A 72,089-nucleotide genomic window follows, 5' to 3' on the forward strand; every position below is an offset into this window, starting at 1 on the left:
AATGAAAGTAGGTTAATGTTGTTGGTGAAAATTTACTGCAGGACAATTTGGTCATGGGGAGGTGCAGGGAGTATTGAGTGGAGGTGGAGGGAGCATTTCTCTTTAAGTTGTTCTTGGGCCATTTTTATTCGGCCCTAATCAGCAGCACCAACCCAATCTATTTTAGCTCAAATTCTTCTTCAGCTCAATACAGTCCAAGGTTCCTGCTAGCTTTCCAAGTCCAATCAGATCCAAATCCTAAAAAAATGAATTAAATGGTTAAAATGAAAATAAGAAGAAACAAAATATGAAATAAAAACCTAATTAAAATAAAAACATTTTTATTGAAAGAATTTTAGAAAAATACTCCTAAAAACCTATTTTTGACTACAATTTTACAAAACTACAAATTTAAACTAAAATCCTAAAACTAACCTAATTCTAGAAAATTAGAAACTAAAAGAAACTAAAAATACTTTTTAAACACAGAAAAATGGAAAAAAAATAGAGAGTTAACAATTGGCGACGGTGGCGGGAGCAAACGCTTTGACGAATGTGGTTACGGGTTGGCGACCGGAAGAACGAAGGAGGAGGAAGAGAGAAAAGCTCACACTTAATATAATTTGTTTGAAATAGGGATTTTTTTAAATTTAAAATAAAATAAATTCCACCACATTGTGCCACGTCATTAAATATTGCGCAATCAGCAAGCCAAGACACACAAATTTTAATGTCGTCCACTGAATTTAACGGCAAGGTCAAAATTGACTCAATTTTACAGAAAAATGGACCTACTTGGGATAGAAAATAATACGAGGACCTATTTGAGACAATTCTGCATAAATAAGGACCTCCAAAAGGATTAACTTTGTATAAATAATCTCTAATTAATCTAATTAATAGAGATGATTATGCATTAAAATTGATTTGTTGGGAAATTTTGTGTGTGCATTAAATGAAACATTTTTCAATATTGAATATATTGTTTCGAAGACTTACACCTCATTCATTTCTTTGTTGAGTGTTTACACTCCATTTTCTTTAGTGTTCTCCTGCTCCTTTTTGTTGAGTTTTGAGACATTGTTAGAGTATTTCATTCACATTTGTTCAGTGTTTACACCCCAAGCACCCTATTTCCTTCTGTCTTAAGTGTTATCCTACTCTCTTTCATTAAGTTTTAAGATATTTTTAGAGTATTTCGTTGATTATTGAAGTTGTTCGAGATAGCTTGGGAGTTTGGAGGTGTTGGAGGCAGCTTGGCTGTGGAGGTTAGAGGTAGCCGGAGGCGGTGGCAACTTCAACATCGAAGTATTTTTTTAAAGATTCTCCTTGGAGGTGCATGATTTTAAATTATTGGATTTGTATACGATACATTAAATGTCCATATCCGATAAACTTCAAAAACATAAATCAGATATGAAAATCTGAACATATATCCGATTCATGTTTTAAATGTTTCTTTTAAATGTTTCATTATATTAGTTTTTTAATTATTGTATTAGTTTATACTTTTTTAATTTTTGTATGAATTTTTATGAATTTATAAATCTTTAATTACATAATTTTTAATGTTAAAAAAGAATTTACATGAATTTATTAAATTTAAAAATAAATTGATGAAAAAATAAAAATAAAAGTATAAAAATGTATGAATTCGGATATAAAAATCCGAAAGGAAGAGTATATTCGATTTTCCTTGTATAGAAAGTAGGGATGGCAAAAAATTCGCGTCCGCGGATGTCCGCGGATAAAATCCGCGACGAATAGTTGATACCCGCGGATATTTACTATCCGCAACCCGCGGGTAGCGGATATTTTAATATCCGCTTATAAACGGGTCGAGTGCGGGTATTATACTATCCGTACCCGCGGATACCCGCTACCTGTAAAAAATAAAAATAAAAATTTAATTTATATTTTATTAAGTTAAATTTAATTAAAATTAACATAATTTATATCTTACAAGATTAATTTAATTAAAATTGAATTTAAATTTATATTTAATTTAATTTATATTATATTTTATATATTTTTTGTAATTCTATTTAAATTTTATTTTAATAATTTATTAAAATATATTTTTTTTAAATATTTACGGGTATGCGCGGATATTCATGGGTATTCGCGAGTTTTAAAATATCCGCGGATATTTTTTAAACGGGTATCCGTGCGGGTAGCGGGTAGATTTTTTTTTATCGGAGTCGGGTTGCGGGTAGGCACTATCTGTGCCCGACCCGGTTGCCATCCCTAATCGAAAGTCATTAGCCTATGTATGTTTTGATAAAATTTGTTTATCCCCTCTTCGAAATGCTATGTACGATTTAAAAAATTTTTGTTTTGTAATTCCATATATGGTGAATATTACTTTTAGTGTTTAATTGTATTATATTATTTTATAATGTAAAAGTTCATTACATTATTTTAAAATGTTTAATTATATTATTTATAAATATTTAATATGATAATTTAAAAATTTGTTATATTATTTTAAAAGGTTTAATTATATTATTTATAATGTAAAAGTTTGTTTTTTTAAAATCTTTTATTATATTATTTTAAAATTTAAAAGCTTGTTTATTTTGAATGTAAAAATTTATTAGATTAATTTATAATGTTTAATTATATTATTTATAAATATTTAAATAGATAACTTGTATACAAATTATTTGTATGAATGTTTTAAATTTATTAAAAATATAAATTTATTTAAAAATGATATAAAAAATTATAAAAATTATTAGGTAGTTTTAAGTATTATTATTTTTTTGGTGTTTTAATTTTTAAGTTTATTAGAATATTTTTTGATTTTAAAATTTGATTTAATTTATTCTATTAGTTTTTATTTTTGTTAAAATTTTGTTATAAAATAAATTGTATGACCTTTTTTAGTTTATTTAAAGAAAATTGGTATGTAAAATTCATATGAAAAATTTGAATGAATTTTTAGGTATTTTATGTATTATTATTTTGGTGTTTATTTTTAAGTTTATTAGATTTTTTATAATTGTTTAATTTATTGTATTAGTTCATGTTATTTAAATAATGTTATTTGTTTTTCGATCATTATAAATTATATTAGATATTGAGGGATGAATTTTATATTATAGGTGATTATAGTCTAAATGGACGAATATCCTTGTTCTTAAATAAATTTTAACATGATGTCAGATTTTTTGTCTTTTATAAATGAGGTTGCCAAGGGAGATCTAATGAATAATTTCACGACATATGAAATATTTTCTTCTCGTGAAAACTTAATTAAATTGGTAAGAAGGATTGGATATGATCTAGGATTTGTTGTGGTGACTATAAGATCCGATAAAGCTGTTGGAAGTCCCACATCGACTAGAGATAAGGCCAAATTATAATATATAAGTGAGGTGCAAACCTCACCTTACAAGCCGGTTTTGTGGGGTTGAGTTAGGCTTAAAAACTCACTTTCTAATATAGTATCAGAGCTATGGTTACAGCTTGCATCTAATTATGGCATAAATGATTTCAACATTGTTCGGGATTTAATGTTTTTAGTGCTTAAATGTGTTTAAGTTTGCTTCGTGGGGTGTACTGAGTACTATAATAGGTAAATTTCTTGAATTAATAATGTATTAATAATATGCTTTGGATGTATATATGATGATTAATTATTGAAAACAGATATATGATGTATGAACCGTTTATTAATATGCTTTATATTGTATACATGTGATGATAGATGGTTTGATACGAGAATTATGAAGAAAATAGTCTATAACTTATTCAATTTTTTTCTATTATTATCCCTTATATTTTAATATACTTTCTAGTATTAATTTATTTTTACTCACTATTATTTATTTTAATTTTATAATTAAATAAAAGCTAAACATGATTAATATTCTATGTGAGAACCCCACTTATCCATCACTTATTTAAATTGAGATTATATATATAATGCATAATATTACTATTTTTGGTTGCACAACTGATAACGGTTGATTTTACGTGTTTTTGTGTAAATATTTTGGTGAATAAATCAACTCCTTCACAGCTTTTACCTTGTTTTATCCTCAAGTTTAATGTGTTTTCTAGATTTCTTGTGTTTTAGTTAGTATATGATTGTTTTTACCTCTAATCTCTTTGTTTGAGTGTGTGAAATAAATGAATAGGAAGCAATTCTAGTGGAGAAAAACAAGCAAGAACTCAAGGGAACATGTTTTGGGACAATAAAAGATCAATTTGAAGCAAATACTCATGTTGGACGCCTTTGAAATCACACAAGAACTTCAATTTTAGAATGTTGTTAAAATTGTTGTTGTTGGGCGACCGTTGAGCGCTCTACTATCTGGAATGCTACTGTTGGGCTGCCGCTGAGCGATGACGACGCTGATGTGTCAAAATGGGTTATTTAAACATGGGTCTTGTGATTTTTTGGGCATTTTTTTGCACCAACTATTTGATAAAATACCAAAAAGAGTTCCGTGTCTTGTTTTGTGCACTTTGATGTCTAATTGAGTTATAAAAGGAAGAATTGTCATGTGTTGCACAAGTCCCTTGGGAGAGAACGATATTTATTACTTGTTTTGCTGCAATCGGTGCACTTGTCGTTGGTTTTGCAACCAACAAGTTTTTGATCAAGTGTAGGAGGAGGAGAATACCCAAAAAATCGTGAGACTCATGTTTAAATAACTCATTTTGACACATCAGCGTCGTCACCGCTCAACGGTAGTCCAGCAGTAGCATTCCAGAGAGTAGAGTGCTCAGCTGACGCCTAGCGGTAGCCCAGCGCTAGAAATTCCAGTGACAGAGCGCTCAACGGTTGCCTAGCGGTAGCCTAGCGACAGCAGTTTTGACAACATTCTAAAATTAAAGTTTTTGTGTGATTCCAAAGGCGTCCAACATGGATATTTGCTTCAAATTGATCTTTTATTGTCCCAAAATATGTTTCTTTGAGTTCTTACTTGTTTTCCTCCACTATAATTGCTTCCTGATCATTTATTTCATACACTCAAACAAAGTGATTAAAGGTAAAAACAAGCATATACTAACTAAAACACAAGAAAACTAGAAAACATACTAAAATAAAACAAGATAAAAAACTGTGAAGGAGTTGATTTATTCACTAAAATACATACACAAAAATACTTAAAATCAACTATTATTAACAACTCCTCTCTTCGCTTGAGAACCTTTGTTACTTATCATCCGGATTGGAACATCCTTACCTTTTATTGGTCGAGGAAGCTTAATGTTTAAATTTCGGTTGAGACAATTCTAATACTTCTGCTGATAAAAACAACAATGTCATAAAGAACCATTTTGTTCTAACTGTTGACAAACGAAAGAGAGTTAGAATGATTACACAATATGCTATAACATTATTTTTGTTTCTTTTTCTGTGTTGTTTCTATTCTATTAGCTAACATATATATAGATTCATAAAGGGTGTTCCAATGTTATCTGAATTGTGGTAAATGCTGTGCACCTTGTTGAACACAACTCTAACATAAAACTGGCTTGGACAAAATTTGATCGATGACTGAAATCCTCATATATATGGAAATTCCACCATGCTTCCTTCATTAATTAGTAGTCCCTGTCCCTCTATACTTGTATCTAGTGGCCCAGAACAGGTAATGTAGGAAGTTCAAGCCACTTAGCACACACATGAGCCAATAGAACTTGTGCAGGTGATAGTGGTTAAAGTTGGCACCAGAAAGCCATGGTTCGTGGGTGCCATTTCCAGTGACACTGTTTACAACAGATACAACCACTGAACTTAGGTAATACCCCATTGCCAAAGAGGCCCATGAAAGAGATGTGGCCAATGATCTCATCCTTATTGGTGCTTCTGAGAAGAAATATTCCAACAACCCAGCCAAGGTGAAAAGATCAGCAGATCCAAGGAACAGGTACTGAAAGGCAATCCACAAGAATGAGATAGGTAGTGGTTTCGTTGGATCATCAAGTTTTCCTGACTCAGTGGCTACCCTTTTCCTTTTGATTTCAACAAGAGCAGCCACTGCCATGGCAACTATAGAGAGTACTAATCCAAATCCTATCCTTTGGAGGTGGGTGATCCCCATTTCTGATTTGGTGGCTTTCCTTGTGTAGGGGATGATGATGTGGTCATAAATTGGTGCAAGGATCATGATGAACACAACTGGGAAAACTGGTAATGAAGATGGTGGCACCTTTAGGGAACCAAGCTTTGTGTTCATAGAAGCGGCTTGTTCAACAGAGAATGTAGACAACTGAGCCAGGCAACAGTTAAGAATGATTGTACAAGCAAATATGGGTAGTACTTTCAGCACTACCTTCACATCTTCTACTTCTTCCACACTGCATTCTAGTGATGAATACCTTGGCTTGTTTGTAACTGCTTTGTTGAGAAATTTTAGCTGCCCTGTTGGGGTTTTATTTGTTGTGTTTGCCTTTACAGTTTCTTGTTCTGATTCCATTCTTCCCGAGTGTGGATTAGAAGGGCTAGAAGCCATGTTAACAACAGCACTGCTAGAGTTTTTGTATGTGCAGCTATTCAGTACAGCAGCAAAAAGAACCTGCTCAAATTAAAACAAGAAATTACCATAATTTCTTATCAGTTAACAGTGTACAAACTTTTTCATTGGTATTGTAAAGAAATTAAAATGATTAGAGATTGACGCTTACCTTTAAAATGGTTGTGAGTGGACTTCCAGAAGGGATCTTGTTCTTGTAAGTAGGGGAACCAGAAAGAAAAACTGGGATAGATACAAAAATGCTAATGGTAGAAATTGCAAAACCCCATTGCCAGCCTTTGTTGTCTTCAATCCACACAACAAAAGTAACTGCAATGAGGGCACCGCATGACAGGCAGAAGACAAAGTAGTTGAAGAAAGTTGATCTCTGCTTCCGACCAGACGGGGTGGTTTCATCAAATTGCTCACCACCGTGTGCTGGCAGTGACCCTTTGATCCCTCCAACCCCCAAAGCCACCAGATACAGCCCAACAAACAACATTGCTGCTTTCCCACCATTAACTTCTTCACACCGACTGTCTCTGTCACACTTTGGTGCCTTTAACGAAGGATCACGAGCTTGGATGGTCAGAACAATCAGACCCTGCACAAATTGTACACATTCTTTAGCCAACCATGTTTTTCAATTAATATAAAAGGCAGAACCAACTTTTAGGTTGTAAGTGGTATCCTGATCTATGAACTTTTTCATGACTCATTGCCAAATCTATAGTAGGTTGTTTTTTTTGTTGATATCAAGTGTGACAAATGGACACAACCAAAATCTGTAACAGAATACCAAGCAGTGGAGCCCAGTACCAAAAATGCTCATGGGAATTAGCTCAGAGAAAGAAGGCAAAGCAATAAAAGAAATCAGAATTTCTCCATATGCTGCTTTTGGACGACTACAATGATCAAAAAGTGTGGCTAGTGCCTACCATTTCTCGAATATTTGACCAACAAAAGAATGGTCCAATACTATGCACAAAAGTGTCTCACGTCTTACATAGAACAAGGTGTGGCTAGTTCCTTGGACCGTGCACGGACAAGGACAAGGACGTGTTATGATCCACTGGTACCATTTTCATCATGAAATATCACTGTTTTTTGTTGGCGTTTTTAGCAACTTATGTGTGTGCGCAAATGGATCACCACGACCACACACGTGGTTCGCAAACTTACTTTGCTACAACTTCCTTGTAAGTGCCTTTACAACTTCTGGAACGTGCAGATTTTACAAAAGAAAAACATTCTAGAATAAAACATAGTCATTAGAACAAGATGCTCATCATGAATATCTTTTGCCACAAACATTCCAACGCAGACATGGCACTTAGCTAAACTTGACATGATCCACCAATGAAAAACTAACTTTATCTATCATCATATCATCCATTTTTTCTCTGAACAAATAGATATTTTAGGTTAAAAAAAGTTGTGATTCAGGCTCAGCATGTTTCACACCCATAACATTTTTTTCTTCTGATCAATTTGTTGACCAATTCAAACGTTAGCGTGAAGTAAAAATGATACTTAATTGTTGTGTTGAAATTTGGTGAGCACGTAATGAAAAATGTTTCTATTTACACATTAAAATTTAAACGTTATAATATTATTAGTAAATAAAATATATGATTTTAAGGTTATCTCTCATGGGTACCAACAAAACACTATGTATATTAAATAATGTAAAAATAATTAAGAGACGAGGATGAGGTGTACAACGTGATGATGACACGTAATAGTTGGGGGCAAGATTTGAGGAGGCAAAACGACAAAAGTTGATGCACTAAACAAAGGGGTCCTAGGCATTTGATCAAATTAAATACGTTGCATGAAAAATAATACGTGGGTCCTCTTATATTAAATAAATCAAAGATAGGCTTACAAGGATACTTTTCCAAAGAATCGAAACAATATAAAAATTACTTATTTAATTAATAGTTTTTAAAATAAAACACTCTTTAGCCTTCTCTCTATATCATGCATCTCTTTGATTTCACTTCGTGTAACACCAAAAGATCATAGTATGTAGAAAGACAAAATCTCCCCCACCAACATTATTTTATCTCCTCCACTCCAAAATCATAAAGTCGTCGAACACTATCAACCATATTATGTGCCCTTCCCATTTAAATTAGATGGTGACCACAAGAACAATTAATATATATAATTATTTATGCACATCATGCTCATACATTACTTTTTTTTTTTGTTTCTCTCAAATCTAATTCTTCCTTGCCCACCACTAAGATTGCAAGTTCAAGGTTATAAACATATACACATATAATAATATTTTACTATGCTTCTAGAGATAAAATGAGAAGAGACATAAACCATGTAAATATTGTGAATCTGTTAAAGTAATAATTATTGTTGACTTGCTCTATGACTTGTGTATCTCAGTGGTCATTAATGAAATTCATATCATATCATAAGGTTTCGATAGACCAAGTGGAAGAGGGAATGCAGGAAAAAAGAAAGAAAAAGAATCCAGGGTTGGATAAGTGTTTTTAACACCATTCATGGTTTTTAAATTCTTCCATGAGAATTTAGTTTTGCACCATTTGATTCAACCCTACCAAGCAAGTTGCAAAGCTTTGCAACGACTCAATCTTATTCCTGTAGACACGTCACATCCTTTTGGCCGGACACGTGTACTTTGAGTCACCCAGAAAAAAAAATAAAACATCTTTTTTTACGAGATTAATTAATATTCTCTCCTATATATTTATCATGGGTATTAAAAAAAAGACAAACAAAAAAATTTGATTTTCCTTTTTCTTTGAACGACATAACATGGAAAAGGGAAAACAATAAGTGCAAAAGCAAGGATGAGTTTGTTCAACATGTTTGTGTTGAACGAGTGAGTAGTGAGAGAAACAGAAGCACTTATGGAGAAAGCAAAAAGTGATGTTGCTGATCACATGGAAGAAAAGATGAGAGAAGAGTGTAGTGGCTTACCATGAACTCAATAACTGCACTTATCAGGTAGACACGATAAGTGGTGAAAAAGGCATCGGATAAGAAACCACCAAGGAGGGCAAGAAGGAAGGCAGTTCCCATGAAATTGGTGACATTGTTAGCAGATTTCGAAGGTGACATGTGCATATGCTGTTTCAGGTACAAAACCAAGTTGCTAGCATTCGACAGAAACGCCAGATTCTCCAATATCTCGGCCACTGTCCCAAACACAACAACCTCGGAATCAGCAGTGAATTGTCTCAAATAAATTATGAACATTTCTATGTTTATCCTTTCTGTCTTTTACATAAGAAGAGAATTAAGGCTGAAACCATGCCCCCAAGAAATTAATAAACGACCATACATTCTGATTCTGACAACGCCAGTCTACATCTGTTTTAAATTCTGAATCGAGTAATCTTTTGATGATGGAAAAAATGGGTATGAATGAAATTTTTGATTGAGTGAAAAAAAGAAGATTTTGAGACAGACCCAGAACAAAGGAAGCTGCAAGCATGCCTCCATGGCGTCCTCTGAGAGCAGGTTTGTTGTTCCAATCCACATAGCCTTGCCATGTGGTGAGTTGGGGAGCTTCAAGTTCCTGCAAAATTAATTTGATGGAGTGTGTTATGTTAATGCAACAGAATATGTTTATGAGAGTGAAAAGCGAGAGAGAAAGAGAGGGAAGTGACCATGTTGGTGTGTTGAAGTTGGATCTGAGAGAGAGATAGAGAGAGATGATGGTTGTGATGAGTGTGGGAGAGATTTATAGGGAAGAGTCCAAGTTGGGCATAATGGGCATCACACACTACACCTTTGACATTCAAATTCACCATAGTCCTTCTTTCACATTCATTTTCCTTATTCCTTGCTAAATCTACTTTATATTTCTTTATAATAATAATAATAACTATACTCCTCAGTCGTCAATACGTTAAAGGCTTCTCTATTATATTTAAATGCGTATTTTACACTTAATTTATATATCAATTAAAACTTATAAATAAATTAAAGCTACTATAAGTGTTTACCAAAATACATCTTCACTGATATTGTGTTTACGTAAATGATTATTAATGATGCAAAAACTTGAATTTATACTATATTAATAACTTAATTTTAAATTATACAATTCAAAAAATAAATCGTCAAAAAAAAATATTTTGAAAATCAAAATCAGGCACACTCTATTAAAAATATACTTTTACAAATTTTATAATTTCTAAGCTTTGAATCATATATATATATATATATATATATATATATATATATATATATATATTTAATTTCTAAATATATTATCGTCAACAACATTATCATCACCATCATTATTAATTAGATACGACTGCTAATGATATCATTAGTTATAAATTTTTACAATTGTTAATGCATGAAAATACTAGTAATTTTGTAAAATAATTTAATATAAAAATAATTTTATAAATACAAATTAAAGTTTAAATAAAAAAATTACTATCTGAAAAGAAAAATTTTAGAAATATAGAGAAGGTTAACCCATGCCTTCCATCTCCATCACTACATAATCAAAGAAAATACAAACATTCATACATGCAAAGGAGATATTTTAGGATATTTGGAAACATCCAAAGTTTGAAATTTTTTAGACGACGATAAAGCAAAGTAAAAAAATGACATCCATACTTTTTGAGGTACTCTAGAATTTGAAGTCACAATTTTCACATATATTGATTTTAAAAATGTTTTATTTTTACATAAATTAAATTTTAAAACTGAATCAATATAGGAGAAAAATCGATGAAATCAAACAACTAATTTAACTTTTAGATTAAAAAAATTGAAGCAATCCTACCCACTATGTACTTATGACATAGAACTTTACATTATTTGAACTATTTGTCACCTTTATCTTTCATGACCACTTTACTAATAAAGCTTATAATTAGTAGTACTAAGAAATTCCATTTTTATAAACTTTTTCCCTATTCAGACACCCTCAAACTTCTTCACACTAATTAAAGAAATTTCCTTTTCCCTTCCACCCAATCTAAAAAAAGTCTAAAAGGAGATTAAGCAAACAAATTATTCCTAGGGGTTTTTTCTTATGTTCACATGCAAAAAAATACAAATATTTGAATTACATGGACTTTTACACTACAAAAAGCATAAGCACTTCTATAACTGCAATGGTTTATTACATTAGTACCTACCATTTCGCATGTGAATAGCAAACATACGTTTAAGTGTCAAACTTCCTAAGGTTTTATATGCTCGAAAATATTTATCAATGTACATTTTTGTAAGCTAGATTATTCTAACTTGTGTGATTTAAAAACATTTTATAAGAATAATGTTACCATGACTAATGCAAAAATAGCATCACGCGTTTAACGTCTAACGACAAAAAATTCAACATAAAAAATGACTAGTGATAGTTTTGTAAATAAAACATCATTATAGACGTCGATTCTTCTGAGATTAGATGTCAAATAAGGTATAGATGTCGGTTTCTCCAGGATCAGATGTCAAATAGTCTGCATACAAAACTGAAAAGTCATTGTTTTATTGTCTTTAGACATCGGCCACAGGCCACCCAACATCTAATGCGTCTAACTCGAATTAGACGTCGATTTCTCCCTCTACGGACGTCAGAAAGGTCTGAAAATACCTCATTTTAAGTGTCAATATTAACTTTTTTACGATATAGACATCGACCCCCCACCCCCCAGACCAAACGTCAAACCCTCTGTTAGAAGTTGCAAAACCAGAATTGAAATGTCACTTTCTCAAACACTAGACGTCATATCCCTTCCCCGAACATTAATAAGCTGTGAAAATACTCCAAAAGTAGCACAAAAATGAATTCTTTTAGCATTTAGATGTTGGTGGTGGAGGGGGCCGACGTCAAATGCCCTTTTAAACCCTAAAAACTCAGCATGTGAGTCTCACTTTCTTTCGTGTTTTCGTTTCGTTCGTGTTCGCATTCGTCATTACTGCTGCAAGGTATGTTTGATTGATTTTCTTCCAATTAATTTATTTTACACAAATTAACTTTAGTTTGCATCGATTAAATTTCATTTGCACCAATTAAATTTTGTTTGCACTTCACGAATCTCGACGACGACATTGAGTGTCCAATCTTCGGTGCTTGAAACTTATAGTATATAATTTTGTGATGTATTGAAATAGTTTCCTATATTTCGGGTGTGGTAATATTGAAAAAACAAATTAGAGGGACCTAACGTTAAAATTGATGTCTGAGGAAGGGAATCGGACGTCAAATCGACGTCTTTGAATTAAACGTCAAATCTAAATTGGACATTGAATATCAAAAATAAAAAACCTCGAAAAAAGTTATTTGTTGTTACATTCTACTCCGATCAAATTTTTATAATTTATGATTTAAGTGAGCTGGACTCAATTTGCCTTACGTTAAAAAAAACTATATTTTTCTTATGTATTTGAAATTATTTTGACTTTAAACTACTTATTTTAGAAAGAAAAATAATTAGCTTTTTGGTTAGATTGCTTCATATTAGGAACCTGATTTTATACGACGTAATCTTTGAATACTTTAATTTCTTTTAAAATAATCACGTTTGAAATAGTGTGTTCTTCCTACCAAAAGTAGGAGTATCAGATTCACGCTGAAAATCTAAAGGAGGGCAAGATCGCAATATATGATAAAACACATTGTTTGACCAAAGACCCTGAACTTAGATGTGTAGAAAATCATAAATATTTCATTAATAAAAATTTTAGTACGCTCTAAATTAACTTAAATAAATTAAAAATATTGTAATAATTAGGTGCTCAGCATTCATAATTTACGGAGGATACTATTTATGTAATTAAAAATTTGAAATTATTATTTTTTATGTTGTATTTTGTTTCTAAAAGATTAATAACTTTACAATAATTTTATTCCTTTAACTACTATGGGTATTTTTGAGTCTATTTGACAACAAACTAATCTCTTTATTTCTAAAGTCGGTTTGTTATATATTATTATTAATTGTATGATGTTTGAAGAAAAGATTGGACCCACCCTATTTCCACTAACATGTGTTGCAACACACATAAGTAAACGAAGGTTGTCCTACGTACCCATTAGGAATTGATAGCTTTGTTCCTTCATCACGAAGGTGTACTTAATATTAAGTAGACTTAATACAGGAGAAGAATCCATAAATACTAATTTTCTTTTTTCCTTTTTTTTCTTTTTTGTTTTATGTTGTATATATTTTATTATTTTAATTTTTTTTTTGTTGATAAAAAAAAACCGAAGGTGTGCAACACATGTTTACGCATGCATCACATTCGCACACATTGGTGCATAGTTTTAATTGGTACGTAAAAGACAGTAACACGAAATGTAAGAACCCTAGGTTGGAGAAGTTAGTGGAGTTTCCATTTATGGTTAAAAAATGTGATTTTTTTAATTTTTTGGAAGAGTTCATGCATGGTGCTCAAAAGAGAGTGAGTCAAATTTTCACCTTTTCAGGACATACCTAACCATCGCACACTCCTTAATGTACAGCTAGTGACAATAACTGGATCCTACAAAAGTCATTATTTAATCAAAGGAAATTAACAAAGTTTTTTTTTTCACACTTCATGAGGTTCAACATCCTTTGACCCTATCCCTAAATGTCAAATGTTTTGACTGACGAAGATATTACCCACTCAAACCACATTCATGACCTTTATTTTTTTCTCTTTTGAGACATGTGATTCTCCCTTTCATGTGTTTCGTATATTGGTACGTCATGAAGCAGTTTCAGTCTGCCATGAGAAGTGAGAAATTCAAAACAAAGGGTTGTTTTCCAGAACAATACTTAATTAAATTTGTTAGAAATGTTTTCTACTTGGTAACACCTTCGAGGGGAAAATGTTATCCTTACGTGTTTAAGTTGCAATTTTTTGTTAACGTTTATCATCTTGTTAGATGTATATGAGTATATTAATTGGTGATTATAATCTTATATACATAAGGGTGGGCAAATAGAACTGAACTGCATTGTACTACTAAAATCTGTACTGAACTAAAAAGTAATTTGTATAAACTGAACTCAGCTGTAAAACAGTTCAGACAAACTGAACTGAACTGTTTTTTGTTTTATCAAACTGGAATGAACTGAATTATACTAAATTGTATTAAACTACAATATAAACTAAACAAAACACTAACTATACTAATTTTAAACTGAATTATACTAATTTTAAACTGAATTGTACTAGTTTTTAAACTGAATTGTACTAGTTTTTAAACTGTATAGTATAACAATACATGTTTTTTTAATTGAAATTTATTTTAATTTATTTTATTTTATTCATAAGTGTTTTACAAATTAACTTTTTAATTATTTGATATTATTATTTTCTATTTTATTTATATTTCTTTTATTATTATATGTGTATGGAAATTATTTTATTATTTATTTATTTATTTTATTTTATTTTATTTTATTTATTTTTTATTTTTTTATTTATGTTTATTTTGTTCCCTCGTAAAATTGTTTTATTAATCAATTGTTTATTATTTATATTTTATTATGTAAAAATTAAACTAATATTTATTAATTATTATAATATAATTATTATTATAATATAATAAAAGATGATACTAGAAAAATTACTCTTAATAAACATTTGTTAATTTTTTTGTCATTTAATATTTCTATAATATGTAAAATACTATCATTTAAAAATAATAATATTGATATTTATTTTAAAGTAAGTTGATTTTTAAAATAAATAGTTATTTTAGTGTGTGCGCTTACACACATTTTAATATCATTAAAAGTTTTTTAACATATTTTTACATATTTAATAATAGGTTAAAGAATATAATATATTTAAAATATTATTTTTTTTATATAGTCTTTTTTTATGATTTATATTACTTAATCATTTAATAAAATTAAATTTAAAAAATATATTTTACTTTTATTACTTAAAATAATATTATTTAAAAAGTAATATATGTGTATTGATGAAAAAATATAGAAATTTGTGATAACAAAATTTTGTCTTAAAAAATTCATTATTAATTTTTTATTTGAACGGTTTCTTTTATTAATATTTTATTATTAAATAACGTTTTCTTAGCAAGACGAAACAATTGAACAGGAACTAGAGAAGAGAGTAGATACAGTTCTCACATTTAACTGAACCGAAACTGTTATAAGTTCAGTTTTTAAAAACTAAACCATAAAATAGTATACTGAACTTTTAGTAAAAGTGGATCAGTTTTTTTAAGTATAATATAGTATAGTTAACTATAGTACAGTATAGATCAGTTATTTTTGTCCAGCCCTATATATATATTATATAAGTATATAAGTATATAAGTATATATTGTTGGAAAATTTGATAAGAACAATTTAAATCGATTTTCTTATGCGTAACTGATCATTATCTTTAAGAATTTATTTTTAGTATATGTACAAAATTTTCCAAAGTGTATAACATGAATTTTTTAAAAATAACAAAAATAGCAAAAACTCTTTTAAAGAGTTAATATAAACCTTAAAAAGCAGAAAATGAAAGAGATGTGAGAGAAACCGAAGAAAGTGTATTTCTTACTTTGGAGAGAGAAGAACACACCCATTTAGAGGTGTGCAATGGGCTCAGCCAAATCTGAGCTCGACCACAAGTTCAGCCACACAAGTTCCATCGGAGTGACTAACATGAGCTCAGCCAACATGAATGTAGCGCTTATGAATGAATCTAAAACAAAAAGAGTATTTAATTGAAAAACTTTCAGCATTAACACAAAAACATCTTATTACGTCATTGAATTTACATCTTACATGTAGGTAACAAATGTAAAAAATACATGATGACATTTTTTTAATTAAATGGTTAATATTTACGTCTAACGTCTAGCACGTATATAATAAACATGTAAGCGTTAGATGTAAAAACTAATTTTTACATATAATGCTTATAAGTCAGACATAAATGCATTTAGAAAAATCTACAAAGTTCATTTCTCTTCAATTTTCCCCTTGTGTGAAGTTCTCTCTTTATTGCGGACCATTTTGTGTGAGTTAAGACTATCATTGATGGCCAAAAATTGAATTTTTAGTTATTCTTGTGTGTGATTCATTGTAAAACATCTTTCCCTTCAAATACTTTTCTGCATCAAGGTTAATTTTTCATCCTTCTTGTAATAGTGTTGGTGCGATTTTGAAAAAACTAATCATTGTTATGGATGAATGTCTTCCTTGTTTGTCTTGAACATAAGTTTTATGATTTTTTGTTTATATTAAATATTTGATTAATTTCGGATTTATTAAATGAATAAGAAGAAAAGAAGAAAAAGAAGACAAAGACAAATAAGTAGAAGGAGGAAAAGAGAAGGAAGAAGAAAAAAAAGAGAGAAAAAAAGAAGACGAAGAAGAAATTTAGTACAGTATGAAAAAAAATTTTACATAAATTTACGACTATTATAAATACATCAAATACAAATTTACGTCTATATAAATGCAACAAACATAAATTTACATTTGTTAAAAAAATTAAATTTACTTTCCCACAATTACGTGTAACCCTACAATAAATATAAAAAATCTAAAATAACATACATAAAAATACCTGTTAGTGCTAACTATGAATTTCTATTCAATAATTTTTTCGTTAAATATATTTTTTAACTTATATATCAATTGATTTTATTTCACGGATTGTTTCATTTTCTCTTTAAAAAGTATGTATGAAGAACTTTATTTAAACAAATTTTATTTATATACTTGGTATATATTATATGAAAAGTGAAAATATCAAAATTAACAAGATAAAAAAATACTGCAGTAATTTTCTTTGCATATAGACTAACCCAATTAACGGAACAAATTAACAAATTACTATACATACTAAGCAGGAAACATGTATAGAAACATATTCTTTGCTGATAAAAGAATTAAATATTCTTTCAGATGGATTATTTGTTACATTCTTTCTTGATACTTATAATTACTTTACATATAATTTAACCATAATTTTGTTATACTAAAATACAATTTTGATATACTTAAATAAATATTACATAATTTTGAATACTAAAATGCACTATAACATTGCCCTAAATGTGCTTCTTTTTTGTGCAAAAGGGTGAATCCTTATTTTACACGTATATGTATATGTATATATACACGTTTCTTTGCTAAACAAAATATTCAAAAACATGATAATTGTCGTTGTTAAGGATTGAGTCAAATATCATGTGTCATTGCTTGGATTTATATGCAAATTCTTCCAACTCAAATTTTGGCTGTAACCGTTCGTGTATATCAATATATAAAAGAATGCTAAAAATACTATTTAATTTTTAAAAAAATAAATTATTCTAACCACTCTTAAAATTGTTGTTGATGAAATCAGACAAAAAAGTCAATATTAATAAAAATACTTAAAAAAAAATTTAGGCACGTCTCACTTTTATAAGTAATTACGTTCCAAAAAGAAATTATGTACCGTATTTCAAATAATATACGTAATTTATTTCGAAGTTACGAATAAAATGGTAGTTATATAAAATATGCTTTGATATAGATGAAATTCTATAAGGATGATGTTTGGACTGAAATTGCATGCATATGCACACGTTGATTTTTGTAAAAATAGACTATAACCTACTTCTCACTACAAAATAACAACTCAACTTTTCAACATGATTTTAAATATTGATAAGACGTTGAGATGAAATTCAACGAGACAATTGAGTATAAATTATCTTTTAGGTATGGATGTACAGAAAATATCACTATTGATAAAATGGAAATAAAACTTGAAGTATCAAATCAAACCATTTTTGGATTTGAAAATTATAATTCTAAATTAATCTTATAATTACTTATAAATTTATTTTATTGATAATTAATGTAAGATATTTAATATAATTTTTGACGTTAAAATATAAAAAATTAAATATTAATAAATAATTCAATAAAAATCCAATAACAATTTATACTATAAATATTATTAGAATAAACTTCATAATTATTAAAATATAAACTTTAAATTTAATTCAATTATAAAATTTATTAATAAAACAAAGTTCACATCATATATATATTACATCCAATTATATATTATAAATTTATTTTAGTGTACATATATTTTTTTCCTTGTGCAGAGTTTATACACGCAATATCAGTGTACCCTGTTGACCATTAGTGAGAGTGAAAGAATGAACATGAAAGATGCTTTAGTAAAGTATAATTAGTCTATGCTTAGTTTTGATGTAAAGACAGATAAGTATATAATTCAATGAACATTATTAACCTTTTACAATGAACCAGTCGTATATATACATCAGTGCATGCATTGTCAAATTTGTGGTACCATTTTATAGTTAATTTCAAACGTTTAATTTAATTATGTGGGTCAAACTATGATAAATATTCCACAGAAATTGACAGAAGGGTATTCAGAAAATATGCATAATATTTATATAATATAGTTAACGTGGAGAACAAAATCTTACCTAGCTAGAATGTTATATGTACCAGAATTGGAAAATGTTATTTTATAGAAGAGAAATGCGATATTCTAAGCCAACCTTATCTCTTTTCGACAAAGCCGAGTAAGCAAATCAAAGAATGCCACATTCAAATATAAGCAAATAAGTCATTTTTTTAAATTTTTTCTAAACTGTTATGTATGTATTAGATGTGTTAGGACTTGTTTGTGGCTAATAACTGGTTCCCAATTGCTTATGCTGTCACATCATGAGCTGTGGAAGGTATAAACATTAAACTACCATTACTTTGTTTCTTTCTAAGTTCCAAACCAAGAAATTATATATATATATATATATATATATATATATATATATATATATATATATATATATATGAATGAATGATTGAGGAATAAATAAATAATACAAATTATTAGACGTTATAAATTGATTTGTGCTAAGAGTTTATATCTATAATATTCTTTGATATAATAATTATAAGATAAATAGTTTGTTAATATTTATGAGATTTATATTATACAATCATAATTAATTACTAGTGAAAATATACGTGTTTCATTTTCTTATGATAATAAAAAATGGTAAATTTATTATTATTTTATTGATCTTGTTATTATTATAATTATGAAATTAAATAATTTTTATAGTTTTATTATAAATAGTTTTTATTTATATTATAGGTAGTTTTATAATCATTGTTAAGTGTAGAATATTGAAGATGGAAGAGTAAAAACAAATCTTAGAAGTTAAAAAATGTTCATATTATACATATATATATATATATATATATATATATATATATATATATATATATATATATGTTAATTGTAGGTGGATATCAAAATATCATTAAAAAGAATAAAAAGTTTATTTATTTTAAAGAATTCTATCATAATCTATAAAGATTTTAATAAATTTTGTAATACCTATTTTGAACATAGAGTCAATACAACCTATCATGTCATTCATATAAACAAAAATATTTATTAAAATCTTAATATGATTTAGACTAAATTTCTAAAATGCTTGTATATTGAGTTCAATATGTGTGCTAGTCATGCATTATCATGAACTATTACAGTAAAATACAATCCACATTTCTCTTATTCCAAATCTTCATCCATCCCAAAATAATCATGACATGATTAATTTTTTCATCATTTAAGTCACATTAACTTCATTCTAATATGGTAGACTGAACCTCGTTTGAGTCTCGTCTTAAACTTCATTCTCTATATATGATTATGAGAGTTTAATAAAATCAAGATGACTACGATACTATTTGATATATTAATACAATTCCCACCATCAATATTATTTCAACTAGAAAAGGTCACACAAATAACTACATGTGCAACAATTTTAAAAACAACTAATAACTAATTTAGTGCAATCAAATTATAGATCATACAAAAGATTAATAATTAAAACTTATAAAAGTTAATAAAATAATAATTTAAAACTTATAAAAATTAATAAGCTAATAATTTAGAATTAAAAATATAATGATATAGAACTTATAAAAATTAATAAATAATTTTTAATTTTTAATCTAATAATTTGGAACTTTTAAAAATTAACAAGCTAATAATTTAGAATTAAGAATTTATTAATTCAGAACTAAAAAAAGTTATAAGCTTTCCTTACTACTACAATTATCGCAACAATCTCATTATTGAAAAAAAAAACAAGCTTTTAATTTCATTGTAAAAAATTAATATATATTAGGTTTAATGTAAATTTTAGTCTCCCATAATCATATGATTTTATTTTTTTCGTCTGATGTACAAATTGGATTTCTCATATATATGAATTATGTAATATTGTTCTTTCCATTATATTGCATAAAATATTTTGTAAATTTTAATGACGTGACAATAAATGATATTGTGAAAACTTGACTACTTATTATTTATTAAGTCAAGGAATCAAAAAGTGTTAAGTCATGGGAAATTGACTAAAGCTACGGAATGTAATTAATTAATTAATTAATCAGAACTTAATTAATTAATTAATTAGAAAGCCTAGAACAGCTATACGTGTGTATATTGTAGTTAATGGTATGGTATCTTTGAAAGAAGATGGCCTAGGTAAATGCATATGTAATAAACAAGAATAAACAAATAACTTTTTTTGCTGAAACATTATTTTTCTTACCACTTTATAAGTACAAAGCATCCACCGACTTTGTCTATATTTATGTTAAAAAATGGTTGAAAGATCTCAATAAATAAAAATATTGTATGAAAAAAAATAGAAAATTAATTTTATATATTCCTAAACGTTTTCCTAGCGGTGTATTTTACATAATTTATATGTTTAAGAACTTGTTAATGAATAAAAAATTGACAAAATCATATGAAAAAACAAGTAATATGTTACCTTTTTCAATTCACGAACAACCGAAGAAGGATTAAATTAATTATGTTTACTCTCTCTAGGTATACAGGGAAATGGTGTGCAGACCTTAAAAATAATATTTTGATAATGAATTAAAAATATTAAGACTCGATTATTTTGATATTAAAATATTTTAATAAAAATACATTTGTTATAAACGCGTTTTACTATTTTAAAACATATTTTCTCTAAAACTATTTTTTTAAAGTTATCTACCTTCTCTCTAAGGGTTTTTACACCATGTTTATCTGTTTGAAGATCGAAGATCGCTTGTGTGATTCTCGTGGTAAGATCTTCAACTCTACCGATCAGCTTCTCAATAAGAGTAAGTTAGTTTTATGTTCTTTTCTCTAGTTTCATATTTTCCAATGCATGTGATGTTTGGTTCTGTCACATGTATGGTTTGAGTTTCCTTTAAGGTTCTCTACTGAGCAGTGGTTCTAATTACATATCCTGATTATATTTTCATTGTCTATAGGTGTTATGTGTCTCTTTGAGCAGAGAAAGCAGAGTAGGGGTCCCTAGAGCTGGTTTGAGTTTCTAACAAGTAAGGAAAGCTAAATATCTCTTTTCTATTATGTCAATGCTTTGATAATATGAATTGGTATATTAGAGTTTGCTTTAAAAATATTTAACTTGTGGAGATTTTGATGTGTTGTGATGAAATTGCTTGTATTGACTTATATGTGTGATGTTTGATATTGGAAAAGGATTACTATGAATGCTTGTGGTATATTGTCTGTTTTAATCATATTGAGTTGTTGTAATTGAGGTTGTAATCTAAACTTGAAGTAGTGGAAGGTGAAAGTTTTGGTTAGTCTTGTGTCTAATTTGGGGTTTTAATAGGTGATGTTTTTTAGGAATGGTTTTGGAGAGAAACCTGGTGTTTAAGGTTGGTGTCTAAGTTATTTAAGACTTGTGTAACCTTTCTGGTTCAACAAAAATCTGAGGTGAATTACATAGAATCTGATGCATAAGTTTTTTTAGAATTTTGGTTTGACAATAGAATGATGTAAGGATCAATATTAGCTAAGAAATAGGGGTTTTAACATGTGAAATCTTGGAGAAAGGGTCTTAAGAGCAAATATATTGTTTGGTGTGTACCTTGAGCCCATTTAGAACTTAGTTGGCTAGTCAATACTTTAAAAATATGGTTTAAAACATTGAAGTATGATAGATGAGTTGTGAGTTTTAGATTAATTGGTTGAAACTTGATTCGTGATCAAATCATTAAATTGGTATCTAATTTGAGTTATAAAATTGTTCTTCAATCATTCCTCTTGTCTAGAATTCCATTTTGATAATTTGAATAGGTATTGGGGTCAATTAAAGCTAGTTTTAGAGTTATTGATTTTCTGGTATAGGGCTGAGTGTCAGGATTGTAGGGCTGAGCACAACTCTTCTAGTAGTGTTGGTGTTGAGCGGTAGTTTTCTAGTGAGGATAGCGTTGAGCGCCAGAAAGTTGGCGTTGAGCGTGATATGTTTGCAGTATTGGTTTATGTTCTCTATTCTCTTGTTCTTGTTGAGTTTTGAGTTGTATTTGGTACTTTGATGCTTGTTTGGTAGTATCTATTGAATTGTGTGATGATGTTTACATGAGACTATGTATATTATTAAGTATGGTGAAACGTATGGGAGACATGTATAATAATATTCAAATGAAATGAAAAGTGTGGATTTAAATATGATGGAGAAAGGAATTCCACAGAGGAATATTCTAGTGTAGTTATGTTGTGTAATATATTGAAATAGGAGCTCCTGGATTGAGGAATGATCATGACACTCTCAGTAACCCCATCACAAGTAGAGATGGGTGATTATGTCATGGAGAGTAGCAGGAGGTCCTAGTCTATGGTCACTGGTTTTGACCATAGATGTTTCACGAATTAACCTTGGTGTATGACATTATGGTTGTTGTTATTATTCGAAGCAAGTTACTCCACCATACATGTGTACAGGTTCTCCATGAGTCTAACATCAATACATCTATCCAAATAGTTGGAGTTCAAGGTTGATGGGAATTATTTCTATGTTGCTTGATTTATAATATGGATGTGTTGTTATGGTTTCAAAAATGTATGTATATTCTTTTGGTACTTTAGTTTATTCTTGCTTTTGTGTTGTCTGTCTGTGTGTTGTTTTCTCTTTTGCAATGATCACCTTAATGGTGTGAGCTTAGGAAAATATTTTTTCAATTTCTCTAGCGAGAGGTGAGGGTAAAATATATGTATAATTAGATGGTTCAATAGGTGTAAATATCTTATTTGCAGTAGGTTTGTTTTACCTAATTGTTCTATTATCATCTTTTGTAACGTTTTATTTTAATAGTTTTATACTATTAAAATGAGATGTTACAATTGGAACCCACCATAGAATAAACAAATTGAAACATAATTATCTAAAAAAAAATAAAAAGAATAGTCATAAGCAATACAAATAACTATGTATTATATTAAGTTTAATCATTTTGGCATCCCTATTTGTGCATAATCTTCTCAAATAGGTTCTCGTATTTTGAATGTTCTCAATTAGGTCCTTTTTTGTGAAAAATAGAATCAATTTGAACCTCACCGTTAATTAGGATGGACGACGTTAAAAAGTGTGCTTCGTGGCTTGGTGACTGAGCAAATTTTATTGACGTGGCAGACTTTGGTGGCCTGAGGTGGATTATTTTTATTAACAGTTTTAAAAAACTTTAATTTAATCAAAACACAACGTTTTAATTACGGGAATCTAATTAAAAGTTAGGGATTTGTGGTTTGCTTCTTCAGTCCGTGCAAAATTGGGGAAACTTTCTTACAATCGACGCCGTTTGAGCACAACCAACAACGTTTCTCTTATTTTGTTCTACGCTGCGCGATGAACTCGTTCTCGTCGTCGACAAAGCTTGGGCACGACGGGTTCGGTTCGGTTCACAAAGCAAGTCTACCTTCTGGCTAGACCGTGGCGTTGAAGGTTATGGACTCGCCCGGGTCAATCCCAAGGGAGAGAGAGTTCCACAACGAGTTGACGCTGTGTTCGTATCTAAAGTCGCCGTTTGTTATTTCGTTACTCAATTTTTTTTCGGACCGGCGCAGTCGGAAGCTGGTTCTGGTTTATGAGTTGATGTCGAACCGGAGTTTGCAGGACACGTTACTAGACTGACGGTGTCTGAAGCTGATGTGTTGGGGGAAGAAGTTTGACATCGCCGTTTCGGTGGCAATGGGGTTGGAGTATTTGCACCACGCGTGTGAGCCTTCGGTGATTCATGGGGATATAAAGTCGAGTAATGTGTTACTGGATGAGGATTTTAGAGCGAAGGGATTTTGGGCTTGCTAGGGTTAAGGCGGTGGAGGATTTGGGAATGATGGAGGGGAAGAAGGAAGGGGTTGTGGAAATTGCGGTCGAGGAGTTTGGGGTGATGGAGGAGAGGCAGAATGTGAGTGTGATGGATGTTGATACATCGCTGGAGAGTTGTCCTATGAGGGTTGTCGATTACTCGAACATGTCGCCAGTGGGGCTGATAAGTTGAGTGTGGTGTCAGATGGGTGCTTTGAGAGTGTTGATAATGAGAATGTGAATTTGAATAAGAAGAAAGGTGGTGGTGGTTCAGGGAGGGATTGGTGGTGAAGGCAGGAGAGTGGGGGAGGGAGGGAATCGGGGGGAGTGAAGGATTATGTGATGGAGTGGATCGGGAGTGAGATTAAGAAAGAGAGGCCCAAGAGTGATTGAGAAATCTGATTAAAAGTTGTGTTTTGATTAAATTAAAGTTTTGTAAAACGGTAAATAAAAATAATCAATCTCAAGCCACCAAAGTGTGCCACGTCTGCTTAGTCACCAAGCCATGAAACACAATTTTTGACGTCGTCCATTCCAATTACGGCGAGGTACAAATTGATTCAATTTTTCACAAAAAGAAACCTAATTGAGAACATTCAAAATACGATGACCTATTTGAGACAATTATGCACAAATAGAGATGTCCGAAATGATTAACCTTATATTAACATAGGATAGAGACATGGGTCCGATCCAAAAGAAGAATAAATTGATAAAACGATATACTTTTAATTATTTTGTATTTTTTAGAAAACTATCAATATTATTTTATAATATTTTAAAACAAATATTTTGTAATAAAATCATAGCAAAATTACTTTATCTATAAATTTGTAATGTAGTATATCTAAAACACTATTACAAAAGGTTGCATCGTAGTTACATTAGTTATTGATCATTTAATTAATAAGTAATGTAAAACAATTTAGTGTTATATATAGGTAAAAATATAATTGATACATAAATTACCATTCAATATCGATGTTGAATGTCATTCTATAATTAGTATTTAAATTATCTTGTAAGATGATTCAAAATTACTTGTAAGTAATATAATAGAGATATTTTAAGTTGAATATTTAAAACTATTTACATGTGCTAAGAACTCGCGGTGAATAAATCTATGTTGAACAAAATATTTGACATAAATTTACATTTAACTATGTACCATTCCTCATAAATTTACATTAATTTTAGTAATGTCAAACGTAATTTTTTAACATTTTTTAAATTTAATTAGTTCTAGTTTAAAATTAAAATCTAAAATACATAAAAAAAAACTAATTATATTGTTTTCATACATCAAGACGACAACATTATATAAATTAAAAAAAATATCATAAAGCATGAAAATATGAAATATATAGATATAAAAGTTTGATAAATTCTAATTTGATAAAAAAAAAAAAGCACCAGGACAACTTTAAGAATTTTCTCAAGATATTATTAACATGTAAAGGAAATGTCTATAGAAAAATATCTAAAAAAATGAAAAGAAATGATTTGAAACACGTTAATACAAACTGAATAATGTTGTTCACTATATTATTAACTATTTAAACAATGTTATAAAGAATTAACAAAAATCAAAACATAATTAAACAAAAAAAATTAAAACTAAATTGAAAAAAATCATCAAAAATAAGAACTAAAATAATATTTAAAACCTAAATTATTTTTTTAAAATGATAAAAGAAAAGGTACGTGTATACAAATTAAAACAACACAACTTTAATATCTATACCTATTATTGAGGTTAACAAATTGTTCAATCTAAATAGTAGGATGTTAACAATAGGTATACATTTTAGAGTTTAACTTTGAGAGTCTAAACAAATTAAAGAAGTATAATTTTGAAACATAAATGATTAACAAACAATTACATAGAAATAAGAGAAAAAATCTTTTGGTAGTAATAAGACCAATTTAGAAAATTATATCATATTTATTTATTTTAATGTTAAAATTTATTACCACTTAATTTTTAAAAGAATGGACTACGTAATAAAAACGTCACATATCATCCATTAACTTTTTGCCCACTAGTTATTGTTTTATTATAATTATTTTTATTTATCTAATATATAAGGATATATATATATATATATATATATATATATATATATATATATATATATATATTAATAATTAAATAAATTTTAATTTTAACAAGTATATGAAAAGACGTTTGTGTTTGAGAGAAATTCACGATTTTCACAAAGCTTTGTGAGAGGATAAAGTTAAAAACTCGGTTGGTAAGCATTTATCGTACAAGTTATTATAATGATATTTTAAAGCTTCACATTTTTTTCAAGTATACTTTAACTAACTTGTGTTAATTTTTAAGCTATATTTTATTTTTATCTTCATTAATTTATTTGAAATCATTTTTTATCTAACATAATTGAATTTTTTTATGTCATTTCATATTTATCAATTAACTTATTACTAGCTCTTGTTAACTTTGAATTCAAACCAACTTGTTTATAAAGCCTTTTATTTTGAACTTTTAGTTTATAGCGTAAAATTAGTTTTGAGATAACTTATTAATGCGTATACTATAAGGTGTTCACTTCATGATAATTACTTTAAAAGTTATACTATTAAATAACAATAGACGATTGTTTTAATTAAAAGGAAAAAAACTGTGTCAAATTTGGGAGCAATATGAAAAATAAATGATCGAGGAAAATAACTTTTACTGTATATGTACCTTAATGTTTTGTTTATTTAAAAGTAATAAAACTAACATAAGTTGCTAGGTAAGAGAAAATATAAGAAAAGATAATTTTAAAAATGATACTTATTATAGTTTTTCTTCCTTATTTTTACTGTACTTTACAACTATTTTTCATTTAATTTTTATATTTATTTTTAGATGAGTTTCTCCATAAGAATTTTTTAAGAAAATATGTAAAAAATAATAAGATTAATTTATTTCTAAGAAAAAAATTAAGTCATGTATAAATTAAATTATAAAAGCTTTCAATTAGAATATGGACTTACGGTTTATTTATATATATTTAATTGACATGAAATCTTTTATCACAACCGAATATTTAAAATTAAACATTTCTAAATAATATAATAATGCTTATGTAGGAATAATATATTAAATTTAACAAAAATAAAATTCTAATATAATATTAAAAGTGAATTCATAATTTTAAATTTTGCATAAAGTAAAATAGGGTTATAAAAAGATAATTATTTTATATTTTTCTCCCTAGGAAAAAAACTGACCAAATATATTTTTAATTTTTAATGCTTCTTATATTTTGGTTTTGAATATTTTGGTTTTAATGTTTAATTTTAGTTCAATCAAGTATTGTGTTAAATTAATTCAATGTGTTTTTTTAGTTAAATTGACATTCAATGTGCTAAATTGATTTGTAGTTAGTTTTTATATTTTTCTTCTAATTCAATTGAGATCCTATATTTTTTACATAAAGACAATTAGATTTCTTTTCATCAACGTTGTCTTCCACAAATCTTGATCACAAAATGATATTCATTTGTGCATCTTGATGATGAAATAAACAAAAATGAAGATCTTATATCTAAACAAGTCCATCTTAGATATGAATGAGACAATCTTTGTATGATTATGTCGTAAAAGAAAAAAAAATTAGAGAAGTAAAAGAAAGTTTAAACTCATGTGATCACCTCCTAACTATACTAATATTGATTTCGCAAAAGGAATCGCATTTTTTTATTTAGAAACTCAATTGAGTAAAAATAAGAATAATATAAGAACCAAACTAATAATTCAACATTTTATTAAAATGATACATGGTCATCTTTTATATAATATAGATAGAATCACGTTAAATCAATTTAACATATAATAAGAATAGAGTGAAAAAAATATATATATTAGAACCAAAACAAATTAAAATATAGATTATATAGATTAAAATAATAATTAAATCTAATTTTAACAAATATTTGGAAGATAAACAAAGTGAATTATGTGGCAAGATAATTTTGCCACAATATTACGAGGTGAATTTGACATGGATCTTATGAGAAAAGGAAAATTTATGCTTGGTATAAAATGGTACATACAAACCTTATTTAATAATATAAATATATTAAAAAATAATGTAAGAAAATATACTATTAACATTATCTGTAACAAAAATAATCTTATTGTAACGCACGAGCAACAAGGTGGCGCGCTATCCGGGTCAAAGCGCTTTCCCTAATTATTTTAGAAAAGAAAACAAACGTTAACGACTATTAAAGCAGTAGATTAATGGCATTTTCTGTTTTCCCAGTTCTACCCTTTTCTTCTAAGGTCATGTGCATTACAAAACCATCAATATCTATGTATATGGGAATGCATTCAGATGAAATATTAAAGGTAAATGAGTCTAACAGTTGTCATCATACAATTTTTTTTTTCATGCCATATCGATCATATCATTTTTTCCATACGGATATTACCGTGCAGAATGATAGGTAATTGCCCAGTATAGTCTAAAAATGAAAAACAAAAATACGGATACATGGTCATTGTTAATTTGTTTACTTACAAATGAAAATTCATAAACATTATTATAAACTTTAATATATCAGTTATCCTAACACTTCAAATCTCATCAAAAAAAATCACACTAAACCCATGATAAAAATTATATTTCACGAAATATAAACGAATTATACTTATTATGAGAAAAATCTAAAAAGTACATGAAGATAAATACATTAAACCACCTATATTATTTTCTATCAATCAAAACTAAATTAGCTAACTTATCTCCATAATGATTATTTTTACAAAAAATATGAAAAAATTGAACTACAAAGTACCGATGTCATCCTCTCTAAGACTTTAAGGAACCACTCGTTGATTCTAAAAATGTGACACACTAAAAAGAATAATGCTCCAACCAAAGCCTTTGAAAGTCCCCCTTTCAAACATGCTACAATACATAAATGACCCCTATAAATTCAACATAAATGGAAATCTATACTCCTAAAAAAATTGAAAAACTATCACATATTTTTATCTTGACTTCTTCTAAAAATATGAGCACACAAAAAGTCTAACCAGAACAACTCTTAGTTGCACCATCAGTATTCGCCTTAAGCCAATTGTCAAATGGAACTTGCCATATTACTTATATAAATGAAACCATCTTACCTTCCTAGTTTAAATATTAAAAAAATTCAGCACCAAAAAATCAAAGATAATATTACTTATATGCTTCTTAGATTTATTTTCAGTCATATGCACTAACTCCTTAATTTGAAAAATAGCGAAAAGAACCATAATTGAATCTTGAAATCTATTATGATTAAATCGTCCAAATAACTATAGTAATGATAGTCACTTAATCAATTTAAGCAAAAGACTATAAGGAGACTTCATGAATTGAACAACCAAATCCAAAAAAGACAATTACAAATCCTGAAAAAGTTCCTTCAACCATGTCCACAACCGTATAACAATAGAAGAATGAAAGAACAAATGAGAGAAAGATTCAACATTATTACCACACAAATAATAATAGGATCGATATGAGAAACAAAGTTCAAATGTTGCAACTTTGAGATTGTTTGGATAACAGTAGAGGATAATGTAAATGACTTATTGACATGATCATTGAGGCATTTTCTCTCAATTTAGAAAACAATAGATAATATTTTTAAACATTATAAAGGTTTAGTTAGTTATTTGGTCTTTGTTTTGTCAAAAAATGTTAAGTCGGTTCTCTAGTTTTTTTAAATATCAATTTGATCTTGATTTGTGAAAATTGATGCAATTTGGTTCTAATTTGTGAAAAATTAATACAATTTGATCCTTTCTATTAAATTTATTAAAACAAATAAAAAAATCATCAAAATTGAAATGATTAATAAGGATTATTTGTTTTGTTGGTGTAATTAACAAAATCCTAGTATCAATTTTGATGAAAAATTCTTGAGTCGTTTTAATAAATTTAAGAAAAAATATCAAATTGAATCAAGTTTTCAAAAATCAAACATCAAATTCCATCAATATTTACAAATCGAAATTAAATTGTGACTAGAATATTTGAATGACCAACTTGATATTTTTAGACAAAAGAAAGATAAATGAGTAATTAAACTATTGTAAAAAATGAAAAGAAAGCATATTTTAAAGAGAATGAATTTTAATAAATAAAAACCGATTCATTCAAGTTTATTTGTGACGTTTTTAAAAGAAACAATATTTATTATCTACTTATGTTAAAAGTTTTTTCTCTCTATTCTATAAAAAAAATTAGTCTTTGTATAATGTACTAGAAAAATAATTTTACTTAACGAACCAAAATTTCAAGATGCCTAATTTTACCAATAAGAATTAAGAATGATTTTAAGTGTGAATTAAAATATATTTTTTTATGTAAATTTAAAAATAAAATGAAAGTGAAAAAAATTTACAAAAACATATTGATGTTTAACCATGATAGATTTTTTTTTGGAAGATATTTAAATATTTCTTTCGTTATATAGCAATGGTTTTAAAACTTGGATCTATGCAATATAAATTAACATATCTAATCATAGATTCTGTATATTATCAGCCATTGAATTCTAAATCCTATCAAAAAGTAATCATCATTAATTGTCATTATTGGTTGTCAACAATATTTTATGTGGTCACTAGTTAATATCATATCCACTAGTTTCTTATGGTGGGTAAAGAACTTGTGATTCTACATATTATCCACTTCCTTAATTATCCAAATACAAAAAATTGGTTTCAATTTTCTTTTGTAAACATGTGTTGTGGTTGATAGTTTGTTCTTTAGCAACATTTGGACGTATAACTCAATATATACAGACACATACGTTAAGTAAAACATACATTAATGTATATGTTTTTATGCATCTAGTGAGAAAACTATGTTAATATCAGTTAATAAAAGAATAAATCTGAACCATATGTACATGTGGGCACGTGAATTCACACGCATATTGAATAGTGTCAATGCAAATAAATTTTAAACAAATTATACAAACTTATGATACAATTTTATCCATTAATGCATAAAGACCCTATAATTATATATGCATATTATATTATTTTCAAAGCACAAAAAACACTTTTTTTTATAATTACTTTATGTAACATTCTAAATATATAGAATTAAAACTATAAAGGAACTACTACCTAATTAATAAAATAGATCAATTAACAACTAGGAAAATATAAAATCTTATATGTTTTCAAAACAATCAAAGAAAAAGATAACTACTAAAGAGTTACAAAAATTACTAAGTTGTTGGGCTTTCTCCACCTAAGACTTACTCCACTTATATATATATATATATATTATTTTTTTTCATGGATAATGATTATATTTTCATTAACTATAAACATTCAACATCAACCACACACAATCATCGTATACACTTTTATCAAGATTCGATGAAACATATAGTAAACCCTATGGATTCCAATGATCAATGCCTAATGCCCACATGCCCACATGCAGAGTTGCCTCCTACATATTAGTCCAAAATTTTGCAGATTGAATCATATTTTGCCACGAAACCAATGGCTCTAACAAGACATAGCTTTAATAATGAATCCAATGAAACTAAATGACAAAGTGGTTCATCAAAATAACTGTAGAGTTTCCCTATTAGTATGACAACAACCGATTCCACAAAAAAAATAGTATTTATCCATGTTTGCAAACGTGGCGGAGAGAGATCGATGACAAATGAGAGAATTGGATATGAAATGCTTGGAACTTAGAAAAAAACATTCCCATGCCATTGAAAAATGTGGATTAAGAAAGAACACATACACAAACACATTACTATTGTTAAAGATGTCATATATTCTAAGCAGTAGCATAGATGCGACCAAATCTGTGAGTGAAAATATAGTTACGTAAAGTGTTGAGAACCAACAAATATTTGAACTGCAGCACACAAATTCTTATTCTGTGTACACAAATAAAATGGCATCTTTTTATTTGGGGAATCTAATTACCTCTTTCGTATTATTGCTTATCCGTTTACCTTCCTATGGTTTCTCTGCTCATTATTCTCCACTCAATAGGAACACTTCAGACACTTCAGTTTCATATATCTGCATTCTATCTAATTAATTCAAACGATAACCCACCAAATTCTAGATTTTGAGGAAATTAAAAAAATAAGGGTTTATTTATATTTTCCTGTTTTAATTTCTTCGAATTTCTAACTCCATTCTATTAGTTAAATCATAACAATAAATTCTTTTATATCACATAATAAAATATATTAAGTTATTCCTTATGTGAAGACATAATAAAAATTTTATATTTGATTTTACTATTAAGTAGTGTGATGAGGTGACCTTTATCTTATATTATAATTACTTACATGTTTTTACATAAAAAAATAACAGAATTAAATTTTAAATTTTTGATACATTTTTAATTGAATTTTTATTAAAAGAATTATTTCCTCTTGTAACGTTGCATATACACTTTTCCGGCGTTGCATATCTCCTCCTTCGCACATAATGTGATTTTCCACCTATAAAAATAATGGTCACTAATTAATATACTTCTTTCTTTTTATATTAATTTATAATAAGATAAATAAAATCTTTCCACCCTTTTCCTTTAATATAATTAGTACAACGGATATAAATACCCTTAATTAGGTAAAATTGAAGCATTGATCAACGTGATGGAAAGTTGGCGATTTGAATGGAATAATTGGCATACCTAATCTAAACACATAGATTGAGTTCGTCTTATGTATATAAAGATTGTGCTCGTGACGCGCCAAAAACACTTTTTTTTTTTACATTGATCACATTGATACCCGTCCTTTCATTAGCAATTTCCGAGTGATAGTTCTAGAAGTAATATGTGAACTTCAAGAAAATGAATGAGAGAATTTGGGGTAACATACATTCACATCTTCTTTTCTAAAAGGTGTGGACAGTTTTCTTTTGCTCCTTTCATATATATATATATATATATATATATATATATATATATATATATATATATATATATATATATATATATATATATATATATATATATATTTTATTTCAAATCGACCAATTAAGAAATATTTATTTGTTTTAGAATTCAATAAAGTAAAGAACCTACGCTTATGTTCGAGTTTAGAATATGATATTAAATATTTTATATCTTTTAAAAGATGCTTCCCTTTATTTAGTCAAGATAAGATTCAATTTTTAATTCATATACTTTTTTTGACAGTTGTATTAATTAATTTAATTAACTTTTTGTTAGAGTTTGTTACCAGCAGCCGGCGGCGTCCTCACCTACTATTTAGATTTTAGAATAATTTGAAAGAATTTTCCTGTGGAATATCGAGTTACATTATTAAATGGTTTTTTTAAATTTTTCTAATTAATTAGCTCATCTATATTTATATTATTTTCATGTCAAATAGTACTCCAGCACTCTTTGATGAATAAAAGAAACTCAACATTATTTAGTGGATTATATATATCACTTAATTTGTATAATTCCTAGATTACAAAAAAATGTCCATGGAAGTTTATATATTCTGTAATTCGGTATCTAATTATCCATGGACGTGTAGTTTCAACTTTGATTCGGTTATAATATATATACCACTTATATATAATATTTCAAAATGGGTTGTAATCCGTAAGTGAATCTAGTTTATTACGAGTTTGAACCGAGTTAGGTTTGGAAAAAGTATAATTTTTTATATGGGTTAATTTTCAACCTGACTTATTTTGAACTCGGCTCACCTAGGTTCAGGTTGACTCACCAATCCACCTAATTTAATTTAATTATTTATTATTTTGTGTTTTAATTTATTAGTTAACATTTTTTTATTATATTGTAGATGGAATAAAAAAATGTTTTAAGATATATTATAGATGGACAAATGATACAAAAATTATTAATATTAAAAAGTTATTTGTTTGTCTTTTGTGTTTGTTTTCTTGTTTTTGAATTACACTTGGATTTTGCATTGTATGATATTTTTTTTTATTTTCAATTGTCTTTGATTTTTAACATTATTTTAGAGTGAAATTTATTTAGATTTGAATTAAAAAAATTATAATTTTTTATTTTAAAAGAAAAAATTTATAATTAAGTGAGTTAGTGAACCAACCCGTTTAACCCACTAACCCATGGTAAATTGAGCCAGGTTCGAATTTTTTCAGCTTGCTAATAAGTGAGCCAAGTTGGGTTGACTCATTAAGTGATGAACCTGTGATAGGCTGGGCCGGATCGAGTCGGGTAACCCGTTTTGACAGCTTTACTTATATCAATCCTTATATGTTGTTTTTGCCTGTATCTAAATGTTCATTTTTGTGTTTATTACTTACAATTTTATTCTATTTTATAAAGCTAAATAGCCAAGTTCACATTGCCTTCTTGACCACCAAGTTTAGAAAATAAGTGTAAATGATAGTTGATTTTTTTTTAATTCTACGTACCTTCTGTGTTTTTAATATTTATAATAATCAGTCTTACAAGAATTCTGTTGTTATACTTGTTAAGCAATTAGAAAGAATTAGTGTAATATTATATAAGAATTGTTTTTTTTTTAAATAGATGACATAAAGAAATTAGATTTATATATTATATTATTATTGTAACATCCCAAAATATAGTAATTACCATAATCAAGATTAATTACATTAAGATAATAAACAGTGCAGTCTTACAAAGACCGAACGAGCACTAACGGTGTCGAACGTTCAAAAAAAAACATACAGAAATGACGGACGTCATAATATAAAGAGTTTAAGGACGAACGGTTTTACAGGATTACAACCGAACGTCTACATAAAACACATAATAAACTATACTATACTGGCGAGCGCTCTAGGGCTCGGCTTTGACTTCAACATCCACCAGGGTCGCGTCCTCCAAATTTTCTTCTTCCAGCAGTGTTTCAAGGGACGCTCCACCATCTGCTCACATCCACAACGGATGATCATTGCATTTTGACAAGACGGAGTATACATGTACAGTAGACAACACAATGGAAATGCAAGGGTAAGCTTACGTATTTTAAATTCATACTTCAACATTTATATTCAAATCATCACACAATCAATACATATGCATATAACTTCAACCAAAACATAAATATAAATATTCTAGACAGACCGTCCGGACTGTATGAATCTGTGTAGTTTCAAGCGTCCTTGCACCCGAGTGATGTAGTAACTGGGTAACATTAAACAGCTGCCACTCGAGGTAAGTCCGTTCTTACGTCGCCCATGTTAACTTATGGACTAAGGACCTCCTGCCGTTCCCACACATGAGTACCCCCTTCTACTTGAAAAGGCGTATCACGGAACATCAGGATGGACAGCGAGTCTAAACTTATCCACAGTCATACTTTACAAATATCAATTTCCAACCAAGAGTAGTTCCTCCTTGGAACGCTCGTTCAAATATCAATATCATAATTTCACCTCATATAGGGTTCGTTCACTTTATAATTCTCTCAATATCACATTTTCATTCTTTGTTACACTTCCATAAAAAGACGAACGTTAATTCACTGTATGGACGAACGCTAATTGAGATCAGGACGAACGCTATTTAAGACTGACGCTCGACATGAGGTCGAACGCTATTAAAGACTGACGCTCGACATGAGGTCGAACGCTATTAAAGACTGATGCTCGACATGAGGTCGAACACTATTAAAGACTGACGTTCGACATGAGGTCGAACGCTATTGAAGACTGATGCTCGACATGAGGTCGAACACTATTAAAGACTGACGCTCGACATGAGGTCGAACGCTATTAAAGACTGATGCTCGACATGAGGTCGAACACTATTAAAGACTGACGTTCGACATGAGGTCGAACGCTATTGAAGACTGATGCTCGACATGAGGTCGAACACTATTAAAGACTGACGCTCGACATGAGGTCGAACGCTATTGAAGACTGATGCTCGACATGAGGTCGAACACTATTAAAGACTGACGCTCGACATGAGGTCGAACACTATTTTACTCAAATGGGAACGCTCGTTCTCGAGCAGAATTCTTTCCAAATGAAAGAATTCCATTTTAAAGTATCATAAGGAAAACCGAACGGTATAAGACCGTACAGTGACGAGCGTTAGTTAACAAAAGTAGGATTTAAGTGTAGAATTATCAACCTTAGCCATTTTTTTTCAGATTTCAACATTTTAACCTAAACTTTATACTTCAAATGAATCTCAGATTTATGGACTTTACACTCTCACTTCCAGATTACTTCATATTCAATAATCAACATCTTAATAATTCATACATTATAGTATTCATCCATACGATTCAACCATGCATGCAGCTCAACAATCCAGAAAAATCATATCAGTACATTCATAACAGCACAACAGGGCTCGTTCATGCAGATCAGAAAATCACGCATACAAAGATTTCATACAGACAACCCAATCATGCTTTCATACAATCATACACGTATAAATTTAAATATATGTAAGCTTCCCTTACCTGGATAGCAGTGATCTTCCAAAAGCACGATTCTAGGGTTTCCTCTAACCACTTCTACTCTCAAGTTTCGTTCCACAGTTCCCACGTAAAACTAAGACACCAAAACAATCAACCAAAACTCAGACCTAGAACCCATTCATGCAACCAACTAGGGTTCGCATGAGACCAGAAAAAGGGACGAAGCTTAAGACAGAAAAACTTACCAGTTCCGATCCAAGTTCTGTTCGGTCCAAATGAAAGGTCTCAACTGGACGAACACTCCTACGGTTCTGGAAAGTGAATCGGAGAAGAAGAAGATGAGTTGTTGAAGAGAGAAGGTTACTGGTTCTAGAGAGAGATCAGAGAAATTGGAAAATCTGATTCAGAGGAAGGAGATGAGTGATACAGGTGAGTGGAGGGTTTTTCGAAAACTCTTTTTGCTTAACTCACGTTCGTTTGAACGAACGTCTCCCTCGCTGACACCTGCATACCAAACTCTGAATTGGAAGCTTCTAACGTGACAAGTGTCGTGTGTGCATGCAGAGCTTAGTGCGCAATTAATGCACTGGACGTGTGTCGCGGCTCGTTGATGGAAGCTACTAGGTGAATCAGCAGTATCGTAATTACTGATTTGACATCTAATTACGTTTTAAAATTTTCCGGGATCTCACATTCCACCTATCTACAAAAATTTTCGACCTCGAAAATTAGAGACTTACCCAAGAACAGATGAGGATACAAGTCCTTCATGGCGCTCTCGACTTCCCACGTTGAATCACCCGTCTTAGCGTCCCACACTATTTTCACCAAGCGAACTTCCTTGCCCTTGTAGTACTTGGTGCGGCTATCTTCTACACGAACTGGACGCAATTCTAACGTTCGATCTGGACGTAGCTGAATGTCTTCTAACTCCAGTACGTGTGACGGATTTGCTATATATTTTCGAAGTTGAGAGACGTGGAAGACAGGGTGAAGGTTGGTTAGTTGGGGTGGCAACGCAAGCTCATACGCCACTGGTCCGATCTTCCTCAATATCTGGTAGGGTCCAATGAACTTGGGAGATAACTTCTTTGGACGAACGGCTCGTCCCACACCAGTGACTGGATTGAGTCGAAGGAACACATGCTCCCCTGCAGCGAACTCCAGCGGTCTTCTCCTTTTATCAGCGTACGACTTCTGCCTGCTCAAAGACGTCTTCAACCTCTCCTGGATTTGCTTGACTTTCTCGGTCGTTTGCTGTATAAGCTCAGGTCCAGTTAGTACGTGCTCTCCTTCTTTGAACCAACAAAGTGGCGTTCGGCATTTCCTCCCATAGAGTGCTTCAAACGGTGCCATTCCAATGCTCGCCTGGAAACTGTTGTTATACGTGAACTCCACTAGCGGCAGAACCTCATCCCATGCGCCTAAGTGATCTAGGGCGCACGTCCTCAGTAAATCTTCTAGCGTCTGGATGGTTCGTTCAGACTGGCCGTCCGTCTGAGGGTGGTAGGCTGAACTCATTTGTAATCTACTACCAAGCTCGCTTTGAAGTGACTGCCAAAACCGTGAAGTAAACCTTGTATCACGATCTGAAATTATGCTCGAAGGTACCCCATGCAGACGAACGATCTCCTGGATATACAACTTAGCTAAGTTGGTTAACGACATCTTTAAGTTGACAGCTAGGAAGTGGGCGCTCTTGGTTAGCCTATCCACGATCACCCAGATTGAATCATGATTCCTGACCGTGCGTGGTAGATGAGTCACGAAATCCATGGATATGCTATCCCACTTCCATTCGGGAATCTCTAATTGTTGAAGCAATCCGCCAGGTCTTTGATATTCTGCCTTCGCTCGTTGACAAGTTAGACATGATGCCACAAAACGAGCGACATCACCCTTCATTCCAGGCCACCAAAACGATTTCCGGAGGTCTTGATACATCTTGGTCATGCCAGGGTGTATACTAAGACGACTGTGATGGCCTTCCTCCAGAATGATCCTCTTCAGTTCGCCATCATTAGGAATGCACGTCCTACCCTTGTAACGCAGCATGCCGTCCGTTCCTGTGTTGAATTCCTTATCTTTCTTTGAAACGAGCGAGTCTAGTATCTTCACCAGATCTTCATCCTCACGCTGCTTCATTCTGATTTGGTCGAACACATTGCTAGATATTCTAAGGTTACAGCACTTGATGCTGTTCGGTTCAAACTCAAACTGTAACCTTAGATCTCTGAAACTCTCCACCAAGCTCAACTCGCGCACCATCATAGACGACATATGCACCACTTTTCTGCTCAGAGCGTCCGCTACCACGTTCGCTTTTCCTGGATGGTAGAGCAGCTCGAAATCATAATCCTTCAAGAACTCAAGCCACCTCCTCTGCCTCATATTCAACTCCTTCTGATCAAAGAGGTACTTGAGACTCTTGTGATCACTGAAAACTTGGAACGTGGATCCATACAAGAAATGCCTCCAGATCTTCAGTGCAAAAACGACCGCTGCCAACTCCAGGTCGTGCGTTGGATAATTCCTCTCGTGAATCCTCAACTGCCGAGACGCATACGCTACCGCTCGCCTCTCTTGCATCAAAACACAACCCAGACCTTGATGAGAAGCGTCGCAATAAACTTCAAACGGTTTAGACGTATCCGGAATAACCAGCACTGGGGCGCTCGTCAGCTTGATCTTCAGCTCTTGAAAACTGGATTCACAACGATCAGTCCAAGCGAACGGCTGATCTTTACGGGTCAATTGGGTTAGCGGCGCTACTATCTTAGCAAAACCTTCAATGAAACGTCTGTAGTAGCCCGCCAGTCCAACAAAACTACGTACCTCCGTGACCGAACGCGGACTCTCCCAATCCAATACCGCTCGCACTTTCGCTGGATCCACCGAGATGCCTCCAGCCGACACCACATGACCCAAAAACTGGATCTCCTTCATCCAGAATTCACACTTAGACAACTTGGCATATAATTCTTTCTCCCGCAACACTCCAAGTACGAGTCTAAGGTGCTCTTCATGCTCTTCTTCAGTCTTGGAATAGATGAGGATATCATCTATGAAAACGACCACAAACTTATCCAAATAAGGCCTGAATATGCGGTTCATGTACTCCATGAACACGGCTGGAGCGTTCGTTACTCCAAAAGGCATCACCACATATTCATAATGCCCATATCGCGACCTGAATGCTGTCTTCTGGATGTCATCTTCTTTAACCCTAATTTGATGATATCCGGATCTCAAATCAATCTTCGAGAATACTGCAGCCCCATGTAGTTGATCTAGCAAGTCATCTATCCTCGGCAAAGGGTACTTGTTCTTGATGGTCAGCTTATTTAATTGCCTGTAGTCAATACACAACCGAGAGCTGCCATCCTTCTTCCTTACTAACAGCACGGGCGCTCCCCAGGGTGATACGCTCGGCCTAATAAATTTCTTCTCTATCAACTCCTCAATCTGCTTCTTTAGTTCAGATAACTCCGCAGGCGACATCCTATATGGCTGAACCGAGATGGGAGCGGCTGTAGTCACCAAATCAATTGTAAACTCCACTTCACGCTGAGGGGGAAGTCCAGGGATCTCTTCCGGAAAAACGTCCGCAAATTCGTCCACAACTGATCGTCCATTACCGTTTCTAGTGGACGATCGTTCTTCTACCCTTCCTCTGGATTCTTGATCCTCGTGAGTCATAACCAAGAAACAGCTGGCGCCTTCCATAATGTCTTCTTTCAGCTGACCGAGCGTCACTGAAAGAACTTCTTCATCTACACCAGGGAAGATCAACTCTTTCGCTCCACAATCAAGAAGAACACGATTGGCAGCCAACCAATCCATTCCTAAGATAACCTCCAAACCTTGAAGAGGTAAGCAGATGAGGCTAACTTTAAACCTACGCCCATCCACTTCTATAGGACACTTGACGCACATAGTGGACGTCCTAACCTCACCAGCTGCTGGGGTCGACACCACCAGATCAAACTGCATCTCGCTCACTTCTAATCCCAGCTTTTCAACACACGCCTTCGAGATGAAGGAGTGCGTTGCCCCCGAATCAAACAAAGCACAGCAGGGTCTACCAAACAGCATGCATTCACCAACAATAAGGTTACCTGAACTCGCTGCTTCAGCGCTCGTTATAGCATACACTCGCCCACTAGCTTGGGCTCGTCCTCCTCTTGGCTGATTTCTTCCAGCATTAGGTGGCCTCATCACAGCACGCCCACTCATATTGCACTCGTGATCCAGGTGCCCGTTTCTTCCACAACGAGTGCATTGCTTTACTCCCACCAACTGAGGGCATGAAGACCTATAATGTGGTCCTCCACACCGAAAACAAACAACACCTCCCTGCCCAGACTGTCCGACAGGGACTACTGCTTGTGATCCGCTCGTCTGAGAAGACTGATTTGGACGAGCGTAAGGAGGTCTCCTCTGTACAGCACCTCCCCTGGACACCATTGGTCCCCTACTCACTGTTTGCTGCCTCTTCAACCGTTCTGCCTCTGCCATATTCTTCTCCAAAACCTTGGCTCGCTCGACCATGGCAGGAAAAGACCGAATACACAAAGTTGAGATCAAGACTTTCAGATCACTTCTCAACCCATTCTCAAACTTCCTGCACTGCCACTCCTCGTTAGTAGCCATCGTATTGAACCTCAGGAGGTGTTTAAAGGTGTTGGTATACTCCGACACAGACTTGGTTCCTTGTGCCAATTGAAGGAACTCAACTTCCTTAGCGTAACGTACGCTGTCCGGGAAATACTCTTCATAAAACTTGCCTCTGAAAACCGCCCAGGTTACTGGATTCCGAGCGTCCGTTAAGATGGCCTTCATACTCGTCCACCAGTGACTTGCTTCTCCAGTCAACAAATACTCTGTAAAAGCCAAGCGGCTCTCATCCGGACACCTCTTAGCATCATAAATACGCTCCATATCTCTCAACCACTGGTCTGCCTCATCAGGAAGGCATTTCCCACTGAATTTAGCCGGGTGGTGTTGGAGGAAACTCTCCAGGGTCCACTCAGCAGTAGGCGGGGCAGCGTTGGAAGAAGACGCTCCCGCAGTGTGCCTGGTTGATGCTAAAATCTCCATCAGCTGTCGCTGGGTTGTTTCCGAGCTAGCACGGGAAGCTTCCAGACTTTGCATGGCAGCTTGGTTTTGCTGCATCAGGGTGGCGTTTTGTTCCATTAGGGTCGTATTCTGCTGTTGTAAACGGTCTATCACTGTCTCCAACAACCTGGCGTGGTTGGACGCATCAGGTTCGTTAGGTTGGGGTGGAGGAGGGAGTCTAGGGGCCATCGTTTTCTGTACCAGAGAAAACGAACGTTAGAAGTGTCTAACAGTTAAAACATTAACTTATTAAACACACGATAAGCACACAGTAAAAACGTAATGCGCTCATAACCTACAGCGTCCTTAAGAGAACAAAACTGCTCTGATACCACTAATGTAACATCCCAAAATATAGTAATTACCATAATCAAGATTAATTACATTAAGATAATAAACAGTGCAGTCTTACAAAGACCGAACGAGCACTAACGGTGTCGAACGTTCAAAAAAAACATACAGAAATGACGGACGTCATAATATAAAGAGTTTAAGGACGAACGGTTTTACAGGATTACAACCGAACGTCTACATAAAACACATAATAAACTATACTATACTGGCGAGCGCTCTAGGGCTCGGCTTTGACTTCAACATCCACCAGGGTCGCGTCCTCCAAATTTTCTTCTTCCAGCAGTGTTTCAAGGGACGCTCCACCATCTGCTCACATCCACAACGGATGATCATTGCATTTTGACAAGACGGAGTATACATGTACAGTAGACAACACAATGGAAATGCAAGGGTAAGCTTACGTATTTTAAATTCATACTTCAACATTTATATTCAAATCATCACACAATCAATACATATGCATATAACTTCAACCAAAACATAAATATAAATATTCTAGACAGACCGTCCGGACTGTATGAATCTGTGTAGTTTCAAGCGTCCTTGCACCCGAGTGATGTAGTAACTGGGTAACATTAAACAGCTGCCACTCGAGGTAAGTCCGTTCTTACGTCGCCCATGTTAACTTATGGACTAAGGACCTCCTGCCGTTCCCACACATGAGTACCCCCTTCTACTTGAAAAGGCGTATCACGGAACATCAGGATGGACAGCGAGTCTAAACTTATCCACAGTCATACTTTACAAATATCAATTTCCAACCAAGAGTAGTTCCTCCTTGGAACGCTCGTTCAAATATCAATATCATAATTTCACCTCATATAGGGTTCGTTCACTTTATAATTCTCTCAATATCACATTTTCATTCTTTGTTACACTTCCATAAAAAGACGAACGTTAATTCACTGTATGGACGAACGCTAATTGAGATCAGGACGAACGCTATTTAAGACTGACGCTCGACATGAGGTCGAACGCTATTAAAGACTGACGCTCGACATGAGGTCGAACGCTATTAAAGACTGATGCTCGACATGAGGTCGAACACTATTAAAGACTGACGTTCGACATGAGGTCGAACGCTATTGAAGACTGATGCTCGACATGAGGTCGAACACTATTAAAGACTGACGCTCGACATGAGGTCGAACGCTATTAAAGACTGATGCTCGACATGAGGTCGAACACTATTAAAGACTGACGTTCGACATGAGGTCGAACGCTATTGAAGACTGATGCTCGACATGAGGTCGAACACTATTAAAGACTGACGCTCGACATGAGGTCGAACGCTATTGAAGACTGATGCTCGACATGAGGTCGAACACTATTAAAGACTGACGCTCGACATGAGGTCGAACACTATTTTACTCAAATGGGAACGCTCGTTCTCGAGCAGAATTCTTTCCAAATGAAAGAATTCCATTTTAAAGTATCATAAGGAAAACCGAACGGTATAAGACCGTACAGTGACGAGCGTTAGTTAACAAAAGTAGGATTTAAGTGTAGAATTATCAACCTTAGCCATTTTTTTTCAGATTTCAACATTTTAACCTAAACTTTATACTTCAAATGAATCTCAGATTTATGGACTTTACACTCTCACTTCCAGATTACTTCATATTCAATAATCAACATCTTAATAATTCATACATTATAGTATTCATCCATACGATTCAACCATGCATGCAGCTCAACAATCCAGAAAAATCATATCAGTACATTCATAACAGCACAACAGGGCTCGTTCATGCAGATCAGAAAATCACGCATACAAAGATTTCATACAGACAACCCAATCATGCTTTCATACAATCATACACGTATAAATTTAAATATATGTAAGCTTCCCTTACCTGGATAGCAGTGATCTTCCAAAAGCACGATTCTAGGGTTTCCTCTAACCACTTCTACTCTCAAGTTTCGTTCCACAGTTCCCACGTAAAACTAAGACACCAAAACAATCAACCAAAACTCAGACCTAGAACCCATTCATGCAACCAACTAGGGTTCGCATGAGACCAGAAAAAGGGACGAAGCTTAAGACAGAAAAACTTACCAGTTCCGATCCAAGTTCTGTTCGGTCCAAATGAAAGGTCTCAACTGGACGAACACTCCTACGGTTCTGGAAAGTGAATCGGAGAAGAAGAAGATGAGTTGTTGAAGAGAGAAGGTTACTGGTTCTAGAGAGAGATCAGAGAAATTGGAAAATCTGATTCAGAGGAAGGAGATGAGTGATACAGGTGAGTGGAGGGTTTTTCGAAAACTCTTTTTGCTTAACTCACGTTCGTTTGAACGAACGTCTCCCTCGCTGACACCTGCATACCAAACTCTGAATTGGAAGCTTCTAACGTGACAAGTGTCGTGTGTGCATGCAGAGCTTAGTGCGCAATTAATGCACTGGACGTGTGTCGCGGCTCGTTGATGGAAGCTACTAGGTGAATCAGCAGTATCGTAATTACTGATTTGACATCTAATTACGTTTTAAAATTTTCCGGGATCTCACAATTATCATTATGATATAATATTTCTTTTTCATATAACTAGTTGTTACAAAAAAGAATGAACAAATATATATGTAACACACAAAAAAAATGCTAATAAAAAAAAACAAGTTGGGCAATGTTCTTTTTTATAATAAGTGTTTTGGAAGCTGACATTGTAACATCTTAAACAATTGATACTTTTACTACCTTTGTCATCACATAACTAGTAACAATCATACTTCATTAAACACAATCTCATCATTTTATAACTATTAATAAACATTATTCATTACATACACCTGTACCATTTCACACATTATATATGAAAGTTCTTCAAAAGAGAACTTAGGTTGGTAATTCCAATAAGTTCTACTTTATATAAAAGTAATAAAGTTAAAATATATTTATTCAAATTTTACATTTTTACAATATAAAATAAAAAATAACTCTTTAGTTTCATTAGTGTTCCCACTATTACATAATCATTTGTTATTGTAAAAATCACCACAAAACAAAATAAAAAAGATAAACTAAAGAAAAATTAATAATACAATATAAACAACCAACAATAAATTTTGTAACTAAGTTTCATTATAAATTTTACAGTTTTACTAATAGTTTATAACTAAATATCTATCATGTAATTCAATATTCACTGCACAACCTAAAACATAATCATTTGATTGTACTCTTGAAAAATTAGTGTAATGAGCAAATTTTGAGATTTTACCTGTCGTATAAGGACACTAATCCAACCAGCTCACAATAAAATAAATATATCAATAATAAGAAAAATATAGAAATTAAAAAGTCGTCCTTACTAAAAGAAATAAGCCCATAAAATTTTAAGCACACTAACAAACATAATTCAAACAATCACAACATAACCATAATTACTCATAACAACATCAATATCACATATTTATCATTTCAAATATTTAAAGAGTATTATTTCTAAATTTTTTCTTACTTTAAAAATCTTACTTTTCCTAAAATCAAGTTGAATATATGTATGAATGTGCAACTTCCATTTAAAATCAATAGCTAAAGCCCATTCTAAATTTGGCATGTTATACAACCCAATTGTCAATAATAGTATCTCCTCGTCACTCCCAGAAAATTAAACCACAATAACAGTGTCTCCTCGTCAAACATGATCCACATATAAATTAATATAGATTTTCCTATTTAATCATATACAACACAAAACAAGATAAAATGCAGAAAGAAAATTTTCACATGTATATTATTTCCCACTGCATCCTCAAAATTAGTCCAAACAAAGTTATTACCTGGGAAGTTCAATATGTGTCGGCTTTTATTATTATTGTGGAAATCTTCATGAATATCTAGATGAGAATACTTAAACTTCAAGTTTGGTAGAATAGAAAGAGAAACATCATCTTCTCTGTATTTCTTTTCACTAATTTATTTGATTTCTGCCAACAAGACGACTGTAAAAAGTTTGATAAAAGAAAGGTGTCAAGAAAATAGAAAAGTCTCAAGAACAAGAAAAAAATTATTGTATATTACAAGTAATTGCATACTATTGATTTTGTTTTGCATGTAAGACTTCAGATAATTAAAGTTTTGTTTTGATCCACTGATATTAAGTGAAAATATCAATCAAAATGTGATATGGGAAATACTAGGAAGGTACCAGAAAATGTAATAAATGGCTGTAGATGGCACCAGAGAATAGTGCTTCCCATACACAAGAACACCCAATTTAAAACCCTAAATAAGACATCAAACTCATAAAATTGCCCCCAAAATAAACCTTAAACGATGCACTATTGTATGGCTAAACAAGGGCTTTCAACAAAAAAAATCCAAATATGGTTGGGCCGTTTCTCCCTACACCTCCTCGTCTTTTTAAAATTCTAAAACTATCTTCTGTAATTCAAAAAACCTTACAAGTACAAAGAAAAATGTGTGAAGGAGCATATAACAGTCATAAGACTGAAATTTGTGCTACTATAGGCGCAACAGTAAGCAGTGACATGATGGGCTTCAATAAAGTGGCCCAAAGCTGCAAGGCCCACATTGTAACAGCACTATACTCAATATATCTAACAGCTCTTCTACTCGTTTGGTTATTCACAGACTCTGACAATATAATATGAGCAAGTGCAAGTGATAGTTACAGAAATCATGTTTCAATCAACCCAATGATGGCGAAAGCAAAATCTACAGTAATATAGAAGATTAATCAAGAAAACAGATATTTTATGAAAATCATAGATACACGATCAGTTGAAATCCCTGGTCAAAATTGTAGCTACACCACGTTAAACTTTTGTTTTTACTTTTAGGTTTTAAAAATAGTTTATTAAAGAAAAGCAAATGGACCCATATTCCGGTATTCCAGGAAATCATTGATTCTAAGATGACATGTTTTAATTGCCTTCCATGGCCATATTAATTCACTCCATATTTGTAATAAAAGCATCAACAAAGTCAGACTCTTTTCAGACTTTTATTGCATTGTTCTTCAAATATATATTTCAATTTATCACTTAACAATGACTTTTCTTTCTTTATAAAAAATATACATGTCCTTTAAAACATTTAAAATTCATTTTAGTTTAATGAAATTTTAAGTAAAAACTTTAAATTTAACTTACCGTTCGACTATAACTACGTTTTCATTGTACTATGCGATTCTATTTGTATAAAATATCAGCATTTTCCCTGTACGCGAATTCTATTTGTATAAAGACGGCTCATATTCTATTAACGATAATTAAAAGGAAATATATATAATAGATATAATCTCTTGTCTCAAAATAAAATATTTTATATTATTATTCATTCTTATTAATAATTCTTATTTCTATTATTACATTTTTATTATTATATATTATAATCGCTAGTGCTTAGAAACATTCATCAATCAAATGAATATTGCTTTCTCTCGAAAAGACTTACGACATATACATTATTTTCTTAGCAATGGAGTACACATGAATGACATTAAACTAAGACATAAAAGATACTTTGAAGAAGTTCAACATGGAGATGGTTTTAGTTTGTCCAACACAGTTGGTGGCTGGTAGACAATTCACTACAGAAGGGAAACCAATGACCAATGCTACTTTGTCCAGACAAGTCATAAGTGCATTGTATTTGACCAACATAAGGCCAGACATTATCTTTTTTGTCAACAAACTCAGTCAATACATGAGCACACCTACCATGCATCACTGGAAAATTAAAAAAAAATTAATGGCAGGACAATGTGTGTTTCTTAGAGAAACTCTTGTTTTCTAGTCTTCAAGAAAACAAAAGGTAGTGTCACGATCAAGCACAAAACCATAATACAAAGCCCTACTGACCTTGCAACTGAAGTAGCTTGGATTAGATCTTTGCTGACAGAACTAAAACTACAAATGCTCAGAAAACCAATTATGTGGTATGATAACCTTAGTGTCAAGTCAATTGCTTATAATCTAATCATGAACGCATGGTCCAAACACATTGAGATAGATGTGCACTACATACGTAATCAATTCCTACAAAATAAAGTAACTATGACCTATGTTCCTACTACTATCAAATTGTAGACTATTTGACTAAACTTCTCACTCATACAAGATTTAACTTGCTAAGAGACAAACTTGACATGATCATGTCACTACTAGTTTGAGAGGGAAAGTTAGACAAAATCAAATATTTTGTTTAATATCCTATCATTTATGACTCTTGATTTTAGCTATTTACAATATCATTTTTTATTTATTGTGTGATATTACAATAATTATTGCAATCATTCATCAGCATCAGTTTAGGATAATATTTGTCCTTATTAGCACAATTATAGGTTACTATTTATAGTATATATTTTTTTGTATGTATTTTTTTTACGTCGTTTTTGTATTTAAATACATACATGATCAATGCAAAACATTTGATTTAAAACCTTTTTCTATCTTCTATAAATAAAATAAGAGTTACTTTTGTTTTGTAAATGGTATTGTGTGTGAATAGTAATACAGAGACTTTTATTGTGTGCTTCTGTCTTTTATATTCTTATTTCTTTACCAACTTGTTTTTTGGATAACAAGTTTTGTGGTATAGTTGAGGCCTGGGCTTCTTGGTTGACATGGAAAGAAATAGTGATAGACTGTGCAATGGATGATGGCGATTTACCTCGTCTCCTTCGTCGGACCATTGATATGTTATGGACCATCCTCCAATAAGTGAATTTTAGGGCAATTTTTGTGTCTAACATTTGTTTGTAGGTTTTGTATAATTAATTTTTAGCAATGATTTTATGATGTTATTGTTATCAATATTATTATTAAATAAAATGTAGGAGAAATAAGATTGCTCTATTCCAATGTAAATCCAATCCAAGCTCTTTTTTGCTTGGCCTAATTCTTATTGACACGATGATATCATTGGTGTTAAAAATAACTTAATTTAGAACAAATTTACATTAAATTAAAATGTGTATCCTTCGTATATAGTTTTTATTTGTATGATATTAATGTTTAATATATATCAATTAAAATATTAAGCTATGATGTTCTTGTATTACTAAAAAAACTATTATACTGTGGGGGTTATTTTGTGGAGGTTATAAAAACCCTCCACAAATTAACATTATTTAAACTGGTTAAAGGAGTTGTCTGAATAGTAGTAATAATGTGAGTTTTTTAATTGTTTTTTTAAGAGGTTTATGACCTCCACAAATTAAAAACACTTTTTACCATTTCACCTTTCTATAAAATTTCTCAAACCTAAAACCTTTCTGAAAATTTTCCCAAACCTTACTCACATTTTTTTCCCCAATATTTCACACCTTTCCCCTTCTCGTTTTCGTGCAAGCATTTCCCCTTTTTCGTCTTCGCGCAAGCCTTTGTCAAACCTAAGTTCACGAACATCTGGATTTATTTCCCTTATTTCCCACATTTCCTCTTCGGGCTAGCTATTCTATCATTCCTTCGTGGTTCGTTTGTCTCCTTACTTTAGTGTGGTCCTCAAGTCATCATCTTCCTTAGCACATCATCATTTGTGGTCTTCGTTCTCAGTTCATTAGTGGTTTTCATCGCTGCTTCAGTGGTCTCTATTTCCGTTTAGTTGCGTCATTGTAGTAGTCGTGGTAGCCTTGGCCATTGCGGTGGCCATTTCGTCCTCAATGGTCTCGATTGCCTTAAATTTGAAATCAGAATTTATCTAAAGTTACATACTTGTCAAGTGTATTATACCGCACAAGTAATATAATAAATAAGTTTATATATCCTTTTCCAAGAGACTGGCGTTTTGTTTAGAAATCTATTATTATTTACTAATTAAAGTAAAATTTTTTGAAAGAATAAAAGGAGTTAAAGTTAATTAAAAGAACTACAATTTTTTAGAAGAAATTAAATTGATTAAATAAAATTTATGATAAAAACTTTAGTGGGGTTCGGTTAGATTTCATGTATCAATTCAATGTGAAATTACTAAACAATAAATTTATAATTCTTACTCAATCATTCACACCATAAGTAACAAGTCCTAGTGTCTTAAATAACAAGTCTAGACTTTAATAATAAAAACTTTAATGTCTTAGATAATTTTTACAAAAAAGTTTGCATTAAGCTCAAAATTATAATGTTTTGAATGACTCATTGTTGAACTCTATGTCTAGATGCACAATCGATTAGTTGTTTTATCCTAGTCTAGGATCCAATATCGTGTCCAATAATCATATACTCATAGATATGCAATCAAGAAATTATCATGAAGTTAAGAATAAAAATAGAACACAAGAATATGAAAAAAGAACTTTATTGAATAACATAAATCACAAAGAAAGAAGATACATTACTTTCAATCCCAACAAATAAGGGAGTTAGTTACTCCTATACATTCTCAACACTAGAAAAAGAACAATGATGAGCGCATCCAATCTAATAAATGTGTCTCAATAAAGAATAAGTGTTTCTTCAAAAGAAATTGTGTTTAACTCTGTGAATCTTTCTATTTAAAGACTTTCAAAATTAGGCCTTTATTTTGAAGTAACTAATTCTCTTGATAATTGATTTATCTAATTCTATTGATAATCTTTTTAAATCTCTGTTATTTCCACTTATTTGCAAAATATAAATCAAATATTTATCTTTTATAATTTATTAAATAATTAAAACTACCAATAAAAGATAAAAATGAACATTATCATCTAACCAAACTTTCCTCATTAGTGTGGACTACCGCTTCTCAATGGTTGTTAGTCATTGTCTAAGTTGATTAATCACTAACGAATCTATTTATTGACTGGAACATGTTTATGTATATTGTATGAAACTTTCAATACAATAATCATGAAGATTGACATGTCTAATCTCATATATTGATCTTTTATACCTTTCACCTGCAACCTCTAACCAACTTCTCAACAATTTTCAAGGAATGTATTGTGAGACACCGACATTAGTATTGGTTGATGGCTTTTATTCTTCACACCATCATAATTATTCATACCAATTTTTGTGATCACATAAGATTTTTGTAACTTGCTTTATTTAAGGGAGCCTTTATCTTTTTCTTTAGGTCCCAATTTGAATATTTAATAAATGTGTGTACATGTATAGTCTAAAAAGAAGAATATAATTCAAAACAAAAACTAAAAGGCACATAAAAAACCTTTCAATTGATACATTTTACTAAGGTTTTTTTTTTTTTGCATATATTTGTTTTATATGTGTTTCACTAGTATACTTTTAGAGTTAAAGTTAATTAAATTAAGTGATTTATAGACACTTAAAATCTACTATTGTATAACAAAAATAGGTTGTATTAAAGATTTTATCATACCTTAATAATTCTAATTAAACAAAGATTGAGAGCTTATAGACCATACATGCAAACCTAATCCTTATACATGCATTTGAAAAATACCAAACAATTTGGAGCATCAAAGTCACTCTTTTTCCTCTTTCAATTTCGTCGTGCATGGTCGCACATTTTGTCTCCTCTCAAGCAGTTATAAAGAGCATCAATGTTGCTTTTTTTCCTTTTTCAGGTGTCTTGATTGGAGAATCTTGGATTTTTAAGGTTTATCTCTCTTGTTCATCCATGGCTTCTTCCGATGTTGTCTCTACTAAACTTTCTTCTCTTCCTATTGCATTTGACTTGTCCATATATTTTTTTCTCTCATGGCAAAGATTACTTTTGTTAGTTTATTTATAGTCGTGATGGCTCTTCAACAATGACCTCCTTATTCACGAGATGTCAACAATGCATTCTTTAACAAAAATTTGTAAGAAGAGATTTATATGGAGCAACCTCCCAAATTTATTGCTTAGGAGAGTCTTCTAAGTTAATATTTCGTCTTTTATGTCATCTTCGTAAATTATTAACAATTTAGTGTCACTCGAGTGTAAAAGCACAAGTCTTTATGAATTATATTAGTAGTACGCTTAGTACATACGATTTAAATGCACTAGTTTAAAGGGGTGTTAGATATATTATTTTTATCTTTTATTTTTAATTAGTTCGTTATTATATTTTACTTATATTTTAGACTTAACCTATATTTCTTTTATTATAAATCGTGTATATATTCAATATAAGATTACTCTTATATATATAATTTTCTATATAGATTTATTTGTTAGGAGTCCTCTGTTTTTATATTCAAAATAATAACTAGTAATTTAGAAACTTTTAAAAAGAAACAAAGGAATGGAGAAAGTTATTGGGGAGGGATGTGAGTTCCTCGAAGGCCTAGGTGGTCTCAAGGAGGCAACGACAACCAACGGGTATTTTGATGAACTCGGGATAGAGCTTGGTAGCGAGGAGGCACGTAATCATGTTGGTGATTTTGGAGATGAGGTAGGGGTCGGGAGAGTAGCGGGCGACAAGGGTTTTGGCGAAGAGGTCGTGGGCGAGGCGGGAGAGGACCATGGCGACGGCGTAGTCAAAGGGTAGGAAGAGATTGGAGAGGGTGATGTGGGACTTGATCTTGTCGACGACAATTGTGAAGACGGGGTAAGAGAGGCGGTAGAGGGAGCGCCAATGGACGTGTCAAATTCCACGTACAAGGGTTTGAGAATGCCACGTTTCAAAAACTGGCCACGTCAAACGTCCCACCTCATAAAAAACTTAACTTCATTAAGCCAATTTAACGGCAAGAGCTCAATTGACTCATATTTTCATTTTTTAGGACTAAATTGAAGAATCCAATAAAATTGGAATCTAACTGTGAAAACTCAACATAAATAAAGTCTATATTAAAAGGGTTTAACCTAAAATAATCAAATATACCTCACTTAAAAAAAATGTATGTATGATCTTACGTTTATAATTAGAATTTTTTTTTTTAATTTTAAAACATAATTGAGAGTAAAATAGGAATCCCAAATATGTTTTACTTTTATATATTTTTCTAATCTTAAATAAAATGAAAGATAAGATAAGAATGTAAAATATGTATAGTAAAGAAAGAATTGCTTTATATATTGATATAAAGATTATAACAACTAAAACATTATAAATTTGTTTATATATATTAGTTTTTTATATGATATTCGATAAATTTAAATTTATGATTATTTTTATGATATAAACTACTTCTATGTTATTTTCAAAAATTAAGAGAAATGTTCCAAATGCATTTTATAAAAATTGTTCAAAGTTTTAATGTGAGAAATATTTAAAAGAAGGAGTAAGTTTGTTCAAACTTATACATGAAAAACCCAAACAACATAATTATAAAACAGGTCACCTAGGCAAATCTGATTTACTTTTCTTAGATTATTTGTACTTAAGGAAAACAAATGTGCAATAAAAAGAGTCACATAAATATAAAAATCGTAACTAAGTGTGACATATTTAATTTTGAAATAAAAAATTGTGGCACTAGAAGAATCCAAAAGTTTGTGTTTTTTGTAAGGAATTTTTAATATCACACATGGATATGAAAATCATTCAAAATAAAAGCAGTACGACTAATCTTTTCAAGTATTAAATTGTTGATGTGTTGAAACTGTTGGAAAGATGAAATTAAAAACAGACTAAAAAAAGATAAATTTATAAATAAATAAAAAACGAAAAGAGAGATAAGAAAGTGATGGATGGGGAAGGGGCAAAATGGTAAGTTGGAAAGGTTTTTTGTCTAGGCTTCCCTGATCTCAGAAGCAGAGCAAGGCTCCCAATATAACCCCATCAAAGTTCCCCACCACAGAGAAGAATCTCTCTTTATTTCTTTCACTCTCACACAACCAAAATTTTCCAAACTCTCTCAACTTCATCATCTCTGTCTCTCTCTCTCTCCACCATTTCTGCACTTCAATTTATTCACCTCTGACACCATCTTAATTCTGCTTCCAGTTCATCTCACTCATGGCTATGATCTCTCCTCACTCCCACAATTCCCACATTATGCTCCTCCTCATCACCTGCTTCTTTCGTCATAAATTCTAGATCAAACTGCACACCCTCATCTTTTCTTTTACTGCATATGGCTTATCTTTCAACTCAAATCAATTTCACCACCCTTTAATCTAACAACTACCACACACTCCCACCCCTCAAAACTCCTCTTCCCATGGCGGGTGGCAAGCTTCATGCTGCTTCAACCATGTCGCTTCTCCTCCAAAACGAAAGGCTCCCTTGCTCCTCGGAAGTCCTTGAATCTCTTTGGGCTCACACCTCTAACCCTGCTTCCTTCCAAGGTGATCTCTTCCTTCTCAATCGTGCCCTTTCTGCTACTTCCCTTCCTCATCAATTACTTTTCACTCGCATAGATACATGTCGAGCTTTTTGAAATCGGTCCAAGAACACAACACCATCGAGGTTTTTCTGGTTTCCGTGACTTCTGCACAACCACAATTGCAGATGAATTAGTCTGCAATTTTCTGCATGGATTATGACCGCAGCTTAAAACCTTTGTTATATGTATATGCAGAAAATAAATTAAAAACAAAAAAGAAAAAACTCGTTAGCGTTCTTGTTTTTGTGGGAAACTTGAAAGGTGGTTTCTTTCAGTTCAGGACTGTTGGTCTTTGAAGATGTTTGGAAGTGTTATTTTTTTTTTTGTGGAAGCTGTTTATGATTGAAATTTAACACGGTTGTTTGTTACTGATGTTGTTGTCGTTGTTTGTGTTTGGTGGTTGGTTTCAGGTTCAAAATCTATGGTTGATTTTGAGAATGTTAGTGGCGGCAGGGTGACGGACAGGCCGTTTTTTCAAGCGTTGGAGAAGGAAGAGAACTGTGATGATGATTATGAGGGGTGCTTCCATCAACCGGGTAAGAAAAGGAGACTGACAAGCGAACAAGTTCAGTTCCTTGAAAGGAACTTTGAGGTGGAGAACAAGCTTGAACCTGAAAGGAAGGTCCAACTTGCAAAGGAGCTTGGGTTGCAGCCAAGGCAAGTGGCTATATGGTTCCAAAACCGAAGGGCAAGGTTCAAGACGAAGCAGCTAGAAAAAGATTATGGCACATTGAAAGCTAGTTATGACAGACTCAAAGGTGACTATGAAAGTCTTGTTCAAGAGAATGACAAGTTAAAAGCAGAGGTAAAAGAAATAAGAAAAGAGAGACACAAAACAACGCACACACATACATACATGCTCCCAATTTAGCTTTTGTGCTTTATGCTACTACTTGCTTTTAATAAAGTGCAATGTTTATCCCACTAATGGGTTAATGATTGGATTGGCACAATTTTGTTACTAACAGGTGAATTCTCTGGAGAGCAAATTGATTCTTAGAGATAAAGAGAAGGAGAATTCGGACGACAAGTCATCTCCTGATGCTGTCAATTCACCCCACCAAGAGCCTATGGATTTAATTTCAAATTCAACATCTGAAAATGGGACCAAAGTGTCACTCCCTATTATGGTAACATGCAAGCAAGAAGATGCCAATTCAGCCAAAAGTGATGTGCTTGATTCGGACAGCCCACATTGCACTGATGGGAACCATCCCTCTTCATTCGTGGAGCCTGCTGATTCCTCCCATGCTTTTGAACCAGACCACTCAGACTTTTCTCAAGATGAAGAGGATAACCTCAGTGAAAGCCTTTTGACCCTCCCTTGCTTACCAAAGGTTGAAGAAGCCTGCTATGATGACCCTCCTGAAAACACTTGTAATTTTGGCTTCCATGTTGAGGATCAAACCTTCTGTTTCTGGCCCTATTGAACCCACCAACCACTTCCAATGTTATAAAACTTCGCACTTGTAACCATGTACTTGAAGCAATAAAATTGGTACTACTTCTACCATAAAATCAAAAGGCTAATCCCTTATGCTCTCACTAACAAACAATATTAAAAGCTTTAACACACCTCTCTGAATTCTAAAAGGTCATGTGTCACTGCTGTTATTAGCAGTAAAAGTGTACACCAACGTTACTAGCTAAAATTCAAAACTGGTTCAGGTATTCGCGTAGGTATCCCAAAATTTCAGGTGGGGTACAGCAACCAATCTTTGTTTTACTTTCGGATGTGAAAAGTGGAAACCCTGTTCCTCTTTCTCTCTGCACTCGTCTGGATCACACCCTTGTTTTACTCATGCATTAGGAAGACCCTTTATCAAAACTTGCCGGTCCTTACTTCTCAGCATAAAGTTCCGGTTAAATATGGCTCCTAGTACAAACTAGGATTGCCACAAAGGTGCTAGCTTTGAGTAGTTTTGAGTAAAATCTTGGTTCTGACTTCATTATCCAAACTGAAAAACGTGTCCCGGTTGATGATGATTGTGTTAGAAATAATTGGCATGTGCTTAATGAAGCTGAAAAATTAAATAAAAGGAACGAGTTGTGTTGATTGATAATGTATCTGCAGAAATAAAATACATGACAGCTACAGTCGCCTTTGGTAGGACTAAAACAAGTTCAAAAGTAATAATAGTGTCCCTATTTTCCTAGCATTGAGGTAAATTTGTGAGACTTGAGTGGAAGCAATTTTTTATTAATATATTTTAGATCTTTAACGGGATAGAAGAGAAGAGAAGAGGTTACTTACAAGTCACATCCTATTGGTGCAAATTCACATTCAAAATGTTGCTTAAACAACAACTTGGATGAACAGAAGTGACATACATTGAAGGCTGCGAAAGTTGTTAGCTACTTGTCCCATAAGAAAGTTGAATTTAGTAACTTTGGCATCCCCACGAATGAAATTGAACTTCTTCAAGCAACTGTGAGCTTGTGAGCAAATCTAACGTTGAAACCAAAGTAAAAGGAAAAAAAAAAAAAAAGCAGCATGTAACAGATGGAGAATACTACTAAACCATGCTACAGAAGTCAAGATTTCTGGTGTGGCTCGCTTGAACAAAGTGGATTGGGAAGGACTTTTAGCACAAGCTAGCTCATTGAGGATGTTGACAGCTTCCTCAGATTTAAGCATTATAATATTTGAAATTCATTCTGGCAATTAATCCCATGCCTTTGTTTCTTCATGAAGAATTTGTCCGTTGTAGAATCTTGTCAGCTGTTGAATTTTGGTTCGCCCATGAAAAAGTCCATGTAAAGTGTCTCACCCTTTAAAATATTATCTGCATTAATATTTTACTCAATGTGTTGCATCATCCATTGACAAGTTATAAATGGAGGCACCTTTCAGGGATGGCCCTTGTGCGCCTTGACATTATTCACGTGAAAAAAAAAAAGTTTTAGCCTGAAGAAACACACACACACACACTCAAGTAGTGCAATTAATTAAATAATTGATTGCAATTTCCATTTTTGGATCAAAGTGGTAAAAGGGTGTCTTAGGCTATATGAGAAAAAGAATAAAACATTAATGAGTGTTAATGGGTATTTTGCTTGTTGTGTTGTGATGGGTTAGAGTGGCTGAGAAGTTAAAAGAGAGGAGTCAAAAATGTCATGCTCTAGGGTGTGTTGTTTTTTGAAATGTGATTGCTTTGTAGGCTTATACAGCTAAGGTCAAAAGTTTTATGTGGTCCTGAAAAGAGGAACACTGCTGTATTCGGCATTTGATTTTGGTGAAAGTGATGTTAAGTGAAGCTCTTTGGCGTCTTTTTCCTTTTCCTCTCTTGCAGCTTGGGATCTAAGTCGAAGCACAAGGTTCATTAATTATCCTTGTCCTCAGTGTAGTGAGTACCATAAACAGATCAATGTGAGGGCATTGTCTCATACCTGTTGTACTTAAGAATATCTCGGACTCTGGCTTAGTTAGGATCAACTAAGTTGACGGATCTGAATTTGTTATAAATGAATTCAAAAGCCTGCTGGGACATCTAACGTTCCCACCCTTTTCTCAAACTTCTCTTCTCCTATGTTCCCTCTCAAAATCCATGCAATTTACAAAATCCACTCATACAGTCAAACATGAGAAATAAATACTTAAATACTTAAGTCTTCTACATGAGAAATAAACAAAGATATAATTTTTTAATTGGGCCTTATCGTGTTTCAGTATTAATTAAATCTCTACCTAAATAATAAATAATGTATTCTATTTCACTTTTTATCATCTACTCGTACAAAATTAGTCTGAAATAAATATTCATGTTTGGACATACTTAGTGTAAATCTCTAAATTATCCAGAGTTAAGTGATATTCTTAAAGATATTATTGTTACTAAAACAATTTGAATATATTGATGTGATATAATAATTGAATATATTATGAAAAAGTTAGAGTAATAAAATTTGTTTATCATATTTATATATTTATTTAATGAAAAAAAATCTATAAATATAGCGTATCATTGTACAAAATACTATTTAATTCTCACATTCACTATTATACTACTTATTCTATTTTTTTTTCTATAACTTTTATTAATTTAAGCATAAAAGAGTTTTTTATAAATGATTTTTTTTTGTTTTTTTTTCAAAACTTAGAAACTTTCTAATTAGAAGACAACATACTAGCTACACTAGTCTTTAATGTTGAAACATATAGATTTAAAACTTTTGCTCAATTTACTAGAATAAAAAAAAAGTTTAATACATTATTTGGTTCTTATTTTTAGGGGTTTGGTTCAAAGTGATTCTATATTAAAAATGTTGAATCAGCTCCTTTTCGCTCACCCCGATAAAAACATAACGGTGCAAATGACACCGTGGCCAAACCTGAGTGAGTTGTGCAGAGAGAAACATAAATGGCTTTTAATGGTTGAAGAGAGAGATATTGATGTATTGATTAGAGAGAAAATATTTCTTTGAACACTACCCAACAATGCACCAGTTTTATACACTCACCTCCAGATTCCACCATTTATCACCCTATATACTATTTCACTCAATAATAACTCAAAAATGATATAATTTTCGAAACCCATAAAACTAGATATTTCACTGTTAGGATGACATCAATATAACTGAAACAAAGAATCCTTGCTTATTAACAACAAAACTGTGACCATTAGATTACCTCTGCACCTCTCTCATCAATCTTTATATCTTCAAAGAAAACTCCTTTCTAGACCTATTTTATAGACCCAAAATTTAAAATCTGCACAACGAAAACCTTAGCCTGTAACCCTTCATCATTCTTATAATCCACTCATGCAACCCCAAAATATCATTTGCGTACTTTACCTATCAACAAGGGACATAGCAGCACATGCACAATAACAATTTCATGCACTTGGTATTAACCATATTATGATTTCCCTCCCAAGGTAGGTACCATGAAAACCATTAAATGCCAAATGTCAAGAACCCCTTCTAACTCTTTGGATTTCAACGTCTACATTGTACAGGAAGAAAATATAATATTTGTCTTCATCTTACCATGGCCCCCACATGCATTGAAACTCTTCACTTGCAAAAAGATACCCAGCTAGTGGCTCTCCCGCGCCCCCGGGTCTCGCTGGATTCCCTCTAGTACCCACCAGGATACGTCGGTACGGTTCCCCACCGGTCTCGGTCCGACAGTGGTGGCGACGGCGTGATGAATGCGTTGAGTTATTTGACGAATATTCTCACTTCGAAGGTCTACGACGTAGCAATTGAGTCCTCTCTACAATTGGCGCCAAAGCTTTCTGGGAAACTCGGGGTTAAGATTTGGCTCAAGAGAGAGGATTTGCAACCCGTTTTCTCATTTAAGATTCGTGGAGCTTATAGTATGATGGCAAAACTTCCCATGGAGTTGTTGGAAAAGGGAGTTATCTGCTCTGCGGTGATTGTTATGTGAAGAGGGTTAATCCAAAGGTGAGGATTATTGGGGTGGAGCCCTCTGATGCAAATGCAATGGCGTTGTCATTCCATCATCATTAGAGAGTGATTTTGGACCAGGTTGGAGGATTTGCAGATAGTGTGGCTGTTGGGATTTGCACCTAACTTACGTCATTTTAATTTTTTTAATAATATTTACATAGTGCAACCTCTTCAAACATGTCACATATTCATCAAACTGCACAACTCACTTAGGTTTGGCCAAGGTGACATTTGCACCGTTATGTTTTTAACGACGTGAGTGAAAAGGACCGGATTAAATATTTTTTAACGAAATATGGGGTCTTACTAAACTTTTTTAAAAGGTATGATCACTTTGAACCAAACTCCTCAAAGTAGGGACCGATGTATTAAACCAAAAAAAGTTATAAGTATTTTATTTAGAGAAATTTGAGTTGTGGAATGAGAAACTCTAATTCCGTATGCATTCATTCCCTACCCAACAACACATTGAAATTATCATGTGATTTTAGTACCACAAACATTGTTGGTTTTCAATTTATGCCGGTTGTTAAATTGAGAGCAATCATACTTTCTTATCCCTAGGCCCTCCCATTAAAGTTCAACACCATAGGATTATGAGACATTAAGACTTAAATTTAAACCAATTTTAATTGGAAATTTATAAAATCAAATTTAATTTTTGTGTTTAAATAATTTAGATATCAAAAACATATTTAATTGTAAAACAAATTATACAAACATCTTGTTTGAATGCGACTCTTCTGAATTGTCATACTCTTTTGTAGCTATAGTGTTATTTCTAAAAAGTTGAATGATTGTTAGCAAATAACTGGATACATGTAGGACTCCAGTTTAACATTTTCCATGTCTTTAAGGAAGAAATTAGATATACGAGATCATTGCTAATCTTGATATTGTTAAAAAATTTCAATTTTCATGCTATGATTTTTTAATTTCAAATATTAAATTTTATTTCTTCATAAATCGTTTCAAGCTTCATGAAGTTTAACTTTTGTTAGTGTTTGAAGGTTGCTACTCATTGTGTAAAAATTGTTATGAAAAGGAATTTATATTGTGAATTCATGGTATTTATTGTAATGTAATTAAAAATATATAGATAAAAACTGAAAATATTTTTTTGAAAAAGAGAAAAAAAAATGTTTTATACATACTATAAAAAGATTTATTCTGGTAAAAGTGTTATCAATAGGATTTACTAATAAATATTGTTCATTGGTAACTACCAATGAATATGTCTCTTCCTAATATTGATTGATATATATGTTGATAATTACTTAAAGATGATATTTGTTGATAATGATATGGCTCAAGTACGGTCTCTCGAACTTAGTCTATCAACTATCAAGCTCATCCACAACTTGAATATGTTTAGATATGAAAAAATAACAATTATTTCTTCCATGTTAAATTAGATATGGGTTATTTGAAAGAAAGATTTTCTATTTTTTTTATCGATGAATTTATTAACAAATAAATTTATTAATAATAAGCATTTTAAATTATTAACGAAAATATTTTAATTTATTAAAGAATTTTATTGATAAATTTTAAATTTTGAAATTATTAAAAATTTAATATAAAAAAATCTATCAAATTATATATTACCAATAGATTTACCAATAAATTTTAATAATAAATTTATCGATAATTTATTTTTTTCTATCTGTAAAATTTCATCTATAAGGTGCATTAGTAGTTATTAAAATAAGGTTTTTATTTCAAATTATATATAGACAGGAGATTGCTTTCACCTTCTCAGCAAATGGATGAAAATGGTTACTTCACATGGTGATTTCTGCTTTCACTCATTTCTTTAAAAGAAAAAGAAATGTTATATGACGTATTATAACTTGCACGATGGTCTATAAGCCCCACTTGTCAAGTCATACGAGACTATACCACTTCTTTTAAAATAAAAAAAGTTTGTAACTTAAAATTTCACGTAAGGACTTCCATAAAAGAACAAAAGAATAAAGAAAAAAGTTGCATACATAACTTGTAATGTAAGATCAAATTTTAAATATTTTATTCCTCTCTCTTAAAACAAAGCGATCATATATTAGATTTTCCAAAATTTAGTTAAGATTTAATTTAAATTTAATAAAATAAATGGATTAATAATTTATATTCATTTTAATTAAATCACATAATTTTAAATTTTTTATTCAATTTAAATTGAATTAAATATAATTTAATTCACTTTATCAATTTATTAATTAAATTAAATATAGTTTAATCTACTTAATAAATTTGATGAAAAATCCATCATACTCAGTTTTATATAGTTTTAATTTGATGTAAATTTGATGCATCAATCGAATATAGGCACAACTTGATTAGACTTAACTTGATTTAACTTTTTTCAATTTAACTTAAGTTTGACTAAACATACATCACATCAACATCATTAGACAATGCTTCAAACCGACTTAACTAGACCTAATATGTATTAAGTCAATTAGTCTTAGGCTCAATTTGTTCTAGACTTAAACCAACCAGACTCTAGTAAGATGAAAAAAAGTATTGAACTTAAAATATTTTATTTCTGCATTTTTTAAACAAATTAATAGAGGGATATATTTGCTAATAATGAGCTTCTTATCAAACAACCAAATTGGCATAATTTTGTTATGCGTACAATTGTCATACAATACATCATAGATTTGATTATCTAATTATTATTGTTCCTATAATTATGGTTATATTACAATTATTCTCTTATTTCCCTTTCTCAAACAAGTGGGTGATGGAATCATGTCAAGTTTGTCTTGGAACTGACTGAAGAATGAGCGAGAGAGAGCCTTTATCAAATAGTCACTTATCTAGTCTGAGGAGGACATATACTATGACAATTTGACCTTGCAATACTTGATCTCAAATGTAGTGTATGTCAATTTTATTGTGTTTCATTTTATTGTAAATACAAGGTTAAAGGGTAGAACCTAGCTACTAGGGTGACCAAGCTTTCTATGTCAACTCTCTTAGATGGATATGAAGACTCTTGGATTCAAATTTTGCTGAGAGATAACTCATGAGAGTTTATGGAATCCATCATTAATTCTATGTACCTTTTAGTAGAATTTTTCTTATCAACTTATCTTTCACAAAACATTGAGTAGCATTAAACTTAACAATGGTATTATTATAAGTCCAAAGATACTTAATAGATTTTTTGTAATCTCAAGAACATACAAAATGTCATGTAAGTTAATTTGATTATGGCCATCATTTAGAGTGGTACTACTAGAGGCTACAATACTTAATTGTTTACCATTACCAACCATTAAATTATGCTTAGCATCATGTTCAGTGTAATCTTGAGGCTGACCAAAGTCATGAGTGACATGATTTGAAGTTTCATTCTTAAGGTACCAGTTAATACTCTAACAGTGTTAGGTGAAGCAATGAGAGCATTGTGATTTTTTGTCCTGTCCTTTAATCAAAATGATAGAATTATTGAATAGATGTATGTCCAAGCTTACCACAGGCCTGACATGTAGGTATCCCTACTCCTTCCTTCTTTTCCTCTTCCACCTCTTGACCCTCGTTGGTTTGAGCCTCTCCATTAGGATGACAACGGATCAAGTTGGGCATGGATAATGCCTACCGACAATCAAACCCGTAACAAAAGAATTCACCTATTTCCCACCTCGTTACCTGTTGGATACCCATTTAAAAAATATTTTTAGGTATTTTAAAACCTACGGGTACTTGTGAATACCCGTGAATATTTAAAAAAATATATTTTATAAATTTTTAAAATAAAATTTAAAAAAATTGCAAAACAAAATATAAAATATAATAAAATTTAATTTTAAAAAAAATATTTTATAAATTAAATCTAAATTATAATTTAATTTTAATTAAATTAAATTTAATAAAATATAATTTTAATTTTAAGTTTTTATGGGTAATGGATACCCTCGAGTACGGATAGTATGATATCTGCACCTGACCCGTTTATAAGCGGATATTGAAATACCTGTGTGTAATAAATACCTGTTACCCACGGATACCAACTATTCGTCGTGGATTTTATTCAAGGATACTCGTAGGTACGAGTATTTTTGTCACCCATACTCTTCATCCTCCTTGATTGTAGAACCTACCTCCTCTGAGGTTGGCTTTGGTAGTCACATTAGTTGAAGCGTTTAGATTGAGACTAGAGAAATTATCCAGACGTTCTAACCTATTTTCAAAGTTCAGGAGTTCTGCGTGTAAATTTACCCAGGTTAGAGCAACTTTATCATACAATTGAACAACTATTGCATTATAGTCAGAGTTTAGGCCAGTAGGGGTTTGAAGAAATAAATCAAATGTTGGAACTTCACTTCTTGCAAGCTTGAGATTGTCTACATGAGTCTTCATTTTGATCATAGTCTTCCATCTTCAACGAGTCTTTCTTGCAATTACGAGATTCAAATTTTAATAAGCCTGAGACTTGGTATGTGCATCAGCCAAGGATTGAGTTTCTTAAGTTCCTTGGATATCTTCTTTCATGGAGTTGAACATCCACCTCAAGAGTTTTTTATCCTCTATTATCCACTCCTCATAAGTGGGATTCGCTTGTTTGTTATTTTTGTTGATTATAGACTCGTATGGGCATTTCTTGGTTCTAAGGGTGTATTTGTCCATCTTGGCACCACAAATTAATAACAACATCATCGTCTTCCAAAACAAATAATTATTCCTATCCAGCTTGATAGAACATATGAGAAGATGGATTCTTTATGTTGAATTAGAATTGGCCTCCACGGGATCGTTTAAGCTTTGAAACAATGTTATGCTATTGATATCAAATAGAAAAAGTATTAAACTTAAAATATTTTATTTTTTCATTTTTTGAAACAAATCAGTACAGGGATATATATATATATATATATATATATATATATATATATATATATATATATATATATATATATATATATATATATTTGCTAATAATGAATTTTCTATAAATCAACCAAATTTCTATAACTTTGTTATACATATAGTTGTCATCTAATAAATCATGGATTTGATTATCTAATTATTTTGTTTCTATAATTACACATATATTACTATTATTCTCTAATTGACTCGACCTAACTCAACTCAATATTTGACTTAGTTTAACATTGTCTTGAGCCAACTTGACTTGAGTTACATCCAAATAGACTTGTGTCAATATTCACTCGATTCAACTTTGATCTAGACAATCTCATCGCAAGCCATAATCAACTTGACGTAATCTTCAAGATAAATCGATTCGATTTGACCTTCCATTCGAAATAATTTGTCTATCTTAACTTTTGACCAAAATCATAGAGTATTTCCTCTTAGTATTTTTTTTTTAACATTACGAAAATATCTTTACATCAGTTTGAATACAAAATGAATAACTGTTAGAAATATTAAATCTTTTATCTTTCAGTTTATCTTTCAGTTAGTTTGTTAATATTTATTATTTGTATTTTGGGCTTAGCCCATATTTTTTCTATTATAAATAGAGAACCCTATGTGTGTTTAACACAAGGAAGATTAATTCCATATATAATTTTCACTATATTTAACAATAACTCGTTACCATAAAATTTAGATTCGTTATTGAAAGATTGAAACTGACGCCAAAGGTTTGAGGCAATTAACGAAAACATCTTATACCCACAGGTTTATTAGCAAAAGGAGCACTGCCATCCAACTTACGACGAATGAACTTGAATCAAAATGGCTTCTTCTTCTTCGACTAATCTCATTACCAATTCTTGGGGTGTGTTTGTCACACTCAATTACAAGAGAAAACTTTCAGCTAGGTCTTAGTCTTACCATTAAATTCAAGAGTAAGTTGATTCACCCTTTTTGTAAAGGTGGACCCGTAGCATAACATAAGCTTACCAGTTTTCTAAGGCAGTTTGGTTAATTATGTTTTCTTTTGTTGTTGAACTTGATTCAATCCCATGTATGATTCTCTTTGCGAAATGATTTTGATGTATGATTATCTATTCATGTTGTCTGCACCACTCAGTCTATGACCATGTAAATAGTAAAATGTCATGTTGTTGTAATGAATACACACTTGGTTTCATTCCAAATACAAATGAAACAAATTTCTTACTTTTTCCATAGGTGACCCAACCTATCAAAGCAAAATGGATAGGGACAGAGAAAAGCAACAAATGGAGTGGAGGAAAAAGGAATCAACACAGGTACCTAGGGAAAAGTTATGTGGGGATCTTATAAGTAAATTTATTTTGAAACTAAGTTTTAATCATGACTTTGATGCAATTGATTTGTCTAAGTTTTACGTGTGAATTATAATTTATATTTATTTTTATTACGTTAAAATTAAAAAATAAAAGAATTATTTAATAATCTACATTATCGTATACTTTCATAACTATATGCTACGTTAATTTTAAATATAAATAAAGTATTAAATAATTTTATGTTAATATTTTCTTGTATATGTTGACAAAGCATGATCTAATGATTTTGATGATTTTGCAATTATTGGTCTTATTATCTTGGTAAGTTTAAAATATAAAGTATGAATCAATTTTTAAGATAGGACAATATATTTATATGGAATGTTGATCACGTTATATGATAATTCTTTATCACATCAATTGATATATTTCTTTGTTTTTCTTGTAAATATTAATTTAAAATTTCGTGCACTCATGTTTGGTGTATTTTATGCAATTGGGTGCTTTCATTACTTTTGTAAATCTTCTTGGATGATATTCATCAAACTGCATAGCTCACTAAGGTTTGACCACTGTAGCATTTGTACCGTTATGTTTTTAACGATGTGAGCGAAAATGATCGAATTGAACATTTTTTAACGAAATATAGAACTTTATTGAACTTTTTTAAAAGGTAAGATCACTTTGAACCAAACCCCTAAAAGTTAGGACCAAATGATGTATTAAACCAAAAATATATTATAATATATATATAAATAAAGCAATTATTTTTTAAATGAAAAATTACAAAAATTCAAAGTTAATATATTATATATATATATATATATATATGATTTTATATTAACTACTTTAACATATTGTTTTACCAAACATTTATAACATAACAATTTTAGTTTACTTCTTTATACTTTTTATGAATAAAATATATGTATTATCAAATTTTATTTATTATATGAAAATAAGATAATTAGTATATTACCTATTATATATTAAGGGAGAAGAAACACTTTAGTTACTTTTTATTAAACGTATTGTTATTGATCTTTTTAATTGGGCTTAAATGCTTACTTGGTCCATACATTAAGTGATAATTTTTTACCCGATGTTAAAAGTGTATACATTGGGTTCCAAAGTTGTAAAAAATGTATGAATAAAGTCATGTCCGTTAAGTTGGCAACAACGGCGTTAACTTCGTGTTGACGTGGCGAATGAATCAGTACTTTTTTCTTCTCTCCTCTGTTGTGTCCAACTTTTTCTCTCTCTTCCATTTAATGGTACATTGTTTTTCTTTATTCTGATCAGAAACCCAAAAAGGTTTCTCACTCTTATTCCACATATGGGAGGCATTGTTCTTCATCTGGCAACGCAAGGGGCTTATCCAACCCTGCAACCAAGGTTGGAACATCATCCATGTCGGAAGTGTCATCATCCCTAAGCTCCTCCTTCCATGCGCACATGTTCTTTGAATCCTTGCTTTCTAGAAACTCAATTTTGGTGACACAACAGTTCTCGTTGAAATTCGTTCTTGATTATTATATCCAGAACAAAATTAGTTCTTCATTAAATATAATTGAGATTTTTTTGAAAAGGCACAGAAGAGGATTTCGGTGTAGAAGGGTAAAGGAAGGTTGGAATGGAATTTGGTGGGTGCAAAGGGCAAGGGAAATAGAGAACTGAGTGTGTGCGTGTGTGAGAGAGATGGACCTGCTGGAATTTGAGGCGGTGGAAGGGCTCCGGTAGACATGGAATTCGTGGGCGGCGGAGGGGACGAATCTGGTGATCCCTCTAAGCATAATGTGTAGTCCATTGATGGTGAGTGAGATCCCTATCCTCCCATACCACCCTCTTCTCTGTTCGCGATGCGCCGCCGTTTTGAATCCCTACGCACGCCTCGACTACCACTCCTGCATCTAGCACTGTCCCTCCTGCTTCCTCCGCAACCCCTTTCCCCGCCCCATCGCCGACACCAACCTCCCTGCCGAACTCTTCCCCACCTATAGCAACGTCGAGTACTCTCCTTCTCTCCCCTCCTCCTCTCCCCCTCCCACTCCCCCCGCCTTCGTCTTTCTCATCGATCTTTCCTCCCCCGACAAGCAACTCCTCTCCCCGCTTCCGCCCTACCTTCCTCCCCAACCCTACATTTTTCGACGCGTTCCACTCACGCGCTTTCTCCACTCGTTCTTCCAATAAGCGCGAATTGGGGTTGAACTCGTTCAATGTCGACTCGCAGGTTAACTCTTAGCTTCTGAAAGCGATCGTCGATAGAAAGCTTGTAATCGGGTAGCGGTGATGTTACATCGGTGACGCGTTCGTGACTATAGGTGTTGAGTCCATGAAGATCGAAAATGGAGTACATCCTCGAGATGTGATTTAATATATTTGATTTGGGAAACCAGGTTTTCTGATTTTAAATTTTTATGTCTTTTTTTTTTTGCTTGAGAAACAGATTTTTTATTTGGTTTTCTTCCTGTGGAGGTGGCTGTAAATGATGAAGGTTTGACTTAAGGATTTGGTGGAGGTTAGCGAAACAAAAGCAAGAAAAGGAATGAAGAAGAATACTTGATTAAAAGAATTGATGATTACAGTATGTAGTGGAACAATGCAGAGGAACTTGCTTTGGCCTTGCAGCCTTCAACAATTTTTTACCTTCCAGATTGGTAGGGAGGTTGAGAAAATCAAGTCTAGGCTTGCACCTAAGGAATAATTTATGTTCGAATATGCTTCTATTGTCTTTGTCATTGCTCTTTCATCCTTCTTGTGTTTTCTCCATGTTCCTTTCATAAAAATGAAATTGAAAATCATTAATATGGAAGAGAGAGAAAAATTAATATGGAAGAGAGAGAGAGAGAGAAAGTTGGACACAAGAGGAGAGAAGAAAAAAGGTACTGATTCATTCGCCACGTTAGCACAGAGTTAACCCAACTTAATGGACATAACTTCATTCATACATTTTTTATAACTTCGGGTATACACTTTTAAAATCGGGTAACAAACTGAAAATGACCACTTAATGTAGGGATCAAGTAAGTATTTAAGCCTTTTAATTAAGGCTTAAATGCTTACTTCGTCCCCATATTAAGAGGTGAATTTCAGTTTAGTATCCGGTTTTAAAAATGAAGACATTGGATCCCTATGTTATGAAAAATATATGAATAAGGTCTTGTCCGTTAAGTTGACACCAACACACATTAAACAGAAATTCACCTTTTAACATAGGACGAAGTAAGCATTTAAGTCTTTAATTAATTTTACTTTTTATAATTTTAAAAACATAATTAAGTATGAAGTAGTAATATGAAAAAGTCTATTCGTGTATTATGTTATAGATTATATTAAAATTGTATTATAATGAAAAAATTAATAATAAAGAATCAAATATTTAAAATAATAATTATATTTAAAATTGTTATTTTTCTTTTTTGCTTTTTTGTATTATATTTTAATTTTTTATTGTTTACATCAATACTTTTTATCATAAAGTTTATAAAACAATAAATTTCTATTATATATTATTAAAAATTGAATAAAATAAATTAGCAATACTATTAAAAAGAGTAATCAACCCATCTCCCATACACAGCTTCTCTATTCCCAACCCATCTCGCTCAGGGGAAAAGAAATGTGAATTAATTTGTTGGAAAATAGTAAATTTTCTTATATTAAAGAAAAACAATTATATATTTCTAAAATTTGGGATTTACACATGTGCCCTTAAAGAACAGGCAGCCATCACCGTCTCTGCGAAAGATATTTGTCTGCCGACGACGTCCTCAAACCGACACCACCCGGTCGCCACGTGTCCCTTAACCGTGGCCGGCGCCGTATCCGCCATCCACGTTTCGAGCGCCCCACGTGCGACAGAAGCCCAAAGCAACAAACGTGGCAAGGGTGGTCGCGGGCCCACGGTGTTGGGATGATGTTTGGTTGGAGGCTACGTGGCTGGCATCGCGTGGTGCAGGGTTAAAGTTGGAAGGCGAAAGTGCGGGCCCAGCGACAAGAGTCCCTTTCCTCCAGATAAGGATGGGCCCTAGATGGGGATGGGCTTTTTGTGTTGCGGTCTGTGGAGGTGATGTCACGGCTCTGTGTGTGTGCGGTCCTTGTCCTGCGGGTCCCAGGCCCACGTGCCAGCCCACGTCCTGGTTCTCTCAGACGCGGTGGTAGGTTGTGAGCGGATGTTATTGTGATCGATAGATAGCCCTGACAACAACTCCTTTTACTCCCTCTCTTCTTCCTCAATATTATAATTTATATTTATTAAATACAATTCAATTCACCTCTATAATATTCCTATTAACAATAATAATATTTTCCAAAAAAGTATATTATTATTTATTAAAATATAATAGATTATAATAATAGTAACGAAAGGAAGAAACAGTGTAAGTTGTTTGTTTCTCTTTATGAGTTGTATTGTTTGTCAAACTTGGAAGAAGAGCATCAAACTTAATTGATCTTAACGGTGCAATGCTACTTTAATGAGTAGTACTGTTCCTGTAGCTTGATTAAGAGAATTCATGCAGACAAGTTTCTGAATCCGAAAAAAGTGCAAACTGTTGCCCCATCCAATAATCAATGGGTTGCAATTTGCAATTCATGTGATACAACACCATGTGATTAGAGATTACTCCTAAAACTAAACCAGTTGGTGGTTTTGTTGTTGAAGTGAAAAATGTTATTTGGATAGTCAAAGAGAATGTAGATGTGTTTCGTAGAGAGCAAAGGAAGATTGTTACGTTGAATGGCCACTATCTCAGGTCCTCCAAAATGGGTTATCTGTAGCAGCGAGAATTGACATTATTAGGTCATTATGAAAGAAATTAAAAGGGTCACGATTGATGTTGAACTTTCAGGAATCGGTACATGCAACTTATTAAAAACTGACTCAGACTAATCTTCAACCCAAAAACTCACCCCATTTTTGTCCTTTTAGAGTGTAAAATGTCATGCTGCAGAAAACCATTCTGGAGAAGCAAAGTAGAATCAAACACTCTGAAGCATGTAATCAACCTTCAGATAGGTGCAGAGAATTCTAAGCAGGAGAAACGATGCAATGAATCGTATTCCTAAACTAAAGGAAAATAATTCATGGAGTCACCTAAAGAAAATCTGCGGATATAATGGAAGGAAAAAAATTAGATTAAGGAAACGAGTGATAATAAGTTATTTTATGCATTACCCTATAATCAAGTAAATTTCCTTAATATATCCATTATAAATATAAAATAATATCACTTTTCATTTAATTTTCGAGATGGTTAATGAATTATTTATTATTTTTTATAATTTTATAAATTTTCCATTTAATACCAATTCTGGTCTCTAATTTTGTTAGTTATTTCAAAGTGAACCTCCTATGTTTTTGAATTATTCATAGTAGTCCCATGTTTTGTAAAAATGGATTAAAAACGCTAATGGTGTAATCCACCTTAGTCAATATTGAATAACATGTCCAGTTAAAACTTAAATTTATTGATGTGAAAAAGTTAAAGTTAAGGTTAAAGCAAAATACAATTAGGTTATAAGCAATTCACCGTCAAATTACAATTGCAGATAATCCAAAAGGTGAAATCAAAAAACAAAACCCCAATTTGAAAACCCTAACCCCCAAATCGTATTAATTATCTGAAAAGGAGAAACAAAATACAAGAAATTCTCAAATCAAAACCTTTAATCCCAAACAAAAATCCTAAAATTCCTAAATCACAAGATCACGAAGAACCTCAACCATTGCACTACCAACCTGTAGAGCAAACAAAACGGAAATTCAATCCAAAGAAGGAAACTCAACAT

The 72,089-nt window shown here is 31.7% G+C and overlaps 3 protein-coding genes, 2 long non-coding RNA genes and 1 pseudogene across 5 annotated transcripts; 2 read left to right on the forward strand and 4 right to left on the reverse strand.

Moving 5' to 3' along the window:
* Positions 1 to 5,037: 5,037 nt before the first annotated feature.
* LOC124819901 (protein NRT1/ PTR FAMILY 4.6-like) lies at positions 5,038 to 10,243 on the reverse strand. The gene is made up of 5 exons (XM_088108147.1): positions 10,109 to 10,243; positions 9,909 to 10,017; positions 9,417 to 9,634; positions 6,625 to 7,056; positions 5,038 to 6,515 (listed from the first exon to the last, which is right to left on the reverse strand). The coding sequence occupies exons 1-5, from the start codon at positions 10,109 to 10,111 to the stop codon at positions 5,538 to 5,540; spliced, it is 1,740 nt and encodes a 579-aa protein (XP_087964273.1). The 5' UTR covers positions 10,112 to 10,243; the 3' UTR covers positions 5,038 to 5,537.
* A 12,851-nt stretch (positions 10,244 to 23,094) lies between these two features.
* LOC148202978 (receptor-like serine/threonine-protein kinase At2g45590 pseudogene) lies at positions 23,095 to 24,996 on the forward strand (annotated as a pseudogene).
* A 10,226-nt stretch (positions 24,997 to 35,222) lies between these two features.
* LOC148202979 (uncharacterized) lies at positions 35,223 to 37,381 on the reverse strand. The gene is made up of 3 exons (XR_015784877.1): positions 37,272 to 37,381; positions 37,069 to 37,159; positions 35,223 to 35,518 (listed from the first exon to the last, which is right to left on the reverse strand). It is a non-coding gene; the product is annotated as an uncharacterized LOC148202979 (long non-coding RNA).
* Positions 37,382 to 39,238: 1,857 nt separating this feature from the next.
* LOC148202980 (uncharacterized) lies at positions 39,239 to 42,333 on the reverse strand. The gene is made up of 4 exons (XM_088109712.1): positions 41,145 to 42,333; positions 40,453 to 40,889; positions 39,536 to 40,365; positions 39,239 to 39,353 (listed from the first exon to the last, which is right to left on the reverse strand). The coding sequence occupies exons 1-4, from the start codon at positions 42,331 to 42,333 to the stop codon at positions 39,239 to 39,241; spliced, it is 2,571 nt and encodes an 856-aa protein (XP_087965838.1).
* Positions 42,334 to 42,730: 397 nt separating this feature from the next.
* On the reverse strand, positions 42,731 to 44,667 carry LOC148202981 (uncharacterized). Its single transcript, XR_015784885.1, has 3 exons — positions 44,558 to 44,667; positions 44,355 to 44,445; positions 42,731 to 42,804 (listed from the first exon to the last, which is right to left on the reverse strand). It is a non-coding gene; the product is annotated as an uncharacterized LOC148202981 (long non-coding RNA).
* Positions 44,668 to 54,152: 9,485 nt separating this feature from the next.
* ATHB54 (Homeobox-leucine zipper protein family) lies at positions 54,153 to 56,211 on the forward strand. Its single transcript, XM_088108151.1, has 3 exons — positions 54,153 to 54,649; positions 55,098 to 55,492; positions 55,656 to 56,211. The coding sequence occupies exons 1-3, from the start codon at positions 54,523 to 54,525 to the stop codon at positions 56,115 to 56,117; spliced, it is 984 nt and encodes a 327-aa protein (XP_087964277.1). The 5' UTR covers positions 54,153 to 54,522; the 3' UTR covers positions 56,118 to 56,211.
* The last annotated feature ends 15,878 nt before the right edge of the window (positions 56,212 to 72,089 follow it).

This window comes from Vigna umbellata, chromosome 3 (assembly GCF_029865625.1).
Source record: "Vigna umbellata cultivar VRB3 chromosome 3, Vumbellata_1.0, whole genome shotgun sequence".
Lineage (NCBI taxonomy): Eukaryota > Viridiplantae > Streptophyta > Magnoliopsida > Fabales > Fabaceae > Vigna > Vigna umbellata.

Excerpts from the sequence above, each read along its gene's own strand:
- ATHB54 (XM_088108151.1), top strand. The coding sequence starts at position 54,523 with ATGGCGGGTGGCAAGCTTCATGCTGCTTCAACCATGTCGCTTCTCCTC. Across the intron at positions 54,650-55,097 it reads TAACCCTGCTTCCTTCCAAG|GTTCAAAATCTATGGTTGAT; the intron begins GTGATCTCTTCC and ends GGTTGGTTTCAG. Across the intron at positions 55,493-55,655 it reads ATGACAAGTTAAAAGCAGAG|GTGAATTCTCTGGAGAGCAA; the intron begins GTAAAAGAAATA and ends TGTTACTAACAG.
- LOC124819901 (XM_088108147.1), bottom strand. Across the intron at positions 9,635-9,908 it reads TGCAGCTTCCTTTGTTCTGG|TGGCCGAGATATTGGAGAAT; the intron begins GTCTGTCTCAAA and ends TGTTTGGGACAG. Across the intron at positions 7,057-9,416 it reads GTGCAGTTATTGAGTTCATG|GGTCTGATTGTTCTGACCAT; the intron begins GTAAGCCACTAC and ends CAATTTGTGCAG.
- LOC148202980 (XM_088109712.1), bottom strand. The coding sequence starts at position 42,333 with ATGGCCCCTAGACTCCCTCCTCCACCCCAACCTAACGAACCTGATGCG. Across the intron at positions 40,890-41,144 it reads CGCTGAAGCAGCGAGTTCAG|GTTTGGAGGTTATCTTAGGA; the intron begins GTAACCTTATTG and ends TACCTCTTCAAG. Across the intron at positions 39,354-39,535 it reads TATCCAACGCACGACCTGGA|GAAAAGCGAACGTGGTAGCG; the intron begins GTTGGCAGCGGT and ends TCTACCATCCAG.